This window comes from Mustela lutreola, chromosome 11 (genome assembly GCF_030435805.1).
Source record: "Mustela lutreola isolate mMusLut2 chromosome 11, mMusLut2.pri, whole genome shotgun sequence".
Classification (NCBI taxonomy): domain Eukaryota; kingdom Metazoa; phylum Chordata; class Mammalia; order Carnivora; family Mustelidae; genus Mustela; species Mustela lutreola.
Genome location: NC_081300.1, coordinates 12,129,190 through 12,201,278, shown reverse-complemented (window position 1 = coordinate 12,201,278; position 72,089 = coordinate 12,129,190). Strand labels below are relative to the sequence as shown.

The 72,089-nt window shown below is 37.5% G+C and overlaps 1 long non-coding RNA gene across 1 annotated transcript; it reads right to left on the bottom strand.

The window, feature by feature from the left end:
• Nucleotides 1-23,105: 23,105 nt before the first annotated feature.
• Nucleotides 23,106-65,227, bottom strand: LOC131811691 (uncharacterized). Its single transcript, XR_009346073.1, has 4 exons — nucleotides 64,538-65,227; nucleotides 52,503-52,601; nucleotides 33,928-34,047; nucleotides 23,106-23,269 (listed from the first exon to the last, which is right to left on the bottom strand). It is a non-coding gene; the product is annotated as an uncharacterized LOC131811691 (long non-coding RNA).
• Nucleotides 65,228-72,089: the final 6,862 nt, after the last annotated feature.

The window sequence follows — 72,089 nt, the reverse complement described above, 5'->3', positions numbered from 1 at the left end:
CCGTAGTATTTAAGTTTTTTAAAAAACATGATTTATCCATTCATTAAAAATCTTGCATGTTACTATAAAAAATTTTATGCTAATAGCTATGTTTTCCAAAACAAAAGGATTCAGTGAAAAGAGTGGTATTATATTGCATTTTGAAAATTTTGTTTGTTTGTTTGTTTTTGGTTTTGTTTCAAGTTTGTATTTAAATTCCAGTTAGTTAACTTACAGTGTAATATTAGTTTGTTCAGTAGTATTAAAATACATACATGTAATACTTCAATAAAAACAAAATAGCCTTCAAATAACTATTATTTGCACTGGTATAAGGTAATAAAAACTTTCATCCATATATTTCAATTTTGAAAATTTTGATATAGACTCAAGGATCATTTTCATTTCTTTACATTCAGTTTTCAAGTGTTGGGAATGGAATAACTTAATTCTAAGGTGAATAATTCTTGAGAAGAGTTATAAAATAATCTCTGATAGCCAAATCAATAGTTTCGGTGTCTCCATAATTTCTCAAGTTAAATCATGGATGTATGAGAGGAAATTAAGAAGCCTTTGGGGATCTGTGATGACCAGATAATGTCTTGGGGTCAGAAGAGTACTACAGAGGCTTTCCTTATTTTTCTAAATAAAGTTAATTACTGTAGCAATCATACAGAATTGTATTTCTTCTTCCCCGCCTATAAATGTGCTGTTTTCATGCAGTCAATAAGCAACTGGAGCACTCTTCTCGGATGCAGTAATACAGTGGGTGGGACAGGGATCACTCAGCAATCTCCTCAGCCTCCCATCATTGAAAAGGGAGTTGATAAATTTAAGTGCCAAGACAACAAGTCACTTCCATCAGAAAATTCGTCTTTGGTTGTGGAAATTCAGTCAAATAGTCAATCTGGTGTCATAGGGTCTTACTGCTTTGGAGATCCTGTGGTTCCATCAGTCAGAGAGAATTCTGGGCAAAACTGTGAAATTAGTACGATTCATTTCTTTAGCTCATTATTATTCTTTCCCTTCCCTTTTAAACTATCTTCCCCAAGCAAAGCTTCTTTCTGTCAACCCCCTCCCCCCTCTTAGTTTATTCAAGTCACCTACCTCTGCTCAATCCTATTATTCTTCTTATGTGTTTGTTCAACATGGCAATCATTGATTTGCTTGCAGTTCTGCAATTTGGGCTGGCATCAGTTGGGTGGTATGTTTGTTGGGTCTTCTCTGGAGTCATTCATGTGACTGTTGGCATCTGGAGCCTTGCAAGCCAGATTCTGGAAGGTCGTCTCACATGTTTGTTGGTTAGCTGGAGCTCTTGGCTGAGAAGCTTTCATGTGGTCCCATGAGCAGCACAGGCTCCATTGCTAACATGGTGGTAGGAATACTCCAGAGGGCAAGCTACCATAACAGAGGACTTAGTCCTCTGCTTGTTTCTTATTTACATGAAATTCCCAGTGGTCAAAGAAATCACGTACTGAAACCACAGTTAATAGGCAAGGACTAAACGACGTTGAGAGCATGGTCATTGATGGCCATAATTTCACAGCCACCCATGCTGCCCCAGTACAGAACCACAGCCTGCAACTGCACATTTTTGATGCTGGTTCCATATACTTCCAACAGCTCACATGAGTTCCTGACTATTAAAAAAAAAAAAAAGCCCAATTCCTGCAAAGTTGAATGTTGAGAAGATGTACATGGCCATGTATGCCCCTCATGCAGTAGTAATGCTTCATTGGTTTTATAGCTTTATCTTAGAAAATAGCTTTATCTTAGAAAAACCTCTCCCTTCCTGTTTATTCCCACCTCTGCTGCCCAATGCTTTTATTTACAGAATAAGTGCTCTATGTGAGAGATCCTAGAGATAAGTCTCTAAACAGTGAAGTCAGAGATCTGCCTCCAAGTGAGAAGTTGCATCCAAGCATTAATCCAAATGTGACGCTTCAGATGAAAGGATGAGTATGACAAAGAAAGTCAGGGCAGGGGTATCCATGCTCACCTGCTGGATAAGAGCATGGAAGTCTGGAGTAGGAGCGGAAATGTGCCAAGCCAAGAAGAGTTAGAGTGGTTGGGGGATCTCATTCTAGGCACAACAAAAGCTCTGTAGTGAAGGAAATAAAAGGGCGCCAGTGTGCTTGTGATATCCAAGGTAAGTATATGTGGAGAGGCTTAAGAGAGGAGAGCAGGAGCAAAGCTGTGGAAGGCCGTGCATACCACACGAGGTTCTGACAGAAGTGTCCTGTGCCCCTGGGCTCTCATACCCTCTGTCCATCCAGAGTACTTTATCTCAGCTCTCTCTTCTCCTACCTGCCTCCAAACGCTTAAAGAATGTTCTTACCTCTCATATGCTTCCTTCTGTGTAGTTCTGCAGGGTTTTCCTTTAAATAATATATTCCTCACTAGTATTTTTCCCCGGGGGAGAAACAAACACAGAAAAGCAAGAAAATAGGAAGCAGTTGCATTTGTTACTCACGGATGCTAAGGGAGAGACAGATGGGATGCTAGAGGACAGGAAGCCCAGGGAAAGTTTTGATTCGAAGTTATGTACTTGTTCAAAGCACAGACCTGCAGCCTGGAGGGGTCCTGGTCTAGGGCTAACTGTGTGCACTCAGAGTGAGGAAGATGTGTGAGGAGCATGAGCCCTACTCTAGACAGTGCCAAGGGAAACGCCCCGTGATGAACTCTGATTAGAGAAAAAAATAATAAGAAAACATTACCAAATGTGTACACACTTCCTTACACTGAGTAAAAATGATCATTATCAAGCATACATGGAAATGTTTTTCTATTCTTAATTTTTTGCATAATAAAAATACAAAACATGGAAATAGGTTATCTTTTTGGAAGTGAACTAGTAAAATCCACTCCTAAGTGAAGAGTTTAGTTGATGATAGAAATAAATAATGATATTGTGAGTATATGACTGGACTATGATATCGACCAAGTACGGTAGGCAATTTGACTAAGGTTTTTTATAACAACAACAGAAAAATATCTCAGACATTGTATGTCTGACTGAAAGACTACTGAAAGAGGAAAGTACACAAGACAGCAACAGAGGCTGAGAGAGAAAATGTGTCAATATACACATATAGTAGCTAGCTGGAAAACAGCTATGACCCTAAACTTGGTAAATGTGAATATTTTGTTCCCCAAGGAGGATTTGGTTATTTTTTAAAATGGGCGAAATATTGCTTGTTTTCTCTCTCTCATTTATTGAAAGACTATTTGTACTGTAAGTTTTATTTGGTTAAGTTATTGTGAGTGTTTATACACTGCTTCTTAATGTTTACTTTCTATTTTGATTTTCAAAAATTAAGAGGACTCATTAGTTCTGAAGTAATCCAGGTCTTTAAAGTACTTTTACTAGCAATAATAAGGCAAAATCCATTTTGACATATAAACACTGAATAAATACTTTAGTTTAGGAATGGTTGCTTGGATGTTGCCATTTTCTCACTTGGAATTAATTTTTAACATAAAAGCATCTTAGAAGTTGGCTTCTACAGTGTTCCCTTCCCTGCTATTTTAGGTGGGATCATAAAACAACCTTTTTCCACTCACTCTACTACTGAGTGAGTCTATTTGGCTGAAATACAGGACAAAAATGGTTTCTATTTAGACATGGCCTTTGACTTAGCAACCTTTTGCTATCTACCGTACATAGATTTTTACAGGTTTTCTTGTTAAAATCACTAATGTGTTGGAAAAAGAAGATTTAATAGTAGAAAAAAGAAAGCGTAACAGTATTTTAAAATGTTTGTATTGGAGTTTAACACACTAATAGAAAAGTACATAAATCAGAACTTTATTGATCAAATAATTTTCAAAAACATATTCATGTAACCAGTAACTACATCAAGAAATGGAAACCCCCACCTGCCCAGTTATTATATACTCCCCAATGCATCCTACCCTGAACTCTAACACCATAAAATATCCTACCCTGAGCACTAATACCATAAAATAGTTTCATCTGTGTTTGAACTCTATGGAAATGTAGTGATATGATATTTATTTATCAGGTTTATATTTATATTTTAGCACATATATTTATGCCTCTTTCGAGAGTAACTATTATTTCAACTATTAACACCGTAGATTAATTTTGTGTGTTTTTGGACTTTATTGAAATAGAACCATATAGTACATATTCATGTGTGCCTGGTTTCTTTCATATTATGAGTCTAGATTTACTTTTATGAAAAAAATATAATGTTTATAAAACCAGGTTATTTTGTACATTCATCCTCTACAAAGTACCCCTTGTATGAATATACTATAATATGTATGTCCGATTTTATGGCTAATGGATAGATTAGATATAGATTAGATATAGATATAGATATAGATACAGCTATATATTTTTAGTTTTGGTTCATTATTTAGGAATGGTTTAGGAAAATGCAAATTAAAAGTACCATGAGATACCACCTCTTACTCATTAGGATGGCTACTATCAAACACACACACACACACACACACACACACACACACACACACACTCCAAAACAGAAAATAACATGGAAAGAATGTGGATAATTGAAATCTTTGTGCATTAGTGATTACTGGTGGGATTGTAAAATGGTGTAGCCACTATGAAAAAGAGCATATCAGTTTCTTAAAAAATTAAAAATAGAATTACCACATGATCCAGCAATTCCACTTCTGGGTAAATACCCAAAATAACTGAAAGTAGGATGTTGAAGAAATATTTGTACATCCATGTTTACGGTAGTATTATTCACAATAACTAAAATGTGGAAACAACCAAGTGCCCATTGATGAATGAATGGATAAACAAACTGTGATATATATATAGATAGATACACATACACACACATACACATGCACACACAAATATATATAATGGATATTATTCAATATGGAAAAAGGAAGAAAATTCTGGCATATGGTACAGCATGAGTGAACCTTGAGGATATTATGCTAACTGAAATAAACCAATCATGAAAATACAACTACTTATGATTCCACCTATCTGAAGAACTTAGAGTTGTCAAAATCATAAAAAGAAAATAGAAGGGGGGATAAAGGAATAGGGGATTATTGCTTAATAGGCATAGACCTTCAGTTTTAAAAATTACATCTGACCCAAAGTCAATAGAAACTACTTCAGTTATCATCTCCTTTTATGTGGGAAGAAACAATTTCAATGCCAAAATTCAACTTTTTTTAGCCATGGAGATAAATATTAGGTGATATGCAATAATAACCAATGCTGTCTGGCTGGAAACTTCAGAGAAACATCCATTAATATTTTCAAGAAAAACAAAAGAAAGGAAGAAAGGATGGAAAGAAAGAATGGGAGGAAGGAAGGGGTTAAAATTTGAAGTTATTAAAGTACCATAAATCACTAATTAGAAAACCCACAGTTTTTCATCTTTTAACATTTCTTCATTAAAATAAATCTTATAACTAATGGCATCTTACCAATCACTCTTGTTCAGGTGGCATGGTTTACATTGACTAGGTGGGTGAAAAAATTACCCATTTTTTCTCTGTGATGTGAATAGATAATGGCAACGCCTTGATATTTTGATTAAGAAACCATTATAGAACAAAGGAGAAACTCATATATGACCCTAGAAGTTCTCTTGAGCTCTTCCTAACAGATCTTTTTATAAGAGCAAGAAGGTACAAACATCAGAATTTGCCAAATGTGTGTCACTCGTTTGGAAGAGAATACCAGAAACAATGACAGAACATTCTTTTAAGGAATTCCACATCACCAGAGTTTTTAATAGTGAAGCATGGTATTTTAGGGTTAAGAACAAACTTCAATGACTGTGTCAAAAAGCGATTCTGAAGGGTTTGACTTGGAGTGAGGAGTATGTTAGAAAAACTATAATAAATTTATTTTACTTATATTCTCCTAGTATATAAATTTTGGCATGATAAATAATAAAATACCTAAATATGTCTTGGAGTATGCTTCAAAAGTATAAAATAAAATAGTGATAAGATGGTATCTTGTAATAGTTTTTGTATAGTAACTAATAGTAACAGTAATATTGTTACTAATAGTAACAATTTTGTTTCATAATGGCATACAGGATAAGGATGAGCCTTAAGATCGAGGACAACATAGATTCAATGAAATATGACATAATAAAATATACTTCTTCTTAGAATTACTCATGAGGAGATATGCACAAAAAGGGGAAATATGACAAAATATTAATATATGTGTATATGCATATGCTTATAAGGAAAATGGTAACTTCTTATTTTCAGAAAAATTATAGAGTCACATTCATTTACCACTAAGTAAATAGTTTATTATTTTAGAAAATGAGGGCCATAAAAAAGCTTGGATTGGTCTTGTTTTATAAGTTGGTGTTCGAATATGCTATATTTTAAAAAAATATTTTATCGTCTTCAAATTGGTTTTGGTACATATTAGAAGAGAATTCTATCTGGAGAAAAACATAAATCTTGTAACTATGTCATTTTATGTAAACATGTTAAATATTTTATTCTGTTTTGTATCTTCTGGCGATAGATACAAGTTATATTAGCAAAAGAAGATTTAAATAAATCTTTCTGTCATTAGGTTAAGCCCCACAAAACTGCAAGAAAATATCTCCATGTTTTTCATGTTTTTTATGACCCTTGTGTGCAATAAGATGCCTGTTTCTAAGCAGCACTGTTAAACAGAATAAGAGTAATTATTATTGACACATAATGTAATTACCAATAATGTATTGGGTTCAAATGAAGAGGAGCATTTTAATCTTCACATGAAGCGATTGATGTGTTTAGCTCCCATTTGTGTTAATGGCAAGTATTCCCATGAATCTCAGTGTCAGCAGAAGACAAATATACTCTAAAGAATCCTCATCAGAAATTCAAGCTGTTTTATTCAGCAGAAAGAAGAACTGAGCTCCCCGAGAAAGATCTATTTTTTTTACATGAAAAGAGATTTCTACTCCATAGAGCATAACCAAAGACTCCCTGCCCTTCCAAACATGTCCAGTGCACTGTTTTTTCCTAGAGAGAGTCCTTTCAGGCTTCCTGTTATATAAAGTGAAACCTCCCTCTGAAAAAATAAATCATTTGAGCAGAATTATTGCCAAATACGTGCTTTTTGGAGATTCCAGAAAAATGGAAACTTCTGTGTATAAAACTGGAGATAGGAAAAGATAATTATCTCTAGACCATGAAAATCCTCTATTTTTTTCCTCTACGTTCTCTGCTGGTAATGAAAGAATAATTATTTTCCTAATATTCATACAAAAATGTGAGAACTTAAGCGTTAGAATAAAAATGTAGCTTTCTAGATATCCTCCTTAGTGTAATTTTTATAAACCCAAATTTCACTCAAGTTATTTTCTATCTTTAGAGCAATGAAACGCGGTGCCTGGGTGGCTCAGTGGGTTAAAGCCTCTGCCTTCAGCTCCTGTCATGGTCTCAGGGTCCTGGGATCGAGCCCCACATCAGGCTTTCTGCTCAGCGGGGAGCCTGCCTCCCCTTCTCTCTCTGCCTGCCTCTCTGCCTACTTGTTACCTCTCTCTGTCAAAATAAATAAATAAATAAATCTTTAAAAAAAAAAAAAAGAGCAAAAAAAATCAATAATTTTAAGCCATATCCAAACTGACTTAATGACTAACTCAAGCAAATATTTAAAATAAAAGAGCTTGATTCAATTTAATTAATTACTATAGCTTGAATGATCTTCAAAATAAAAATACAACCACAACCACCACCACCAACAACAACATCCCTTCTTACTTTAAGATGCTTCAGGGAAACATTTTATGAATAGATTAAAATTATGTGTAATGAGTATGTTGTTTCCCTGTGAGTAAAACAATGCTTCTAAAGTATCCCCAAAGATTGGTAAAATAAGTTGTGGCATATTTAAATAACAAAATACTGAAGAACATCTTATAAGAGAATATTTAAATATCTTGGGAAAACATCTATCCTTTTATTAAAGACTGGAAAAACACAAATTAATATGAAAAAATGAGATTTGTTTCAATGTGTAACATCAAGTATAACAGTGTATATAATTATCTCTAAATTTGGAAAAAATTTGGGAGAAATTTGAAGTACACTAAACTATTAAAAGAGCCTGTGGTGTTGGGAGCTTCCTTCCATCTGCTGGGTGGGATGCTGCCCAAGCCATTAATGGCTGGATAAAAAATAAAGCTGATCAGATTAAAAAAAAAAAAAAAAAAAGCCTATGTTGAACTGGTGGGATTACAGGGGAGTTCCTTTTTTGTCGGTGTGCCTTTCCATATTGCACGAACCTCATACATTTAAGAAGCTCCTACTGTAATCATCAAAAGAATGCCTTAAAATAATCTAGTGTAGGTGAAATATGTGTTTGTGGTACATATTTACACATGTAATACAGTTTATTAACATAGTTTTGTTGGATACAGTACAAAAATGGATTTTCTATGCAGTAATCCCCAACTAAACGATCATATTTCAATGAACAATCCTCAATGTTGCAGTATCACTGCTTCCCTTTTGAATTAAAAAATTCCCAGCTAATATCAGGTAACATAATTATCTTATGTAACACTAGATATAAGAATGTCCAAATATTTTGAAAGAAGTATAAACATAACCTTTCAAAGTATAGGAAGTAGGCTATGCTGCTCACTTGTTTATTAAGCAGTGCAAATGAAAGGACAGAGAATTAACTGATTTCCTCTAAGATTAGATAAAGTGAATTTTACTTGCAAACATATCTAGCTTGCCTTCCATTTGAGAGATGTTTCAAGTTGATTAGTGAAACTACAATATCAATATAACAGCCTCTATTGCAAAGCTTTCTGAATCCTATTTTTAAAGACTTAAGCTATGTATCTTTATTAACTTGGTCAGTCTGTTCTGAGACTATGATACTAGAGACCACATAAAAAAATGTAATAATTAGAAAATACTTTCTAAGTTTGAGCTGGCCAGAAAATTTCCTTATTTAAAATAGGGAATATTAGGGGCACCGGGGTGTCTCAGTGGGTTAAAGCCTCTGCCTTCAGCTCCCGTCATGATCCCAGGGTCCTGGGATCAAGCCCCACATCAGGCTCTCTGATCAGCAGGGAGCCTGCTTCCTCCTCTCTCTCTCTGCCTGCCTCTCAGCCTACTTGTGATCTTTATCTGTCAAATAAATAAATAACATCTTTTAAAAAAATAGGGAATATTATACTTTTGCAATAATTTGTTAAATGTTTCTCTGGAAGACAAAGGGAGGCAAAATATAAACTTACACTTACAATGTCTATCCACTAGTGGCAAATCTTCTCACCTAAGGAAAAAAAAAGATTGAGGGTTGAGAGGGTAAAGTTATATCTCAATGCAATTACATGGTGTCAAAGAAATGTGGGAGCATAAAATTTTTAAATGGCTCTACTAATGCTATCTGAACAATAACATGCAAGTGAAATCAGTAATTCTTCCAAAGAAACAACTATGGTTCTCGCTCATGTGAAGGTGTGGTAAGAACAAAAATTTTACACAAAGACAAGTTCATTAATTATGAGGTTGGGAGAAGGACAGAGTTGCGCAGGAAATTTCATAAAATTATGGAACAACTTATCTAAAAGACCTTCAGATGAATTGTAGATATAATGTGATATTGTGGAAAAAACACTGGACTAAAATTGGAAGATGGACTCTTTCAGCTATTAATTAGCTAGATAGATCTGCCCTCTCTTTGGACCTCTTACCTGTGAGATATGATTTAGAAATTCTATTTTCCATTGGAAAATAATGCCACCATGTGAAATAATTATTGTCCTTTGGTGTCCTACATACAGCTGGGAAGTATTTTTGCCCATACTAAAAACTCTATTTGGGATATATTTTAGATTTTTCTTCCCTTAAAGATCCATTGTGACATGCAATATCATGTCTTCTGTTCTTCAGATCAATATAAAAATGTAAGCTAAGACTATTTTCCATTCGTAGTGCTGTGGGATAGGGGGAGACCATGCAGTGAACCAACAAATTTCCTGGAAGATAGATGTAGTGTCATATCACTTACTAAAAACAATTATTCTTTGATGCCACAATTTCAAAAGGCCAGGAAATTACTGAGCAATTAAAATAAGAAGAGGGCACAGTTATAATATTCATGGCAATAGGGAGCAATATTTTTTCATTAAAAAAATCCATTAATTTTATCAAAACTACCATGAGTTCTGTTCATTTCAGGTCATGTAATGGCTGCCTTTTACATGCCACACAACGTGCTAGGCTTTGGAAACACAATAGTGATTTCATAGTCAAATAAAGAGGAACACATCCAGTTACCCAAGGTGCATTGACTGTGCGTACTTATATTTTCTCTCCATCAAAGCATTCTAAAATGGACAAAGAAAATGATTACCTGATTGAAGGTAATAATGGATGACAAATTTGAATACATTTTACAGGAAGAAGTCAAATGGAGGAGCACCTGTGTGACTCAGTTGAGCATCTAACACTTGGTTTCAGCTCAGGTCATTGTCTCAGGGTCATGAGATCCATCCCCAGGTCAGGCTTGTACTCAGTGGGGAGTCTGCTTGAGATCCTCCCTCCCTCCCCCCTTACCCCTCTTCCCTCTAAAATAAATAAATTAAATATATATATATATATATATATATATATATATATATATATATATTTTAAAGAAGGTGGATAGGGGAGGTGTAACTAACTGCACACAGAAGACATGCTATAGGGTGCAAAGGGCACACTGGTGAGAAGCGGCAAAGTTCCACATTGAGGACGCCCAACTTAGTGGAAGTCAGGGATGAATGCCAAAGATAAAAACAGGAAGATGCAGGTCAAGTCCACACAGTAGTGAGCCAAACTTCTCTAAGCCAGGAACGTGCTGAAATCCAGCGATCATACCATGCATATGTACAACTGTACCACAGGGAGTGAAAGTATTACCCTTTGATTTCTCTAAGAAAGCCTTCCTATGTGGGCAGCACACATCTTAAGATCACCTTAAGGTGAAGTGACCAGTCTACAAGGTTGATCCCTATACGGAGTTTCAACCAGCTTTCCGGAAGTCTTTTTCTTATGTAGGCATAGATAGCCTCAGATCATCAGGATTTGGAAGAAGCTTCTATAATAAAAGAGAGGAGGGAGACCAGACAAATGAAAAAACCAAACAAATTTTGTGAAGGAAAAAAAAGAAAAAAAGAAAAAAATAGTTAAGGAAACAGACCAAAATCTTTAAAAATAATTCATTAGTACTTCAGATAAGCAAAGATATTATATTCCTGAAATCAGAGTAAAAGGGAATAATTAGAGAACAAAAAGAGAAATATTAAACTTTATTAAAACTTTAAAGGATACAAAATTTAAAAGAAGAATTCAAGAGGTTTAAAACGTTGGAAAGATAGAACTCAGGGAAGTGTATGGAAGTAATATTTAACAGAGATAAATCCTCAACTATAAGGAAAGAAATTCAGGAGAAACTATCTGAATTTTGTAAATGAAGAAATGTCAGGCTACGCATATTACTTAGAACAAGCAAAAGATATGAATATGCTGCCTCTGTGTGTCAGACCTCAAGACTAGGAAGAATGGGGAAGGGAACCATTATTAATATTTTTATATGAAACATTTAGTGTTTTAAAAATACACTTGCGGCGCAGCTGGGTGGCTTAGTGGATTAAAGCCTCTGCCTTCGGCTTAGGTCATGATCTCAGGGTCCTGGGATCGAGCCCCACATCAGGCTCTCTGCTCAGTGGGGAGTCTGCTTCCCCTTACCCCGGTCTCTCTGCCTACTTGTGATCTCTGTCTGTTAAATAAATAAATAAAATCTTTATAAAAATATAAATAAATAAAAATACACTTGCATTATTTCACAAACGTGAACTTTCAATAAAATGAGAAACTTCTTTTTGGAATGTATTAATATAATTAGACAAATTGGTGATTCAAAAATTGTAGAACATACATTGAAAAAAAAAGAAAAGAACATTCTAAGGATCGGGAAATTTCTGTAGTGGTCGAAGAGCAATTACTGAGAAAAGACAGTAACAGAACAATTTATGTTCTAGTTCCTGTACTCCTCTGTTAGGAGGGCAGTGGGCATTCCTTCCACTTGCGCCAACATTTCACTCTGATGTGAAATGTTCTCCACCCAGCTTCATCGTTAATGTCTCTAATAAAAAATGACATAACCTATTCAAATTTCTTCCAGCTTCTGCACTTTTACAGCTGACTGTCTACTGGACATCTTTTCTTGGATGTCACCAAGGCACCTCAGAATCATCATGTCCAAAACGGAACTCATGATATTCATTGTCTCCCCCCCCATCCCCCCGCCACGACTTCCTCATACATTTTTCTTCCTGGTGGATGGATTCTCCAACCACACTGCAGAGCCAGCCAGAAACTGGGGGACTCTCTTGGTCAACTCTTCTCCGTTTCTCCCCACAACCTGTCACCAAGACCAGTTGATTTTTCAACAGATCTATCATCTCCTCAACAGATCTATCATTCCCATGTATGCTAGCCCTGCCTTATTTCAAGCATGGCCAAATGCAAAAACTAAGTCTTTTATTTAATGGGAAAACATTGACTAGAACAAGGATAATAGAGAAGGAGGGTGATTACTTCATCTGGAAGTTAGAGGAAACTTGGACTCACCATCGACGAGAGGATACCACATTTTATACTAAGTCAGAAGGAACTATGAGTTTTGGAAGCATTTCTTACATATATTCTTCAAATTGTTTCCAGGACCTTCTGGCATGTGTTTCATCAGCTATTGTTTCATTTTATTGAAATGCTAATAATATACTGGAAGTTATATATTGTAAGAAAACAAGGGAGTCACATAGTCAGATATATATTTTGGTTGGTGATGGTGATGATGGAAAATAGAATAAATACCAATTTCTGAAATGTTGTAATACATTTATTTAGTGCCTAACTCTGTAGGTAGAAGAAAATTAGCTTTCAAAAGTAAATCTTGTCATTCCCCATTTTTTTTTAAGGTGGGAGACTCTTTCTCTGCAGTAGAGAAATTCAATGCTCCTAGGCTGAATCGGCAGAATATCTCATTTTCGTGGAAATTTCTAAGTCTCCAAAGAAAGGTTTCTAACATCGTCCAATCAGTACACTCTCAAGTGGTTCTACTTGCCCGAGATTAAAATATGGAGAACATTAGGACAGAAGTTCTTGGGAAGCTTGTCACTTTCACTGACTATCTTTTCTTGCATGCTATCTACTCCCCAAGAACTGAAAAGCAGAATTCATAGTAGTGGCAGGATGAAAAGACAGCTCAAAGAAGGGGGAAAAAAAAAATCAATGGGAAAAAAATCAATGTGAAAGTTGTAAAAGCTATACCAATTAGCTCTCTAATATATGGCCTTTTGAAGTGCCAAAGAGCATTTCTAAGTGCTACTTTTTATTTTTATTTGAATAGACTCACTGCTAATGGTACGGAAGCAATCATGTGAAACCAAAAAGACTAAACCCTAAAAAGAGCCTTCAGAAGCTAAAGGAGTATTTATAGTCTATACGATGGGTCCTTTATAGTCACACCCAGTTTTTCTTGCTTCCTGTGTATTACCTTTCAATATATGTTGACATATGACTCTCAGAGCACGTTTTAATCTCTTAAATAGGGCAAAAGAACAAAATAGATACCATAATTTGTAACTTTTCCTGATATGTTAGAATACATTCATATTCTCTTACTCAAACATTATCACTAAGGTGTTTAAATTCCCAGAAAGAGTACTTTGGGTACATAGAAATAATAAGAATGCATACTTTATGATTACCATTATTTAATCCCTTTGGGTTCTCTAATTTCTGATGAAGACTACAGTGAAAATATTGGAGGAATTTCTGATGAAGACCATAATGAAAATATTGAAGGAGATCATGCTCCTTACCCACTGTGAAGAATTTATTTCCCACTGACACCCTTACAGAGATGAGAATAAGTTGAAAAAAAAAATCCTTGGGATAATAAGTCATGGTCAGTTTTTAAGTAACAGCAGCATTTATTTAGACAATTTTTATCAGACCCCATTGCTGTTCTAAATGTTTGTTAGCTCTTCAGTTCCCCTAATCCTCACAACTACCCTGTAAAGCAGGAGTATCATTATGATCCTCATTTACCGATGAGAAAACAGGGGCACAGGGAGAGTAAATAATTTGCCCAGAGTCATAGGAGTAAGTGACACAGTGGTGATTCCTCCCGGGTTGCTTGGTAATATGCTCTTCAACACTCTGCCCCTTTTCAGTAAAACATCCTTTGGTGGCTAAGTGTTGTAGGACATCATTTAGGGGGGAAGCATTAAAGCAGCATGCTGACAGCAACTTTGTTCAAAAGTCTTTGGAATCTAGATCACTAAATTGGAAATAATAGAGATGATCAAAATCCAAAATCCTCTTTTTGCTATTTATCCCTGTATCACAGAAGTGACAGGCAGAGAGCAGGCATTAACTATCTGTTGCAGAATTAATTAAATAGGGAAGCCCAGCTAGTCTATCATAAATATAATAGAGGATATCTTATCCCTCTCCAACTCTCTTCTGCTGTGTCTTGAGACTGAGTAGGGTTACAGCTTAAGTGGGAGGAAATATGTATATATGTTATATAAACATATTTAAATAAATAAATATTATATAAATATATATAAAATTATATATTTCATACAGTGATTAGACTTAGAGGAGATGGTTAACTGACAGCCATGATTACAGATGGTAGCCTTGTCTTTTTTTTTTTTTTTTCTTAAAAGGGGATGTTCACTGTTTTGGAGGTATACTTTATAGTGTTAAGAAAGAAGATACATTTCTCTTGTTTATGAAAGAATTTCATTATGAAAGGATGATTCATGTTATCATGACCTTTCAGTATCTATTGAAATAAATCACTTGACTCTAAATTTATCCTTGTTATGATAATAACAAAAAATTAATAGTAATGTATTTCTGGATGTTAAGTAAGCCTTGCATTCTTAATAAACTCTCCTGTGTAAGGCTATATTAGTCTGATGGATTCCGTGTGCTAGTATTTTATTTAGGACATCTGCATCTATGGTAATGTTTTCTTTTGCTGGGTAATAATATGGATAGCACCAGAATAATGTTTCTTTGATGATAGAATTTTTATCTATGACAACTCTTGATTAGTGTGCTTTGGAAGTCATTGTTTGACCGTCCGACATAGTTATGGCTCTATTTCATTTCTTAATGTCCTTGAAAAATAGTAAATTGTATTTTCATAGAAAATTTTAAATTTTTTTCTGCATTTTGAAATATATGTGTTTTACAACACTGTTCCCTCCATTTAAAAAATCTTCCTCCTATTCCTTGAATATTATGCATTTTCTTTGACTTTACTTAAGAATTTCTTATCATGCACTTCCCTTTTTTAGATATATTAGGGTTTTGGATTTTTTTTTAAGACTTTATTTATTTATCATTTTAGAGAGATGGGGAGGGGTAGAGAGAAAGAGAGAATCAATCCCAAGCAGGCTCTACAATGAATGTGGAGCCTGACACGGGTCTGGAGCTCACAATCCTGAGATCAGGATCTGAGCTGAAATCAGTTCAGACACTGAACTAAATGAGCCACCCTTGTGCTCTTAGGGTTTTAGGTATTTTAATGTCCATTTGAAGGCACCAGGGCTTGCTTCATTTATAAATGCTATTTCTTTATTTTCCTTCTAATTTTTGCTCATCATTATCCATATCTTCTGTTTTCCTTTTTTTTCTTTAAATGTTCTTAATTCTTAAATTCATTATTTAGTTTCATAAATCATCTCAATGATAGAAGCTTTTAAAGATTTAAATTTCCCTTTGAGGACAGCTAGATTATATCACAACTTCTGACATTTTATTATATTACATTTCACATGTTCTTAGTTTATGGCTTATTTTGACATAATAATCTTTAAAAGAGCATATTAATTTTCTCAAGTGTTTGGATTTTAGAAATGATCCTTTGCTTTTAATTTCTATGGTTGCTGAATGGTAGTTAGAGAACATGTCTTTTTAAATTTCTCTGTTAGAGAATGAGTTGAAATCATACTCTGCCTGTGTATTTCTATGTACTTAGTACATAGTACATCATCATAGATTTTTTTTTTATCATAGATTTTTATAGGTTACCCACACACAGTTCATGTACTTCATTTTCTTTTTAGGGTAAAGTGGTTATATATATTATATTATATAATCATATATCATCTTGATGACATTATCTAGATCATTTATACCAGTTAACAGTTTCTGAATCTCAGAGTCGGTGGTGGGTACTCTTTTGTAAAAGATACATAAAATGTACTCATAAAATATTACATACAAATTCAAATAGCTCCTGGCTCTTCTGAAAGAAAATCATAGATTCCTTTATGTCCACTGGCCATTATGAAGAACCTCTGCTCTGTAATTTAATTATTTATATGATATCTGTTTTAAGCAGTAAAAGCCAGAAAAAAATACATTAAAATTTCCAATTATGGTACAGAGTTATCAGACCCATTTTGTACTTCTACTAATTTGGGCTTATATACATGGATACTACATGGGCGTTGCATAAAGACTGGTATATTGTGACTTCTCTGGCACTAGCACCTGATATCAATAAACAGTACCCCTTTCCTTCTGTTTAGGATTCTCTTACATTCATTTATTTGTATTAATTTTATGTTGCTCATTTTCTCTAACTTAATGAATTTGAATAGTGTTTTACTTGAGTTTGTTGTAAATTTTATGTATAATCATAGTGTGCAAATTTATCTGCTCATTTCCAATATGTAAGTCTGATCTCTATATTTTTAATCTCATTGCACTGAATTGTTTATGTAATATTAAATAATGATGACAAAACTAGGTATCTCTTTAATTGTTCCGATTTTAATGGATTCGTCTTATTATTTACTATAAATTTAACAGTAACTTTCACTTTGAAATAAGCATTCTTTATTCTGCCAAAATTATTAGTATACATTCAGAGTAGTTAATTAGCCTCCTACCAATTTTTCTTGACTTCTCTCCCTTTTGTTTCTGAACTCTGACTGAATGCATTACTGTAGTTTCACTTTTTGATTTATAGAAAAAGGAGCACTTGTCTTTCTGCTCCTCTGCCCCCTTTCCTCAAATATCCAATCACCACTGCTACGAACTAGAAACAAAAGCACTTCAATGTACTTCCATTATCAGCAATTTCTGCTTCCCTCAATTCTACGTGAATCATGGTATATCGATACATTACTCAAAGACAACACTGTAGTTGACATTATTGATATTACATATGAATGAGGGAGTGATTCGATTGAGAGCATGGGGTTATGTTTGATAACCCACAAAACTCTTCCTGATGCAGCACATGAGAAAACAATAGAGTGTCTGGATAGTTCCCAAAGATGCTGAATAATTTTCCCTGCCTAGCAAAATAGTCTTTTGTTTACCCTGCTCTTAATAAACTCCTCTGTACGAAAGGCACATCGAATTGGGAGAACGCACAAAGCAGATAATGAAATCTCCAGGTGTTTGAGTTTGAAGGCTGTTCTTTATGTTATTGCTTGTTTTGCAGGTAGTCGTCTAAGTTTTAAATGTTCAAGATAAAATTATCACTTAGAAGACCTAATTTTAAGAAAAACTAATTTCTTCAGGCATATAGTGAGGTTGTCCTCATGTTAATAATGTGAAATGTGACCAGTGTCACTTTTAAAAGTATGGCTTATGTCCTTTTCAGATAAAGGAATAACACCCAATATGGCATTTTTTTGTAAAAGGGTAATTATTAGATTATAAGCTTTTTGCTGGTAAAGACTTAAGGAGTATAATTTTTTTTTTACCATAATGCTTTTCATTTTGTAGAAAATCAATGTGTAGTTATTAAATTATTTCTCCTTCTTTTGCTTAATACTAATGTATTCTAGAGTCAATAAATGATTTTTAACCACTCTTTGGCTTATCTTTGATGTCCTAGAATTTTTTGGTGCCCTTATATAGATCAACAAAAAAAATATGAAGGAATATTGCCTTGTAGTTTGAAAGGCTTACAGAGTTAATGTTGAGTTCATTGTTATTTAGTTATTTGAAAACATGTGGTATATAATAATACTTTTTTATTTTTTGAATGACTGGTGTATTTGTCTCAGAGAACAAAATATCCTGAGAAGATTCCTGCCCCCCCGACCCCTCATTGATTCCTTCTGAGATGGAAAGCCAAGGTTGCTTCCAGAGTAGGCAAGAGAGCAGCCAACCCACTGAGCACTGAGGGTTTTAAAAGCAGGATGCAAACAGGTATTTGAGCTGCATTACGCTAAAATTTATAAGCTACGGGAAAGAATCAATGAGAATTTAGGGTTTCATTTTAAATTTTTTCCAGCTTAGGTTGTAATGGACTCTGAACAGATCCTGTAATAGCTTGTCCTGCTGTTCCACAAGGTGTCTGAGCATTAATATTATGGGTAAAAGGAATTTTTATAGTAATATCACGACATGTGAAGGCAGTCTATCAAGTGCATACAATAGGTCCAAGTTTTAACAGTTAACATTTGAGGACAACACTTCCCAGGATTGTCTAATTGTCCATCATCCTCATAAACTCTGTCCCCTTCTGTGTTTTTCAGTTCAGTGCCTTGCCATATGTAAATGAAGGGAAGCAGGAATTGCAGAGATGAAGGTTTTTTTTTTTTTTTTTTTAACAATTTTTTAAAAGTAAGCTCTACATTAAACATGGGGCTCAAACTCATGACCCCGAGATCAAGAGTCACACACTCTACCAACTAAGCCAGCCAGGTGTCCCCAGAGATGAAATTTAAATCCAGGCCTGTTTGATGCTAAGTCTGTGACTTCTCTAGTGCCTCATGCTGTGCAGAGAAACTATAACTGTATGCCGTTTATTAATCTGAACAACTTTTTTTTTCTCCAGGAATTTTTATTTTTACTAGTTTTTATTCTAGTTTTTTTTAAAACTAGAATTGATAAAAATACTTTCCCTCTCTTTTCTTTCTGCCACTGTCTAGACTCTGATGAACACAGGAATTAACATAAAGTTATCCACCAAGTGTCAGAAAAGAGTGTAAATAACACACAGCTTTGAGTGCCTGCCAGTCAGCTCTCAGGAGGCAGCTCTCCATTTGGCCATATTCCAGGTTATCTCTGGTGATTGTTTCTTCCATCCTCTGGCAGTAACAGGTGATGAATGAACGAGTTTACCCCATTACTCTCTGGACAAGTATTGAAATGATTAAATTTAAAGTCTTCATCAAAACTATTTTTCATAAAAATTAATCCTTGCGATTATTATTACAACTATTATGCACTGAGTGCCTGCTGGATTGCCAACAGTTTATAACACCCATAAAAATACAACCAGAAGATATTGTTAAAGATTGTTAAAAAAAACGCAACTTTTTTTTTTTTTTTTTAATACCCGGTTTACAGACGGGGGACCTGAAGCTCAGAGAGGTCAAACCTCTGTGCCATTGCACGTCACTAGTTCATGTTTCAACACGAATTCAAGTCCAGATCTGCCTATTGTGAAACATATGCACTTTTCACTTTACTCTGTTGCCTGTCAACCAAATAAATAAAATGTAGGCATGAGCCATCAGGGGAGGGAGTTAAGTCAGGCAGCTCTCTATTCATATAGATACTTTCCAACTGCACTTCACGATGTCTCATATGTATAATCTCATTTAATTCACAGATTCTACCAAAGCTGAGGCCAAGACAGTAAGGAGGGAGAATGCAGAAAGACAGAGTGAAAGGAAAGTGCCTGTTTTGTGTGGAAGCACCAAGGGAAAGAAAGGTCACATTGCCAGCTGGTGCTATGCTGTCTGTCATCAGGTTTTATAATATGGTGTAAACACTGGGGTCTGTGACACTGAACAAGGAGGGAATAGCTTATTACCTCCCAAAATAGCACAAATGCCAAGCAAGTTTAAGTGGCTTAGCCTCGGGAAATTTCTCCATTCTCCAACAATGTAAGGTCACATTAAATTATTTAGAGACGTAAGGCTTGACTGTACCAAAAAGCTAAACCTCGGTGCATTATTTTGATGATTGTTGATTGAGGACTTGCTGTGCTCTTGAGTTCAGATTTCCTAAAGAGGCCTAATATTAAATCAGTTGTTGAATTATGAAAAAATAAACACATCTTATTAAAGGAAAACTGAACTATACATGTATTAGTGAAAAACCTACTTGGCATAATCCTCTGAATTTAAAATAAAGAAGCTGTCTCCCAGGCAAAGGTTGTCATTCCGTAGGGAAGACTTGAAATGAAATTATAAATACCCAAACAGAGATTTTATTAGAGTGGAAAACCTGACAGAATCATAACCACGGAAGCAGAATAGCAAAGGCTATGATGAGCACTGGCTCTCTTAGATTTTTAAACAATTAGGACAATAGAGAGAAGAAAACATTAATTAATAATTTTATGTGTACTCATGGATTTCTCACTAAAGTGGTTATATTTTCCCTTTGTAAAATTAATTTTGATAATTCTGCTTGAGAAGCTATTTGTTAAAAAAAAAAAAAGAAAGAAAACTCTGAATAAAGTTTCTAACTTGAGAAAACTTTTCTATCTAACCAAAATGCCTATTTTTCAGAATATTTATAAAAAAACCAAAACTTCCAAACTCAGTCTTCAAAAAATCTGTGATATTTCCTTCAAAAAAGGGAAGAGGTTGCTTATGCAATATCCATGTCTTCACTTCTATTATCCATCCGCCACCTACCTATCCCTCTTACCTAAGGGCAGTGCTGCTCAAACCTCAAGCAGTGGGATCCCATGTTTGAATACAATTGTGTCAGAGACCAGATACATAAATCAAGGGCAAGGTCAGCCAGAGAGTTGAAGACTGGAAGCTGTGAATAGGGAACAAAGCCCACTTCAAATGGTTTCTTCTCCCCACTCAGGAATCCCTAACTCTCCATGGAAACCATGAGAAAAATGCCCCCAACCATATTCTTAACCAGATTTGACTTGTTCAGGTTCCATTCCACTCCATTCTCTGTGGTTAAATGCCTGGTCATGTTTCTAAACTCCTGCCACATGTTGATCTTCAGGAAAAATAACATGATCACAATGATAAGCCATAAGTCATTTTTTTTTTCTATTATAGAGTTAACGAGCAATTTTGAAGTTTTTTGGATAAAAAAATGGAATCATAATAGCAGGTATTAATATTATATACAAATACTGTAGTAAGAGGTTATTTTTCAATACTGTATCAGTGAGGGTTCTCCCGAGGAGGGGGGGAATCAATGGTGTGTGGGTGTGTGTGTGTGTGTGTGTGTGTGTGTTGAGACATTTATTTCAAGGAATCGACTTGTGATTGATAGGGCTGGCAAATCTGAAATCTGTCCAGGAAGACTGCAGGCAGGAAGGCCTAAGGTCCTAATCTTGAGGCACAACTTCTTCTTTTTGGGGAAATTTCAGTTTTTGCCCTTAAAGCATTCTGATTGGATGGGATCTACCCACATAATCAAGGGCAATCTTTCTTGAAGTCAAATTATTGTAGATTTCAATGACATCTTCAAAATACCTTTGCAGTAACACCTAGATTAGCTTTGATGAAATAATTGGGTATTGTAGCCAATACATAAAACTAACCATCAAAAATGAAATGTATAATACTTTTCCTTGATATATACACACAAAATAAATGCTAAATAATGTATTTATTTAAAGGAAGTACAATACATTTAATATTTAAAATTTACTGCACTTAACTTTTAAAGTATTTTAAAACAGAAGTTTTAAAACAGAAAAATACTATGCCCTGATAGTTGATCTTTGTTTCATGAAAAATATTACAGGTGAGGAAAAATGTTTTTCATTTTAGGATTTTATTAATGGAATTGTTAAGGTGAGTTCAAAAGCATCTTTTAATTGGTGTCATACAAGCTCATTTCCGTTTTTAAGAATGAAAAGATTTGTGCGCTTGTTCTAATTTGGTTTTACTAGTAAAATCAATATTACTTTTGCTAAATTAGATTTTATATCCTTTTATGTGTTCAGAGTATTACACAACAGTCATATCTCCTATTTGAGACTCCTCTGTTAAAGTATTTACAAAGAACTCTAGATTTTAGTGATGAGTTCAACACTTAAAAACTCCAGGAAACATCACTGGATAATATTCAAATAATTTAATATTTGGTCCTTTTCGAAGGGCTTAGGACATATATCAAATTTCCATGTTTAAAGACTTCTTTTATTTCTGACATGGATTATTTCTTAGAACACATCTTATAGGAGTTATATACCTATGCAATTATTCATATTTATTTTATCTGCAAAAATGCCACACTATTCGCAACAAGGTCACAGCACACACATGGGAGGAGCCACTGACAACACTAATTGACGAGACTGAGACCACTTCTCCGTGTTCCTAGTTCAGTTTCCAGATATGTCAGCATCAACCTTCAGCTTTCCATGTCCCTATGTCCTTCTCCTGCTTTTGACATAAGCGGAACTGGGAACGTATTGATTGCTAAGATTTCATTCTCGAGAAAATTAAAATATATTTTTCTCTTTTACCTGATTTGTCAACTTAAAAAAAAAACTATGTATTTTTTGGTTCACTTAGTTTTTGTTTTGGCACCTCTTTTTCTAAAAGAAGTATTTTATTTATTTATTTGAGAGACAAAGCAAGAGAGAAAGCACACACACACACACACACACACACACACACACGGTGGGGAGGGGCAGAGGGAGAGGAAGAAGCAGACTCACTCACTGCTGAGCAAGGAAGCCTGAGGACAAGGGCTAGATCAAGGACCCCTGCGATCATGGACCTGACCTGAAGGCAGAACCGCTTAACTCACTGAGCCACCCAGGTGGCCCCTGACACCTCTTTAAAAAAAAAAAAATCTTGAGGCAGTTTTAGGATTCCCCACTCCCTTCTCTGGGGTGAGGAGATCAGTATTTGTTCAAATAAATAAGTCAACACATTCCCTATAATAACAAAACAATCCTAATTCCTCCCTCCTGTCCCTATATTATTGTCATTTGTTTTACTTGTATGTAAGTCAATCTACAAAAAGGCACAAACTTTCAGTTATAAAGAGATATAATTTCTGGGAATTTAATGTATAGCACGGTGACTATAAAAAATAAGAAAAATAAAAGTTTTTATCTTACCTTCACTTATTTCTTCTTTGATGTTCTTCCTCTCTTTATGTAGCTCCAAATTTCTAATCTATATTACTTTTCTTCTCTCTAAAGAACTTCTTTTCACATTTCAGGCAAAGCAGGTCTGCTAGCTACAAATGTTGGTTCACGGGAGTTGCTTGGGTAAAACCTAAGACTGGCTTCCTACACGGAGGGCAGGAGAGACCTAAGAAAGAGGCTGCCTCTCCAGACCCTTAGGTAGCAGGTTTCACGAGCAAGGGAACTTACTTAATGAGGCTTGTTCCTCTTAAGGTGGCAAGACCCATGTATCTCGACACCCACTCCCCAGAATCTGACACGTTTATAGAGAGGTTCCATAATGGGGTTCCACCACGTATACTGCTCAGATGGCCTCAACGTTTGCTCACTCAAGGCTGCATCCTTGAAGACAGCTGTGTGGATGGGACGCTATTTGCTCACTTCAAAGACTGAGAGGGCACCGGAGCCTCCAATAGCCCCGGGCAAACTGGAGGGTTAAGCTACGGCCATGTTCTGTCCTTGAACTCCCCGGACTCCCCAACCCTCAAAACCGCCTCTTATACCTCTCACACCCCTCCCTTTTCTGTGCACAGCAGGGGCAGTGAGGGCCTCTGCTAGCATGGACAGGGCTCTTTGGCTGCACTGGAGGGAGATACAACAGCAACAATGCAGGTTTGAGCAAGAGAAAACACAGATTAACATAATGATCACCAGAATAAGGAATTTTTGTTGTTGTTCCCACCAAGAGCCCACTGATTTACTGAGTCCTCTAAGCTAGGGGTTGGATTACACAGAGATTTCATTTGTGTCCTCTTGTGATTTAAAGAGAATACGTTATCAGACTCATCAGGTATGAACACATAACCCTCCGTCTCAATGATGCAAGTACCTTTTTGGAAGGCAATAATGATGGCCAAGGCCACTCTGTTCTGGAAGACAGCTTTTCCAATTAGAGACCTTTAGTGTCTGGTAAGGACAGGCATTGCCAGCGACCATTTAAGGCTCATCAGTGAATTTTGTAACAGCTTCTATATGTCCTGTCACAATCCTCAAGCCAATGGAGGGGGCAAAAATGGCAGCCAAATGCTCATACCAGTAGAAAACAGAATGCGCCCTCTTTCTTAAGGATAGAGAGCTTGGCAATATTTATTATTGAGGGGCGGATTCTCCTCTGTGCCCAGGGAGAACTGAGGGTGCAGTGACCCAACCACTCAAGTGTAAGCCAAGGACAAAGATTGTGCCACATAGCCTCTGGGTCCCATTCAGGGTCACCAAAGAACACCTGAGGAGTGATGGGTCACTGCCAAACCACCTGCTATCGTTTAATCTGACAGGATGACCACATGGTTCGAGTGATCTCAATCCTATATTCCTAATACAGTTGAGTTGTTTCTGTTTAAAGCGATTTTTCTGTTCCCAGCACAGGAAAGCCCTGGTACTCAAATGACCATAATCTTTTGGTGAGCCACATGAACTTATCCCAAGGCTGAGTGCACCACCCATGGTTCTGATGGTGGTAGTTTTAGGATCTTCCTAATCAGCAATGGGATGGGCTGCCTGTGTGGTTTGCCAGAAAAGGATTACCCATGCCCACCATTCCCGATCGTGTGTGCCACAGGCCAGTTTTCTGGATCAGAACCGGTAATATCAGATGACTTAGGAGTACAGATTCTAGGTTGTTTCCCTTAATGTACTGTTCTAAACTTTCCAGTCTCCTCCCTGACGTGGTGATACCCACCATGGCAATCTGACAAACTTAGAGAGGGGCAGCTGCCAACAAACCATAACCTTTGGGCTCACTGTAGAAAAGTATTTTCATCAAGTGCCCACCCTGGGATCAGACACTACAGAAGGAGCAAAAGTCCAAAGGTGAAAAGAGAGATATTTAGTAGGAACTTGTGTGGGAAGGTCCTCTTCTTCTGTAGTAATTGTACCTGTGGCATGATCCTTAGATATTAACATGTCCATAGCATTAGAAACTTCACCTAGTTGTGCATCCATACATGTTAGCTGGGGAAGGCAGAACTCAGGCATGAGGAGAGATGGTGGGGTGGGGTATATCTGATTGGCCCTCCTGCATTCTCCCCTCTTGCAATGGTGTGTGTTCTATTCTAGGTATAGGGTGTTTCCAGAGGTCCAGCTTGCAGCAGGACAGTGGGATCCTAGTGGAGACTGAATAGTTGCCCCCTTACCCAGGAGTTTAGAAATAACTCATCCATCCCAGTGGGGCATCCCGTTGCAAATTTCAGTAGAATCTCCTTTCCCAGGAGTGATGGACCTGGTATTCTCAGCAGCATAGCATGTTGATCTGATCAGTAGTGAGAGTCTGGCCAATTTCTGTCTTCTGTGACTGCCATACCTTTAAGGTGTTGGGTGAGTTGGCAGTGTTCCCAGTCTGGCATAAGGGGAAACAGACTGTACTGGGTAATCATTCAAATGTAGTGGAGCCTGGACAGTAGTTGAGTCCACTTAGCCAAGTTGGTTTTACCTGTTAGAAATTTAACCTGCTGCTTTAATACTTCGTTTTTCCTTTCTACCAACTCTGATGCTTGTAGGTTATAGGAGACACAGAATCTCCATTCAATGGCATGTTATTTTCCCAGTTGTGGACATCATGACCTGTGAAATGGGACCTCCAATGACTATTTGATGAGGGTATCCATTCACAGTACTCGGTTTCTCTAATCCCTTTGTGGTGAGAGCCTGATTTTCACTGTGACAGGGGGAAAGCTTGGGTGAGACCAGAAACAATGTCTACATAAACCAAGTTATACTTAGAACTGTCATTTGAAGGCAGGGGACACTATAATCAATTCTCCAATCTGTCACCAATTGAAAACTCCCATGGATGGCCTAAGACTCCTTTGGCATTTGCCTTGGATGTTGTTTAGAATGCAGAGGACATTCTGTTACTGCACTACTCAAACCCTGTATTTCAAGGGTAATCTAGGGTCCTGGGCAACACACTGACCTAAGTGGGCACAACAGTGGTCACTTTTCCTACACAGCTAATCTGATTTTTCTCCTGAAGGGTCAGTTGCTAGGGTTCCTACATGAGCTAGGGCATTAACTTCTTGAATGCCAGGAACATTTGTTCTGTTCCACGGTCGATTCCCGCAACATCTTTTTCTCCATTATCCTCACTTTCGTGACGATTCCAAACCTTGGTGTCCCAATCAGGCTTTGTCACAGCACCTGGACCTTAATCCCCTCAGCCTGCACCCTCTTAGCTTTACTGAAGTGCATGCTAGGGTCTCCAACTGCTTCTCCTGCTCTGCCACCTTGCCTGTCATCCCTGAAGCCAGTAGAACTGTGGATACCACCCTTCTTCCTTTCACTTCTCTAACTCAAGCTTCAGCCTACCCAGTCCTGGGGCAGCCGTTCGCCCCTGTGTTCACCTCTCTCTCACGCACAAAGAAGAATTGTTGATTTTTCAATCTGTTCCTGTTTCACTTGTTGTTAGGATGGAGAGACAACTTCCACAATCTTCACCTATGACTTCTTCACTCTTTCTTTATTAGCATTCTAGTTACCTGTTGCCATGTAACAAAGTGACCAAAAAACGTGTCAGGTAACACAGTGCCAGGTTGCCCAAAAACAATGCAGGAATTTGGGGGCAGTCAAATTGGTTGGTTCTGTCTCTAGGTCTTTCACAGGGTTGTGGTTGCAATGCGAGTCAAGGCTGGAGCCGTCTGAGGCTTCATTGGAGAAAAGTCCACCTTTAAGCACAGTCATGTGATTTTTTTTGTCAGTCACATTGTAAGCAGAGAGTTATGGGAAGAGGACGCCATGACAGGTAATGATTCTGGAGAAAGGGGAATGCAAGGCAGACCAGGTTGGATAAGTATGACAGATCTCACGAAGGAGTTTGGTCACTTTCTTCCAGTGGAGAACACTTGCAGGCTTTGAAGCAGGGAGGGCATGGGAAGCACTTAGTAAAAACTGTTTGGAGAAATGGAATGTTCATTGCTTTATAGTGTGAGATCAAAAGGTGTTGATTAGGCTGGCTGGGTGGCTCAGCCAGTTAAGAATCCAACTCTTGATTTCAGCTCAGGTCTTGATCCCAGAATTCAGGAGATTGAGCCCCATGCTGGGCTCCATGCTCAGTGTGGAGTCTGCTTTGGAGTCTCTCCTTCTTCTTTCTCGGCCTTTACCACGTTTCTCTCTCTTGCTCTCACTCTTCCAAAAAATTAAATAAAAAAATTTTTTTTTTAAAGATGTTAAATAGCAGGTATAGCAGAAAGACCCATTGGTAGAGGTTTATGTCAAGAGAGACAGAAGGCTCAACAGAACTCAGCTGCCCCTCTGCCTGCAGATCTCAGTAAGCTCTGAGCCTCCGCAAGTTTTGGGGCACTCTCTGGTCAGAATTAGTCTCTGAGCTAGCTTCAGAAACTAGAGAATGTGTCCCTGGGCTGGGCTATGCTATATATCAAATATCCAAGCATACCAGCCATTGTATCCTTCTGCTTTGGATGTTTTGTGTAGCTCAGGCAATAGGAAAGTTAATATGTATCAAACACTTATCAGCGGCAATGCCTGCTTTAAGTGCTTTATGTGAATTAATACCTTTAATCCTCATAAGAGTTGCTTGATACGTTACTATTATTACTCACATTTTACAGATACGATAACAGAGACTCAGAGTGGTTAAGTGGTTCACGGTTACAGAGATAATAAAGGGTGATGTTGAAATCCAAGCCTAAGAGTTAAACCAAAGACTTGATCTCAGCCTTCTCATTGATGCTACTTTCAGGGAAATTGCATAAATACTCAAGTTTGGAATTGTGCTTAGATGAATTAAATCTCTGCTGCAGACAGCTCAGGGGAAGTAAGCATAAACAGTCTAATCTAGCAGCCAAGATAAACCATGGTCTATTTTTTTACTGTTTCTAAAGGACATTTTTCCTTGAGTTCCACTGATGCCAATAGGATAAGAGAAACGGATTGTCAAAGTCCCATGTAAAGGCAGAGCATTATTGGTAAACACTAGTGTAATTCTTCATGTTAAGCAGCCTGTTTTGTTCTTTCCACCTCCAGAATCCCTGAACCCCTGAATGTGTCCCTTTTCCAATTCTCTGTCAGATGATTTGCCTCTTCCTCCTCAAACTCAAACCACACCATAACACATGTAATTAGTCCACTACTTATCGAGACAGAATCTGTATGTCAAAGCAAATCAGTTACACTGCTACAGGGGTGCGGCTTAAACGGGGAATAAACCAATGTAACTGACACTGACAATCACCTTTCTTTTTTGTAACACATGTATTCTAGACCAATGGATTACGAAATATGTATCCAAATGTAAGTCTGTGTTTATTCTTCTCAAAATGGGAGTCACATAATTCATATTATATACATATCATCAATTTGTTAGTCTCTAAATCTGTAGCTGTTACATAGCTACTTCTGACCTACACCTATCTCTACTTAACGAGGGCCTTAGGTGTTAATTTTGGTAATTCTCAGCTTGTCGTATGAAGAATGAGCTTTGTCTCTAATTGGACTTGTACAGAGTATGCATCATAAAAAAGAAAAACTAAATATTTTTTCACTTTTACTAAATTAGGTGTATGAACCCTTTCAAGCATATTATCTTATATTTATACCAGTTTTAATAAGTTTGGAAGATTAAGGGCATTACTTCTTGAACAAAGTTGGAGAGAATCGAATGCTTTTTTTTTTTTAGAACGAGTTACAAACAGTATCTTCATAGCTGCCAGGTATGTCATAAATTACATTTTTCCACACTGTTTGTTTTTAAATAAAAGGATTACATACATTGCCAATCTGCTGTAATCTCACTAAATTGCATTTTAACCAAACTCTACAGAATATAATTAAGAAGGGCCTCTAAAGATGATGTAGGCGCACACACAATGACCAGCCATGGTTTCCAGTTCCTGCTTGTACCCACCAGGGAAGAAGCAGATGGTGCCTTCTTTGACACTAATGGACCTTACTCTTTTATTTATTTTATTTTTTTTTAAGATTTTTTAAAATTTATTTGACAGACCAAGATCACAAGTAGGCAGAGAGGCAGGCAGAGAGAGAGGAGGAAGCAGGCTCCCCACTGAGCAGAGATCCCAATGTGGGACTTGATCCCAGGACCCTGAGATCATGACCTGAGCTGAAGGCAGAGGCTTAACCCACTGAGCCACACAGGAGCCCTGGACCTTACTCTTAATGGTGACTCCTGTAGCCGGAACACAGAGGCCCTGGGAGTACCCAGTGCAGCATAGGAATTCTTCCTGCAACAGCCTGACGGGTGCTCATCCAGTCTTCCTGACTCAGAGCCTCTGCTCTTGTGTTTCTCTCTGCTTAGAATAAAAGCAGAAGATCTACTTAGACCTTCGCAGGGGTAGGGCCTCAACTTTAAGCTGACTCAGATAATACTTCCTCAGACACTTACCCTGGTAAATGAAAGAAAGAAAAGAAAAATTCCAGCAGCTCCAGTGACAATGGCTTCTTACGCCATGGGTTAGGCATTCCATCGTTCGGAGCTCTAACTGTTGAAACATCTGTATTAATTTGCGAGGGCTGCTGTAGCAAAATGCCACAGACTGGGTAGCTTAAACAAAAGACATTGATTTTCTCACAGTTTTAGAGTCTGAAACTCTGAGACCAAGGTGTTGGCAGGTCTGGGTTCTCCTGAGGCATCTCTGCCTGACTTACAGATGGCCGCCTTCTGGCTGTGTCCTCACAGTTCTTCCTCTGTGTGGAAACATCCCCGGTGTCTCTCTCTGTGTCCACAACTCCTCTCCTTACAAGGACACCAGTCAGATTGTATCACAGCCTGCCCTGGAGGCCTCATTTTAACTTACTCACCTCTTTAAAGGCCCTATCTCCAAATACAATCACCTCGTATAGTAATGTGGGTTAAGCCTTCACCCAATGAAAGTGGACGGGGCACAAATTCACCTCAACACCATCCTTTGCTCAATGGATTCTTTCCGATTTCAGGATGCCCTCTTTTATGTCAATACTTGTCTTCGCAGCATTATCTCATGCCCCTCATGCACAATTCTTCACTGAACTTATTTGGAAAATGTCTACTCACTTACTGTAGCAGAGGAGAGAGTGTGCCTCTTCTGTTTCCTACTGCAGTCGCCACGAGTGACTGAAGTCCTCATTGGGGTCCTCTGAATCCTTTGCTGCAGGATTCAGCAGGACCTGCTGAATCCTTTGCACCACACCAAGGTGGACATTCCTGTTGATTGCTTCCAACCAATGACACAATGCAGCAATGACACTAAGGCCGATTCTTTCCTATGAGACACATAGCTCCTCTGGCTAGAGACTTTGGTTTGAGGATTCTCATAAGTCTCGGGAGAATGTCTTAAAACTGTTCTGCAGGCTCCGACTTTCCTTCTATCCCTCTCCATCACGGCGGGGGAGAGCTGCACTAGGCTGATAGCTTCCCATCCTCCTCTGGCCGCCTTCTCATTTTCCCTCACAGGCATTTCTCCCAATAATCTCTTGCACATCTAATCATCTTGACATCTTATTGGAGGACCTGGACAATTTGCCTCCACTGAGTAAATGATAGAGGTCTTCTCTTTTCTGAGAACGTGACTTAAATTGAGAGAATGGATTCAAGAGTGGAAATTCTAGCAGGCAAGGGGAAATATATATGTTTTAGGCAGCCGAAATACCCTTGAAATAATTCAGCACTTATAACAAGTACATGAATTTAATTAAAGTGTTTCTGAGACTTCTAAATAAATCATTAGACATTTTAAAGTATAAATTTATTTTATATGAAATTTTTATCCTGAACACAAGAATATTTTATTCCTCTTTATACTTAAACAAAATATACACTTTTTTCCTCCCCAAATTATCAACAACAAGTCCATAGGGATCTGCAGGGATTAAGACCACACATTCAGGATAAAACCTTCCCATTTGAGCCTTCAGAACATTATCCTCAAACCTAGCCCGAGTCCCACAGCCCCACTAACCCTGCCTAGTCTGAGACCAGCTAGAACTAATGTCATTAAGCCCATTACCTGTTTGTGTCAATCACCACGGGGAGTCCCAGGCTTCCAGGTTTCCCTCACTGCACACATTTTAATCACTGTATGTCTTTGCATACCCTTTATTATGTCTCTTTCTTCCATCTTCCATAACTCCTAAAACCTCTCTAGTGAGCCCTCTGGAATTTATGGTCCATCATAAATAAAACTCCCTACTCTCTTCTTAAAAATTACCTTCCATCCACTCTCAATGGAACTTAAATCTCCTGTAAGGATGTGGCTTCCTTCACTGGTACTCACGCGGAAGCTGTTTTGTCTCCATCAGCCCTCATCCCAGTGGGCTTAAATCTGGCTAAGTGTTCTCTTTGTCCTCACTGCCAATTAGAGGCTGCAAGCCCTCTATTGTCCTAAAACTCTGAAACATTGATTATAAGGCCATTTGCCTTGGTCACGTATCTCCAGTCCCTCACTAAATCTGCTCTAACCACAATGGTCTCCGGGATTTTCCTCAATTTCACTGGAAAATGCCATTGTTGGGATCATAGTACTTCTTACTCCCTTTCCTATAACATGTTCTCAAATATTTGTTTAAGTTGGCTTGTCTCTTCATCATCTTATTTAGAATTTTTTTGGTCAAATGTCAAAGAAAGGTATTCTCTCTGGAATGTTTAACATGGCAACTGCTTTCTACAACTTTTCTTATAATCCATTGCTTATATTTTCTCCATGACACCTGTTTTTATTTGTATCCTCTATCAAGACCTTAAACTTCAAAAACATAGATTATGCCCTTCCCCGATGAATAACTAGAGTCTACTATAGGATAGGTACTCAACCGACATTTACTAGATGAATACAGTAAATTGAATATATGGAGATTATATCTTTCTCCCCTCCGAAGGATAAATTAAATACTCTTTTAAGAAAAATCACATTGCTATCTGTACTTCAACATATTCCTGTTGCTTTTTCTTTCTGTTATGTGTCTAATATTCAGCTAATAATGCAAACATGAATAAAGCCCGATTTCTTACCTTGACATGTATGTTTTCTAGCTATAAGACAGAAATATATACAGATTATCATAATAATAGGGATAAATATCTATGCATATAGGTTTTACTTTTCTCTGGCAACTGTATATAGGATAGATTTGAGGGGGACAAAAGCAGAGACCAGGAAACTAATTTGAAATGCACACTATAGCCAGAGGACTATGATGGTCTTAGGTGTGGATGTAGATTGGCTTGTAGGAAGGGCACAGTCTACCCGATGTAAATTGGCACTAGTAGTCTCTTTTTATTTTTTTAATTTAATAAGAGAATACCCAACTTTTGTAGCAACATGGACAGGACTGGAAGAGATTATGCCGAGTGAAATAAGTCAAGCAGAGAGAATCAATTATCATATGGTTTCACTTATTTGTGGAGCATAACAAATAGCATGGAGGACATGGGGAGATAGAGAGGAGAAGGGAGTTGGGGGAAATTGGAAGGCAAGGTGAACCATGAGAGACTATGGACTCTGAAAAACAATCTGAGGGTTTTGAAGGGGCGGGGGGTGGGAGGTGGGGTACAAGGTGGTGGGTATTATAGAGGGCATGGATTGCATGAAGCACTGGGTGTGGAGCAAAAATAATGAATACTGTTATGCTGAAAATAAATTAAAAATAAATTAAAAAAAAAAAAAGAAACCCTAAAAAAAAAAAGAAGTAAGTTTCTTGCTGATAATCATAGGCAAGGGGTTCCAGCATTAAGTAAGACATCTGTGAGAGCTTGGAATATTCATAGAAGGGAATGGAAGAGAGAAAGATAGTGTTTACAAGTCATTGGAATGAAGACACAAACGTCTTGGGGAAACAACCTGCATGGTTGGGTAACATCCTCCAATAATCCTTAGCCATCCCCAACCACGAATGTTAAGGCAGGCGTTGACTGATCCTGATTTAGAGTTTTACTAGGAAAGTGCTGTAAAACAAGGTAACTGAGAGACCAGAGGGGAAAGAAGTAGAATTGATGATTGATCCTGCTTTCTAGATGGGAAGGGAGGGAAGAAAGGCCAGCAGGAGTTGATAGAAAAGGAAGAAAGGGATCAAGAATCTTTAAATTTCTTGCAACCAGAGTAGAAATGATAGGTATAAAATCATGGGAGATTTGGGAGGATGGGAATTCAAGATTAGAGACGGTTCTTGGAGAAGAATCTTTCAGGAACATTTGTTCCAGATGATTTCATATTCAAGAAATTGTCTGATAAGAAAAGGGGTAAATTTTATTAGATTTAAGGATGCCCATAAATTTGAGAGTAGGTAGGGTTTGGGAATCCAAAGAAAATATAGAACTATTATAGTTTAATGTCTAGACAAGGGGTCTGAGAGAGAAATAATGTGTTTGAGGGCACACAGATACTTTGTGGAAGAATCTGGATTGGAGCAAGAGCCTCCTGATGGAGAGAGTAGATTTTTTTAGATTTTTTATTTGTTTATTTTAATGTTGCTTCTTGTTATCTAATAATGGGGAGTATGGCAATGCCTTCTGATTCTTTCCTGGAGTTTAGGAATCAAGTGCTTGAGGTACTTGGTGGGCTCTTTGTGAATAATAAACAGTAGGCAAAGTAAGCAATGATAAGAAATGAAGATTTGCTTTTCTTTTGCTCATGAATTCATTCTACATTTTTTATTAATAAAAATCCTCTCTCTCCCTTTTTGCATATACATCTTATAGAAGAGGAAAGTTGTAAGGCTGGTTAGAGATTTCAAAGGAATTTATTATTGTCTTTTATTACTTTCAAATATTAGTCCAAGAGGAAATCTAATAAGCGTATTATTAAAAAAGGAAAACAACTTACATTTGCATATTGAGTTGTATGTGTGTTTGTGGCATTGCTGCAAACATTTTCTCCAAATTTCCCATGTTGACTCAAAGTTATTCTAGAATTCCAGAGTTGGGCCGCTGATATGCTGATTACCTGTCTCCCGTGAAAAGAAAAGTCTACTTTGAAGGTGGTTTAAGGAGCAGCACCATGCACAAATTTGCACACATTATTAGCTCTTTGGCAACAGGTGTCTTGGGAACATAGGACAGGTAACACAACTCACTGAGCTGACACCCACAGTGGATTTTTAGTTAGCTTTCAAAAGATAAATAAAATTGCCTTCTCATCACGTGAGGAAGATAATGCACAAGCACATGCCAAAAGACTGTGACTAATTCTACAAAGTCACCTGCCACAAGGAGCAGTTAAGCATACTTGGACTCTTTGTAAGGAGGGAGGTACTCTTTTATAGTAATAGTATGAGTAAGGTAATTTACTGAGTCAGTAATAAATTTTGGCAGATACAGTTAACTCTAATCCCCTTAGATAATTGGTATATATTATTAGTTAAGTAGCTTTAAGGCCTAGTGTAAACTTAGGTTTTACATACACCTAGATACACCTAGATAAACCTGTATCATGAAACTAATGATAATACCTTATACTAGCAAGTTGAAACCACAAATACATTGAAAAAATCATTCACCATGCTCATTGGGATTTATTCCTGGGATGCAAGAGTGGTTTAATATTTGCAAATGAATCAAAAGGACATATATCAAAAGAGAAAGAATAACAACCATATCAATAGAGGCAGAAGAACCATTTGACAGAATTTGTATTAAAAGTGTTAAGGAAATACATTTATTTATCTGGTATGTGAGGCATATGAGTTTAGAAAAGCATTCAAGGTAGGTGATGCTCAACTTGATATAAGACTTAGAATTTGGGACATGTATGTCAGGTAGAGGAGCATGGGGATATGAAAGAGAGAAGTAGGTTTGGGGAATAATAGCTACTTTTTAATTAATGGAACATAGGATGTGTGTGAAGTAGGGATAGAGGCAAAGCTAAGGCTATGCTGGAGGTAGGCAGGGTCACAGTCCTAAAGCAATAATTGATTAGGTATAGGTTGAGATCAAAATCAATCAAGGAGTATAGGAATTGGAAATATTATTATGCACAACTGAAGTAAAACTTAGAATTCACCAATACTATTCTCTGTAAATATCATGGAAACTGCAGTGGAAGTATTATCTTATATAATATGGTTAAGTTATCATCATTTTCCAATGAATAAAAATGCACAATTTATCTCAAGAGACATGCTTCTTTAAATGACATTGTGTGGCTTATTCTCAGTCCTTAACCTATTTGGTTATTTTTCAGTATTTTATACTATGAAATATTATCATCATTGAAAATCTTTCTGATTGGCCTACATAAAACTACACTATCTAATCATTTCTCCAGTGCCTTCTTCAAGCCTGTGCTTCTAGCTTTAGCTAACATTTCTCTTGCCCTTCCAGTAAGTAAATGTGTTAACTTTCCAATAACCTCACTGTGGGCCACCATGATTGCCCCTACACAGCACACTTACCTTCACAGGGACAATCACCTCCCCTCTCGCACTTGTCAAAACCTATTCGAGTCAAGCTCCAGGAAAAATGCTACTCTTTTTTAAGTTCTAATTAACCATTAAGAGGTCTTCCCTCTTGATCCCACAGGTGTATAACTCTTTAATCCAAGACTAGTCTTGTTACCTTCTCTCTTGAATTATCTATCTGCCACAGAAACCTCCAACACAAGATGTTAAATTATTGAGGGTTCAGGCCCTGACCATCGTCATGTTCCCTAAGACATCTTCTTTGTTCAGTTGCCGATTTCTGCATCCCTCCCTCCCACATATCTCAGGTGGTGGACCTCTGCTAGATATGCAATCTAACCCCAGTGCCCAGCACTAGTTTTGAACAAACCAACTTTCAGGTATCATGTATTTAAGGCATATACCTATGGATACATTCAGTTTTGTTCTAAGATGCGGAACTGTCTACCAGTTACTCAGACTCAGCTACTCAGCCGATCCTTCCCCTATTCCTTTACCCTTGACTGTTCTGTTAATATTTATGGTAAGGAATAACATCTTCAAGTCCTTTGGTCTCAAATTAGTGAGATCCAGGTCACTGATTGTTCAAGTTCATAGACAGTAGCTGTTCAATAAATGCCTGTTGGATGAGTAAATGAGTGTGTGCATGAATCAGTGAATGAATGATAAAGACTCGGTAGATACACACATTGATTGCCACTGTCCTGTGAAGGACACTCAGCATATATGCCACCCCTCAGGTATAAACTTTTTTTCCACTATGGGGTTTTCCTTCTGATCAGAAGGGTGTGTTATTTGAGGAATGATCTGCCAGAGTAAATCCTGCCCTCTCTGTGTGATAAACTGGAGGGGAGACTCCTACTATAAATGAACTATCTGGTATTCAATAATGTCACTACATGCATAAGCGTGGCAATATAAACCTTTTAAAGCAGTAAGGGAACCTCATGATTATTTACAATTTATTCTTTACACAAATGAGTCTCCTGAGAATAAAAAAAGGTCAAGCTACTTGCCTAAGTTTCAAGGAAAACTGCAGTAGAACTGAGACAAAAGTCATGGTTTTCTAACTTATTATCCAATGTTCCTTTCATTATAAGTACATTTACTTTATGACATTAGGAATGAAGTAATTGAATATAGCTTCATTTTTATGTTTCCCAAATAGTGATTAAATTTTTAGTATGTTATTACTATGCCACGAAATTACCAAGAATCTTGATAAGGATGTATTGTTTAAAGGGTGATTATTTTTTTAATACATCACTCTTTTCTTGACATGAATGAGGGCTTCATGTGATGTTTTTGTCACAAACTGTCGGAGCTGCCCAATAGCTTCTTTAAAAAAGCAGTAAATGTAGAGTTAAAAATTCAGAGTAAATACTTTCTCAATTCCCAAGGCAACAACTTACAAAGGGAAAACAACAGAGGCCAGTGGAGGAGCCCCTAAGATGCCTGTTTTGTGGCCCTAGTGGAACTTTGCACTTCCTGAAATCTCTGGAGGAAGGGAAGCCATTTGTGTTAGTACCGCTGGGGTGAGATGGTCCCTGAGAGTAAGTCAGGGGACTGCTTTGGATGTTGCTCTTTGCTCTTTCCAGCCCCTGTGAGACTTCTCAGTGCACTTGAAGCAATAAAGGAAGGAATCAATCCAACTTTTGTGCTTGTAGAGCAGATTCAGAGATATTCTTGTGTGAAAACATTTTGCTTTCACATTGCTAGAATTTATGGTTGTACTCAGTGCTGTTGTACTAGTTGTTGGGACTGCTGTAAAAAAGTACCACGGATGGGGTGGTTTTAACCACAGTTTGTTTCTTTAGACAGGGGTACACGGACTGGCCAGGCTAGCAGCAAGGATCAGGGGAATGTCGGACTTCAGAGAGCTCAGCCTCATGTCTACCCACAGCCATCCACCCCAAGGCTCATAAACCCACCCTTTCGACTAGTACCCTTACCTTCCCAGAGGAAGGGAGTCAAGGCAAGGATGGTTAAGGAGGCTGCAGGGTTGCTAAAACACAGCAGGGTTGCATTTGGTGGGTTTGTGGTGTTGGCCAAAGACTGGATCGAAAAATGGCTCCTCTTCCTCATCTTTGCACCCCAGCAATCTCAGGACCAGAGGAACTACCTTCTCCTGTCCTCAGAAGTCACCCATTTTCCTACCTCAGGATAAACGGAAGTTCCTTTTTTTCAGGAAAGAATTTGTTATACTCTGTTATTGTCCTGCACCCAGGAAAATCCATTTCTCTTAAAAATGTTGACACAATCCTTCGAGAATCCTTTACTGGGAATCAAAGTCAAGCACAGCTGGCAGAGCGTGTGACCAGAGCACTCTTGGACAAAATCAAGAGGGAAGGGGACAACTGTAGAACCATGCCTGTCTGTGGGGAGTTTGCCTCAGGCACCACAGAATTGGGGTGAAAAACTGTGTATTCAGAAAAATCCATTTTGTTAATTTTTGAGAATAAAATAAAATGATACAAACAGTGTTCATGCAATGGGACAAAATCATTCTGATTTGCCATCAGAGTACCTAAACCTGAACCTACTTAAAAATAGATGAGTCAATCTGCCAGTGAGTCTGGGAGCGCCTGGCAATGGCAGGATTTGTGCTTGGATTATTCTTTTAGTAGATCTGACCAAATGGCATTAAAGTGATTTGAACTCTGAAGTTCCAGCCAGAACCTAAAAAGTCTTTTGCTTGGTTCCCAGTTCCCCCGCTACCTGGAAATCACCGAGTTGAAAACGCCTCCAGTTCTAATCCATTAAAGTTAACAACTTTCAGAGCCATTAGAGATAACAACTTCCTCTGTCACAGTTTCTCATAAGAGCCCCCTGTGAAGGATTTATGCAAAAAGTGGATCAAAGGAAAACAAACAAATTCAAATGTTGTGACACACTGACAGGAGAGATGAGAGGAAAGTGCAGGGTCCAGACTTCTGCGTATATTCTGCTCTGACAGGAGTCTGACTGTTTTGTCTTTTACTTCAGGATGGAAATCCAAGCCTGAGAGTGGTGATCCAGGCTTTACGATGCATGTCTGTCTTCCCTTGGTGTCCACAAACAATGGCAAGATGGGAAGAGAGCCCGTCATGGCGGAGGCTGCAGTCCTTTGCTGGAAGCTCCTTCCTTCAGAGTGGTGATGTCCCCTGGACTCCCCCAACCAGGCCTGCCTCTTGGGGGCGTGGAGCTCCCACAGCTCCTCCTTCAGAGGTTCTTCAGGGTGAAGCTGTCTCTTGCCGGAATTTGAAATTTGCTTGTTCTAAGGCTTAATTGTATTATTTGTATTCTTTTCCATTTTCCAGTGGTCAGAGAGCACAGCTTCTGCCTCAGAGAATGTGCCCTCCTCTCTTCCTACCACATCCACTCCTTTCTTAGGCTTGACCCAAATCTCTATCTTTCAACAAGAAACAAAATCCACAATATTGTGAAAAAGAGGGCCTTCCTCAGGTGCTCCATTAAACCTACAGACATTCAACATGTTTTTCTTTATACTGTTGTAGACTTTTTAAACAATTCAATAGGAAAATGTCATGTTTAGAGTACAGGAGCTTATGCTTCCATTCTACTTCAGAAACAGTATACAAAATTGGACAATAGAAACTGAGTAGCTCATGGACACGAAGTCAGACTCAGGACTGAGCTCAAATCCTAAGAATCTAGGACTGGATAGCTCTGTGACTTGGGACAAATCGCCGACATGTCTGCGCCCCAGCATCCCTGTCTCTAGGATGAGGGCGGGGATATTACCTACCTCACAGGTAGCAAGTGTGAAGCTCTTAGACTGACAAAAGTTAAAACATTTGCTATTTCTGTTCTGACCCTTTAAGTATTAATCAACCTGCAGATTCCGAGCTAAACTGTATTCATGTTGCTGAGACTAAAGAAAGAATGCTTGTGTCTCTCAGTTGGCTCACAGAGCCATTATAGACGTACTAGTGACAGCGGCAGTCTGCCCAGTGATGATATTCACAGCCTGTCTGAGATAGTCTGAGAGTCACTTTGGAATGGCAGAAACCAGAGTAAAGGGGATAATAATGGTGAAAGGAAGAGACTTGAACATGTGAGATTTAGGAGGGTCAGTCAGAAAAAAAAAAAAAAAAAAAAAAAAGTCATGTTTTCTGAGTAAAGAGGAACAGGAGAAGAGAACAAGGGAACCAGATCTGGCCAGTCTTACCAATATAGAAAGCAGAGCATAAAGAACAGATGAGAAAAGGTTGTTTCTATGACAAAACAAACAAACAAACAAAATCAATCAATAATAAAAAAAATATATAAATTAGCTTGCCTGCCAAAGCCATGCCTCCCCGCATTCTAACCTGGTGGCTTTGGGTGCTGGCTCAGGGAACAGCACCTGTTACGTCACTGGAGATGTCCCTCTCACCTGTTTCCCTCTAGACAGGCACACAGGCTATGCTGTTGTCATGCTTCTAACATATGAGTAACTGCATGAGTAATTTTGTGTGTGTAACACTCATTTTAACAGTTTATTTTTAAATATTTTGGGCTTACTAGAGAGTTGCCATTTTTATAGATCATTCATCCAGCTTCTCCTAATCTGAGCATCTTATGTTACCACGGTACAATTACTGATACCAGGAAACCAATCCTAACGCAATGCTATTTGCCAGTTTTCCCACAATCAGTACAGCAAACTCCAGGAAAATCTAGCTCCTACCATCACATTGTGGGTTAAGATTCAACATACGCATTTCAGGGGAATGCAAACATTCCATCTGTAACACTAAGCAACCTCTACATCAAGGAATACTCAGATGAAAATTTGTTTGACTAGTAAGTAATGAAAAATCCAAGAGAAAATTTCACTTGTTAAAATGATTACAACTTTGCAGTTCTGACAATGAATAAGATTCTTTTTTTTTCTTTCCCTATAATTTAACAAAAACAAAGTTAATCCTTATGTTTCATTAACAATTAACTTTCAACCATGACATGCTGCTTACTATGTTTGCCCACATTTTTAAATATCATCCTGAAATTACTGGGCCTACATGATGAAAAAAATGTAATAAGTTTCCATGTGGCATGAGATTTTTGAGAATGTGGCAGGATCCTTTGTAAGCCTTATCGCTAACAGAATCTTCTTTCCTTAAATTCACATCATGTAACACCTGTAGGAGGCAAACATTCCCTGATGATAGGAGACTAGACCATGGGACCCTTCAGAATACTGCCCTGTGTCTTTATCCATAAAAAAACAAAACAACATACAGTAGGAGGGAGTAGGGCCATTTGGGGGACATCAGGTCCTAAGGGTAGAGCCCTCATGAATGAGATTAGTGCCCTTATAAAAGAGACCCCAGAGAGCTCTCCTTTCCTCCATGAAAGGCTATAAGAAGTCAGCAGTCTGCAGACTGGAGGAAGCCCTCACCAAAACCTTGTCCTCAGGTTTCTACCCTCCAGAAGTATGAGAAATCAATTTCTGTTGCTTTTGAGCCACCCAGTAATTTGTTATAGCAGCCTGCACTAAGACACTTAGCTTGTTACACATTGTAAAATAGAGTTAAAAGTTGAAGTTTCAAGGTCTTTGTTCCTATATACCACACATCTACAATTTTTTGTCAGATTATTTTTAACGTTAGCCAGAGTGGCCAACAAGATTTACGATCTCACTTTTTTTGGTAATAGTTCAAGTAGCATGTTAGGGGAACTCATTCGTAAGTGGACTGTATACAACCCCTAACTGTGGTTGATTTTGATCATCAGCTCAGTTGGTGGTATGGCTGATCTGTACTTTGGCACCATTAATTTTCAAATCATGTCTATTGCACCATAAGGATGATAAAAGCCTAAGGAACTTGAAGTCAGACCGCATATGACTTCAGGGTCATAAACATGTCATGTTGACGACACTACAGTCTGTCAAGCATTCTCATGCTAGCAGAGATCTTAAATCCTTCATTGCCCACTACTTCACATGATACAGGATGGAAAAGATCCCAAGGTCTTACATTAAGCCCACTCTTAAACATCTTGATCTTAACCACTTTGCAGATGTCTTTTTTTGTTCCTAGCATTACCAACTTTGTCTTTTCAAATAAAATCTTCTCCATTTATGTGCTCCATATGACTTTAACTCTCCCCTTTTAAACCACTGGAAAGAGGTTCTCAGTAAATCACCACTTCTCTTTCAAGTTATATCAATATTTAAAGAAGCAAATTTCTTTTAGCTCTTTCGACTGGAAATGGAATTATATCAATTGTTGACCTGTGAACCATTCCCTTATATATTTAGGGAGTTTTGATGTGAGAAGGAAATGAAGGTCCAGAATTTTAAAAGTTCTCTTTATGATTTACCGTCTATCCTCCAGATCCTTGATTCAGTGTTTTATACGATAATGTTTTTGGTGGTTTGCTTTAGTCTACTCATCACTGTGGCTCCCTTCTTAATCTTGGATTCACATTTTCAGTTTTATGTTTCCAATCTTAAGCCCTACTGATTCTTCAGCTTGTTTCTTGTTATTGCTTTGCCAGACTCCACATCCTTGTTTTGAGTTGACGTTTTAACCAAAAGTTCTGTATGGTCTAGAAAATAGTACTGACTCTTTTTAAATTTTTTTCATTTATTATGACAACTTTATTACTCAAACATAATGTACATCCACTTTGATAGAAAAGGAGATTGCAGTCTTGCCTGCCCTGAAGATATTCAATCTGGTGGAGTAGATAAAAGAACTAGGATACACTACGGAGAGTGTTAGGACTGAGGTTTGGACAAAGTGATATGACACCGCAGAGAAGGCACAGCAAAAGGAGAAGACCCTCCATTAGCTGGGGGTGGAGTTGGGAGCCATCAGAAAAATTGACAAAGGGGCTGGCTTTTTATCTGAGTCAGGAAAAATTAATAGGAGTTTAATAAACTCTTTCTTCCCTGTCTACTAACTCTTAACTTTTGACAAAAGCTTTGATTTTAAAACATCATTTTTTATCCTTTATGTCTTTCTTCTGTTGCCATCCTATTTCACTTTTTTTTCTCATCAGGGCTCACCTTCTTGAAAAAATAGTCTGCTCTATTTTCCTAACAACCAAGCACTCATCCATCACAGCTATCCAGACTCTGCTCCAGCCATGAACAAAAGCTATCTGTCAATTCTCATAGATGACGTCCTAATTGCCAAATTCAATACCAACATTTCTTTCCTATCTTATTTGACCTTTCTGTATCACCTGGCACAAGTTACCACCTCCTTCTTGAAACTGTCATCTACTTACTTTCTTGCCACCACTTTCTCTAACTTTCTTCATCTCTGGGTGGTTTTCCTTAGATAATTTCTCTTCCAATTTGTACTACTTAAAGAATCTTACAGAGCTCTAGGGTTCCCTTGATTAATTAGATACTTTATTTAATAACAGCTAAGTGTATAATCCAGAACTATCTAGAGCTGAGGGCTGGACCTGCATTTGTCTGGAGCAGATGCCCTATCTGCAGGGATATCACTATTCTCATATCAGTGGATACACATTCAGTGTTTGTACAGGGTCTATTCTGTGTAGAGTCTAAGGACAAAGGAGATGTGTACACAACTAGTTAACACATTATATGTGAATATCAGTGGGGTTATATTTGTTTTCCTTCTTCTTCTGTTAATTTTCTTGGATGTCTTTTTTATTTGTTTGGTAGAGATAATTTTGGCTTATATACTTACACTTGCTTTTATTAAATCCATTGGGCTTATGGTTCTTTTCTGTTTGCAATATTTCCAGCAGCAACTGACTCAACTCTTATGCAACTCTTATCCATCATGTATTAGTTACTCCTTCTATGTCATTAAGAATAATGCTGAATTGGAAAAGGATGATGATCTATCCTAATAGTACCTCATTAGACACTCCTCTCCAACTGTATGGTGAGCTATTTATTCAGTCCCCATGACCAGCATCCACTTACCTACAATTCATCAATAACAACTTTAACCAGGCTGTCATTATTTACCAATTTCCCAAATTTCTTTTCTTCATTTTTCTCTTTAAAAAATAGAGCCATATAAAACCCATTATCAATGGCTCATTGATTTTTATGTCCCTCCTTATTTGTTAGCAGGCTTTTATTTTCTCTGCCCTCTTTTTTTTTTTTTTTTTTTCACTTTCAATTTTTAAAAACTCTACTCACTAGTTCAGTCTGCGTGCTTTCCTCTGTCAGTCTTCCCCACTGGAAATTTCCTTTTTCAGATTCTGTTCTTTGGTTCTTAACAGATTTTTGTTTGTTCATATAAGTGCCATACTAGACATTAAACTATTGGAGAGAAAGGAAAAGATGATGTGCATGATTTTAAAGTGAGTGTTTCACGAATGATGTCTTTTCAAGGTGATAATGAGTGAGAATCAAAAACATGTTTTATGAAATTATTTCTTCATGTTCAGCTTTTGGCAGTGCTTATTTTCAGAGATAGTAGTGAACTCCTAAGACACGGAAGGGGTTGGAGGAGCTAAGAATCTTGAGCTGTAGGAGCCACATTTCAAGGACTTTGCTTTGGCTTTGCATCTTGCTGTTGCAACAAAGACCGTTGTCATGGATCAACACCTCCCTAAGTGCTGGAGAAAATGTTCTCCACAAAAGGAGCGCCATCTGCTGAGTTTCATATCTTTTATAATTTTCATATTGTGTTTCATATTGTGTATTTAAATATTTTAATTGCTCGTACCTTTTAGTTTTCTTGTGCTTAAGAATTTTTAAAGCAAAGGGCACTACTACAACACATTAAATAAAACAACAGTTACAGGGAGTTATGTGGAAGGATGTAGCAGAAGTTACCTGGATTCTCCAACAAGTTATTGCATGCCCCTTCCCCTACACAGAAAACAATCTAATTAAACTGAATCTTATAGCTCTATAAAGATTACACTCAGAAATTTTGATTTTCAATTACATTTGATTTGTGTCTCCTAAATCAAAGATACTTTCAAATTTCTTTTCTTCTTATACTTCCAACCATTATATAGACCTTATTCACTATAATTTTACCTGCTTTTTCTATATTAAGAAGCCAAAAATAATTGTGGCATTATGTTATTACATTTCCTTTTCCTTTGAGCATTTCCTTTATGGTTCTCAATATTTGCTGATTCCATTTACTTTGTTATTCTTCAGTGGCACATGAGAACTTACCATCTTACAGCCTCATTAAGAAAGGTTTTCTTAAGACGGAAATGTGACTATATACAGGAAATTTAAAAAAGTGAAATTCAGCCTCAATAATATTATTCCTATATACCTCATCCTTATCACCTCCAATATTGACTTTTCTTTTCTTTCTTTCTTTTTTTTTCATTTTGGAAATGGATTTCTTCTGAAATTATCTTCCAACTTTTTTGAGTCTCATCACTTTCAAAACCTAATGAGGAGTAATGGATGCTGGAATTTCTATCCCACAGTAACAACTAGAAAACAGAATGAAATATATAAATAATTGCTTTCAGATACTGAATAACAGAACCAGGCTCTGACTCTGAGTGGAGGGAAACAAAGTGAGTCTTCTGATTGGCCTTGGCTTTCACTGTGAATTTGCTTTCTGGGCTTTAGTATAGGAAGGGAGAACTCAAGGAGATCACAGAAATTTGTTGCCTTGAAAAGCTAGAGATCAGACACTGGGGAGACCAAAGTGGCAAGTAACTGTGAGGCACATTGGCACAGAGAATGGAGCTCTACATGTAGAGAAGGAGATCAATGAATATTTACTGGGATCACCTGGAGTCCTGCTGAATACTAAGCTGTGCAAACACTGGTCCTAGAAGATTCTATTCAACCTGGCTCTATTCTAGAAGCAAGCTAGTTCTAGGAAAACTAGCATAGAGCAATAATCAGGAAGCTGTAAGATAAACTGTTCCCAGCTCTCAAAAGTGCTTAGAGACATTCAAGTGCCAACAAAGCAATAATGGAGACACTTTGTTAAACACTGGCAATAATTAGAGAGACCAGAGCGGACATACTTTACTGTAAAGGGTAAAATAGCCCTGGAATAAAGACTATGTAGATAAATTCTGACAAAGTCTAAAATTAATAAGCCTACCAACAAATAAACTCCACTGCCTAATAAAAGACAGCTCTATTTTACCTTTTTAAAGTAAGAATGCAAAACTTAGACTCTTGATAATGTAATTATCACAATGTTCAACATCCTATAAAAAAATCAAGATATGTGAGGAAACAGTGAAATCTCAGTGTAATTTAGAGAAAAATTATAAAGAAATGCAGATCAGGGGAGCAAAGGCTCCTAGGGAGATGGCAGAGTAGGAGGACCCCGGGCTCAGCTCTTGCCACGTGGTCGCCTAGAAAGCGACCACTGGGGTTGCTTCAAACAAATCTGGGGTTTATTTATGGCCCACTGGCATAAATAACTTGGAGAGCAACCAGATAGCTGGGAGAATGGACTTCTGGCAGCCTGACATAGACAAGAGGCCACTGCGAAGCAGATCCACCCTCTCCAATTGCTCTCAGCAAGATCCTTCAAAGCACTGCCCCAAGCCTGACAGTTTGTGAGCAGCCCAGACGAGGGCCAGCACCCCTCCAGAGAGTCCTACCCTGGGAGAGTGGAAGACAGCCACACACCAGCCTGCCTGCAGGCCCTGCCCACCACCAAAAGCTTCTTAGGGGACAACACAGGAAAAGTTCCTGCAGTTTGGGACTACTTCGTCTCTGGTAGATGCCTGGTCTGACTCAACTCAAGCCCAGGGCAGCCCCCGACTGGCCCACTAACACCACGGTGACCAGACTCTGCCCACAGCAGGTAGAGAGTCATTGCAGGCAGGAGTGAAGGCAAATACAGCTCTACCACAATGGTAGGGACACCCCTGGGGTAACAACATGTAGGAGACACCCCTGAAATGGCAGGTTTTAGGGAACGGGACATTGCAGTGTGGGAAGTCTCACACTTCCAAGTGTGGGAGACGTCGCTGATTTTCCTAACACAGAAAAACAGACACAGCAATAGACAGAATGAGGATACAGAGGAATATGTCCCAGATGAAAGAACAGAAACAAATCACAGCAACATACCTAAGTGAAATGGAGATGAGAAATATGTCTGATACTGAATTTAAAATGACATTCATAAAGATCCTCACTGGAATTGAGAAAGGAATGCAAAACTTCCATGAGACCCTCCACCAAGAGAGAGCAGCCTTAAAGAATGAATTAGAGCTAATGGACCTACCAAATGGAAATAAAAATAGACCACCTGGAATAAATAGCAAACAAGAGGGAATAAATAGCAAACAAGAGGAAGTGGAAGAACAGATCAGCCACCTGGAGGACAGGGTCTTGGAAAGTAATCAAGCTGAGCAGATGAGAGAGGGAAAAAAATACACAAAATGAGAATAGATCTAGGGAACTCAGGAACACTGTCAAGCATAACAGTTGCATGACAGGGATCCCAGAAGGAAAGAGCAAGAAAATGGGGCAGATTTGTTTGAAGGAAAAATAGCTAAGAACTTCTTGAATCTGGGGAAAGAATGAGAAATCCAGATCCAGGAGGCACAGAGAGCCCCCAACAAAACCAATCCAAAGAGGTCTGCACCAAGACACAAAGTCAGTAAGATGGCCAAAAGTAGTGATAAATGGAGAATTGTAAAAGCCTCAAGAGAAAGGAAAGCAGTGACATACATGAGAAACCCCATACGGTTGTCAGTGGCTTTTTCAGCAGAAACTCTGCAGACCAAGAGAAAGCGGCATGATAAATTCCAACAACTAAAAGGAAAAACATCTAGAGCCAAGAATACTCTATCCAGCAAGGCTTTCATTTAGAATAGAAAAGAGAGGTAGAGTTTCTCAGAAAAACAAAAGTTAAAAGCAAAACCAGCCACATCCCTATCACCCATCGGCCTTTGGGTCCCAAATTCACAAACCAGCTGCCCTCCTGCCCGAGTGAGCCTGCCACAGCCTGCCACCTACTCGGTGCCAAGTCAACATGCCTTCACCACAGATTGATGAGGACTCAAACTGACACTCTTCCCCTCAAATTTTAGCCCCTGTGCTCAAGTTTGTGCAGAAAAGTGGGCATAATTATAACAGCAGAAAGAAGCCTCCCAGATAGTGACACGAATTCTGTGGAATATATAATAGATTAAGGAGTGTGTTAGGCTGCTCACATCTCCAACACGCACATCAAAGAACAATACACACAGCATGAGGCTAATTACTAAAAGAAACAAACCCAGGAAATATAAAACAGGATGAAATCAGAGAGGGAGACAAACCATCAGAGACTCTTAATCATAGAAAACAAACGGGGGGGGGGGTTGCTGGAGGGGAGGTGGGTAGGAGGATGGTTCACCTGGGGGGTGTACATTGAGGGGTGGCACTTGATGGAATGAGCACTGGGTATTATATGCAACTGATGAATCACTGAACGCTACCTCTGAAACTAACAATACACTATATGTTAATAAATTGAATATAAATGAAAAGGAAACCCACCAAAAAGGAAAGAAAAAAGAGAAAGAAAAAGAGAGAGATTCAGAATTGACAGTGTAGTGGAATTGGTGAAGACAAAACTTTATTTTTATTTTATTTTTTTAAAAGATTTTATTTATTTATTTGATACAGAGAGAGACATCATATGTAGGCAGAGAGGCAGGCAGAGAGAGAGGGGGAAGCAGGCTCCCTGCTGAGCAGAGAGCCCCATGCGGGGCTCGATCCCAGGATCCTGAGATCATGACCTGAGTCGAAGGCAGAGGCTTAACCCACTGAGCCACCCAGGCGCCCCAAAGACAAAACTTTAAAACAGTGTAAAAGATCACTGAAAATGAATATATTGACAAAGAAACTATCCAAATTGAGAGAAAAAAAAAGGCTAAAATGTATAAACAGAAATTTTGAGACAGATCTGATGATATATCAAGGGAGATGGAATGTGAGTCCCAGAAAGTAGGGTGCCCAGAAATAAAATGAAATAAATAAGGGTCATATTTTTCAAAATCTGGTGAAAATTTTTAACTATTAGATCTAAGATATTTAATAAATCCCATGCATAACGTCAATGTTACATTATAAGAAGAGCACGCAGGATGGGACCTCTATTTGTATGACCATTCTTGGAAAATACCATTTATAAGCACAAGGTCAATGTACAAAAATCAACTGTACTTCTCTTTATACCAGCAATGAGGATTTGGAAAATAGATGATCAAAAAGTAGCACTTATAATAGCTTAAAAATAACATGAAATGATTAGAGGTAAGTCAAAACTACATGTGGAAAACCTGTACAATGAAAACTACACAATATTGTTGAGATAAATAAAAGAGGACCTACGTAAATGAAGATATATACTCTATTCTTGGATTGAAAGTGTCAGTGTTTTTAAGATGACTGTTTTCTCCAAACAGATCAGCTGACCCAAGGGGATTCCATTCAAAATGCTAGCAGGCTTTCAAAGTTAAATTTATTTACTTAGGGGGTGCCTGGGTGGCTCAGTGGGTTAAGCCTCTGCTTTCAGCTCAGGTCATGACCTCAGGGTCTTGGAATTGAGCCCCACATCCGGCTCTCTGCTCAGCAGGGAGCCCGCTTCTCCCTCTCTCTCTCTGCCTGTCTCTCTGTCTACTTGTGATCTCTCTGTCAAATAAACAAATAAAATCTTTAAAAATTTTTATTTATTTAGGAAGGAGTAGAAAATGACAAGCTGATTCTAAAATTTATCAGTATTGCAAAATATCTGTAATAGTCAAAAGTAGGTTACAGAAATACAAGTTATCCACTAGAAGAATTAGTGGAGGAAAGGTCAGCATTGGTATATTAAAATATTTAATTTACATTTTTAGAAACCTGAAGAAAGAATGGTAATAAAACTTTCTACATGCTTACAGCTTATTTTTGCATTTTTTACTATTGGAGAATGTTTTCTGCATTAATAATTCCCTTTGTATAATTTTTGAGTATAAACATCTGTAACAAACATTTTGTATGCAGATATACAATATGTAAGTGGGAATATAAACTCTTAATATTCCTAGTTTGCCCATTTTAAGTATTACAGATGGCGCTACACATAAAGCTATTTACTTTATGCCTAACAAATATGAAATTAATATTTTTGTTTTAATAAAAAATAAATTGCATCTAGGCATATTATTCCTTCACTTCTTATAGAAACTAAAGTCTCAGGACCAAATATTATTTACAAGGAATCATAAACTAAGCTACCACCACTTTACAATTGGATATTGGTCTAGAAATGTCTTTTGCTGCCTTACTTTTGATTCATAAGAAAGACCTGCATTTGCAGTATTAAATGCTTGAAGGAGATAGAAACTTAAATATTTGCCAAAAATGTTAGAGGATAATGACCAGAAATTTTTCAAAAATGTTTCTAGGAAATTATGGATACATAGTGAACAATGATACATAGACATCACTTCATAGCCTTCAAACCAGCAGAGTAGGAATATAAATCCCATGACACTACCTGCCTCCCTACCCTTGACCAAGTAACATTGTTTTTTTTTTGTACTTGAATTTATAAAACCATTTTGGGTTTCTGTGTCTTCTGTATTTGACCTATATGCTTTAATGTTTTCCCCAGTAGCAGGTTTTCCCTTTGTTTGGAAACAAAATGAGTTAATCATTTGACATGTCCTGCTATAAAAATCTGTATTTATTTCTGGTAATGAGGAGTAGAGAAAATATTTCAAGTCTGGATTTCTTTGAACTGATATTTAATAATTAAGAAAAGTCTTTGAATTAGCTCAGACATATTCTTTACTGTGGGGATCTACTGTATTATTTCATAGGCTTAAACATATTTTAGGGTATATCAACCTTTAAAACTTATATGTACTATTTTATTGCATGTTCAGAATTGGCCTTGTTTCTTAGATTTTAGCTTTTGAATTTTCTAAATTTATGAGTTTAATTTTAACTCCTATCATTCATAATTATACATATTTCCATTGAATTTATTAAATATTTATAATTGAAGAGATGAAATACAATTGAGATGAAACATTTGAAAATTTGTCTTCTTTTAAGGTAGTGCTTTCAACAACCATTCCATTAACATTATAGATGACATTAACAAATAAAGCCTGCTTATAGGAACAATAATTTGCTTTCCTCTGTGATGGAATAGAATCAAAGTTCTACCAAATTTCATTATATGGATCAAACAGTATCTATTAAACACTATTCTACATTTTGTGAAATTATTTTTCTCATATTATGAAGTTTACTAGCATCATGCTTTAAAAACAAAGAAAAAAGCAGAATAGCTGTTTAGAGGTATTAAATTGTTTCTTAAACTTTCCCTTACCCTAATAGTGTTCAATAAAATTCTACCAGATTCAATTTGACCTGATAACTCTAAGAAGCAAGCAAGGCAACCATCAAGTAATGGTAACATAAAAATATGGTGGGTGTGTGAGTGGTATGTGTGTGTGTGTGTATGTGTATATATATTTATATAAAATAAAACTTTTTTAAGATCATCTACTACATATTTGCTGAATACCTATGTACCAGGAATTTATAAAATATAATACATATTTTAAAAATGATTTACTATTAATATGTAAATCATATTTTAACTACATATTATTTTCAAAAAATTAAAAGGATATAAAATATTTTAGTATCCTTTCTCTTCCTGTGTCTTTTGAAGTCGCGCTCCAAAGGAACCAGTCATAAATATTTGGTATATATTCTGTGATTTTACTATCGCATAAACAGCATTTGTATTCATTCACATTTATACCAGATTTTATATACATCTGCATATATAAACAAAATCATTAAATAAATTATGTTTTATTTGGTTTAGTTTTCCCAGGAGTTGTTTTTTTTTTCCTACTAAAAATATACCCTTAAAACGTAAATATTTAAAAGTATTTCCATGTTAGTACATAGAGTCTCAGTATTTTTAACTTCTTTTTTTTTAACATCTCCTTTGTAACCCTTAGTGTGAGAATATCAGAATTTTTCACTATCAGGTACAATACTGAAATGCATGTACTCATGATTTGGTTACTACAATTTTCCCTCCACTGATTCCTGGGGTTTGAGCAATGTGACTGGCAGGAAACACAAACTCCTCTGGAGGAAAATTCTCAAGAGAACACAACACATTTCCCGCAAATAGAGTCTGAGTACTGCAAACCCACATGAGATCAAGCAAGCTAGTTCTAAAGCCATCATTCACCAGAATGCAGGTAACAGTGAGTACTGCTTACTTTGGTTCTAATTTACCCAGGGAATTTGACCCAGATCATCATCTAAAGTTAATTTCTGCAACCTTGTTCCTCTATATTTTCTATGTGGTTTTCATGTTGTACTTACAACAGTATTTCCTCCTTTTTTTCTAAGACAATTCTTTTCTTCTTTCACCTAAACTATTATTGCATTGTTGCGGAGGTGGGGGGCTATGTCTCCTCTATCATAGTTTCCCAAACACTGAGAACAGTGCCTGTGAGCAGGGATCTTCCAGAAGGGTTCCTAATAATTATATATTACATATACTCATTGTTTAATTTATTTCTGTGGAAGGGAAGGTAGTACAACTTCAATGTCATGCAAAGCCATGATACTTTGGTTCATCAACACAAGAGCTATCCTATCATTCATTTAGAAAGTTGGTTTCAGTTCATTGCTTTACTTTTTCACAGGAAAATAAAAGGCGATTTATTTTTTTTGTGAAACAAATTGTCTTAGGAAGAGAAAGGAGGAGGCATTTTGTAATTTTGTTGATGTTAGTGGATTTAGATATTTAGATACTTTTGATCTAGTAAGACTCTGAGATCCTGTATCCAGCTACACTTTCTGAGCCAGCTCAATTCCTTGGAGGCTCAGTTTTCTCCTCTTTAAAATGAATATAAATGTGGTTTTCCCATAGCGAGTATTGTGTGGATTAAATGAGATGCAGCCTGAGTCATATGTCAAGTGCCACAGTCTCTGACAATAAAGAGGGCACTATTAATACTGGGATTCCATTAATTACAACATCATATGGAGTGATGAATAATGACAATGAGTAAGAATAAGAATAGGCATAATAACACTTACTGAGTATTTATTGCATGCCAGGAACTGTTTTCGGTTCTTCACATACATTAACTCATTCTGTGTTCATTACAGCATTTCAAGATGGGCACTGCTGTGTCCCTATTGGATAGATGAGAGAACTAGGGCTAAGATTATGTGGTTAAATAGAGGCTTCAAATTCAGGACTTCAAATTCAGGACTTCAAATCCAGGCTTCAAATTCAGGACTCACCTGCTGGTGATCCTGATTACAGAGAAAGAAAGACTGACTGCTATCTCTGTGTGAGTACTTCCAACTGTTGTCCTTGTGTTAAAGGCGAGTGAGTTAGAATGATTCTAGCTTTAAGAATTATGCTAAATGTAGGGGCTCCTGGGTGGCTCAGTGGGTTAAGTCTCTCTCTGCCTTTGGCTCAGGTGATGATCTCAGGGTCCTGGGATCAAGCCCCGCAGTGGGTTTTCTGCTCAGAAGGGAGCCTGCTTTCCCCACTTTCTCTCTCTTGTGATGTCTCTCTCTGTCTAATAAATAAATACAATCTTTAAAAAAAGAATTATGCTAATTGTAATAAGTTCATAATTCTCAGAAGAAATAAAGTTACTGATCTTTTATTTGCTTCTGCTAGTTGCTAAATTTTCATCTTGCTGTTAGATTAAGCTATGTCATAATGAAACACATAAATCTACTTGAGTAAATTAAATGTATTAATTGACTCTGTAAGACCATGTCAGTAACCTACATCCCTTTAGTAATGCAGTAAAACTTCCTTCCATCAAATTTCCAGTTTTTCCCTTTTCTTGTCCTTTATGTTTGTTATCTGGATATTGATACAAACAAAAACACTGAATTTCTACTGACAGTATCATGCATTTGGTTAATTATTCCTCACACTGTTTAACATAGTGTCAGATTAGCTCTAAATTTTTTTATTTTATTTTTAAAGATTTTATTTATTTATTTGACAGAGATCACAAGTAGACAGAGAGGCAGGCAGAGAGAGAGGGGGAAGCAGGCTCCCTGCTGAGCAGAGAGCCCAATGTGGGGCTCGGTCCCAGAATACTGGGATCATGACCTCAGCAGAAAGCAGAGGCTTTAACCCACTAAGCCACCCAGGCGCCCCAGCTCTAAATTTTAAAAAATTAAGGAGAAAATAAAAACAGGATTTTACAATTAGTATTTTTCCTTTATATGTCTTGATCTGATAAAAAGCTCTATTTCATAGATGGTCAAGGAAATAAGGAAGAACATAATAAGAAATGCATTTTTGTATTTAAATATCATTTTTAACCTTAAAAGAAAGAAAAGAATATAACTAATTAATTGTCTCCTTAAAAATATTAGAAGTTAGGTTAAGCTGTTGATTATCTTAAAGAAATTAGATAACTCTACTCCACCCAGATCCACACTACTGAGAGTGTTTGTAGCTATATCCATGAACATAGAGCTCATACTAACATGGTTACTTTCATTATTTACTGGGAAATTCAACATTATCTGTGTGGAATGTGGGATATTCAGTAGATGGTTTTATGGGGGGATTATAATATTCAGTTTTCAATTTGTAAGTAAGCAAAGGGAAAGATTATTGTTATCCTTATGGAATTAAACTTATCTGGGAGGAAAAAATTTATACTTGTGGATGGCTTGAAAAACATTTAAAGGAACATATAATGTATGGACATATGATTGTAGAAAAAGTAGGCATTCTGAGTATGGGGAAGATATAAATTAAAGACGTGGTTTGAACTGCACAGAGGGAGTAAAGAGGAGAGGTTTGTGGAAAAGTTTCTTCCAAGCCATGCTTTGAAACAGTTGATGTTATCATCAGAAGTTTAAAGAAAGATCATTTAAATTCCATTCTCCACAAATCTACCACTTCTTTTGATGTCCATATAAGAAAGCTGCCTTTACCCACTCCTTTGCAGGAAAAATAAGATCAAAGCTGATAAATAAAAAGATCCCTGAATTTTCTCTCCACATCCCTATAAACTTAAATGTATGCACAATGATTCCCATATTCCCCTTTGAGGAAGGAACTGATGCTTAAGCTGCTGGGTGTGCTGTTCCCAGACATTCTGCAGCTGAAATCTCATCAGGGTCGGTCGCAGCTGTAGAGACCCTCTCTGCCAAGTTCCCACCTTTACCAAGACACCAAGCCCAGGGACTGATCATAGTAGGACTATACAGACCCTGGACAATCTGATGGGGCATTCTAGCTCCAGGGCTCCCTATGGGATGACTCAAGGCTGTCATTAAACCTGCTACTTAGTTTTCCTTCTTTTTCTTTCTAATAATGGTCCCTTCCCCTCTTTTCCAAAGTTAGATTCCATTAGTTTCCCTTAATGAGCACCCTGCATAAAACATTTAACATTGTCAGCCATAACTTTTGAAACAGTCTGTCCCCTTGTCTTTGAAGCCAATACATCCCCTGATTGTCCTCACAGTCTCTTCTCTTTCACCTAGCTTTTTCTTTTCTTTTTTTTCTTTTTGCTTTTTTCTTCTCTTCTCTTCTTTTCTTGTCTCTTCTTTCTTTCTTTCTTTGAAAAAGAGGGAGGGGAAAAAGCGATTCGGGAGGGCAAACGGAGAGAGAGAGACTCTTAACAGGCTTCACATCCAGCACAGAGCCCAATGTGGGGCTGGATCTCACCACCCTGAGATTATGATATTAGCCAAAATCAAGAATTGGAAGCTTAACCAACTGCATCACCCAGGTGTCCCTTCCTTCACCTAACTTTTAATTGTTTTCTATATTAGGATTCATCCTAGATCCTCATGTACACACGATCTCCCCAGACATGAATGAACAAATCACATTCATTTCCATGGTTTCAATTATCATCTATATACATCACAAAACGATATCTTCAAGCCAATATTTTTCTCCTGTAATCAACATCTACAAATGGAACTCCTTATTGGCTTTATAACTGGAATGCCCACCATGGTCTACAGCTCTTATTTATGCCGCCTTGATTCACTGAATCACTAAGTCTTGTTGCATCTACTTCAAAAACGCTTTTGTATTCTAACATCTTTCCTTTTCTTTTTCCTTTTCTTTTTTTGGTTGGGGGGTGGTTGTTGAAGATCTTCATCCTTATTAGCTCTAGTTCAGGCTATCAGCATTTACCTTTCCATATTCTCTTCATTTTCATTTATCTCTACACCTTCTCATTGATTTAGAGCTGGGTCCAGAAAACTTTCTTTGTAAAGGACCAGACAGTAACTATTTTAGGTTTTGTTTGACTCACACGGTCACTGTTGCAAATTCTCAGTTCTGCCATGGTAGCATGAAAGCACTCACGGGCAAAATGAAAATGAATGGTCATGCATGTATCTCAATACAAGCTTGTTTAAAGAAGTAAAACAGAGTAAAGGGCCAGATTTCCTTTATAGCCTGAATCATTATTCTTCCCAGAAGATTTCCCTAACTTCTTTTTCTTTAGATATCAACTTAGATATTACTTGCCTTTGTTTCTTTGCATGTGTTTCCAAAACTTTATTTTTCCTATTACATTTTATTTCAGTTATGTATTTAATTGACTGTTAACCCATTAACTTACAAACTGCAATAGAGTAGCAACCACACCTATCTTGATAATCTTTGTATCCCCAGGACTTGTACAGTGTTTGGCCCAAGGCAGGCACTAATAAGTATATCTGGATGAATGAAAGCATACTCAAAAGTATGGATTTGGGAATAAGCTAGGTGTATTTAGGGGAACCAAAATTGCCTAAAGGCAAAACAGGCTATGAGTATGGGTAACAATTTGATGTGAGATATGATTATACTTTCCTAGAAGATGCATAGAGTCAGTAAATTATCTTGAAAACATTCTAGGGTTTGAAATAGCCTTAGGAATTATTGCAGCAGTGAAGTGGACTCAAATTTTATTTTTCTTCCACATGATTCAAATGCACTTCCATCAATACAGCACACCTAATGAATTTTCAGTGTAGTTTGGAGGGGTTTTGGTGAGCGTAAAGGAAATTGGTCCCAGGACCTGAATGCCTGCCCAATTTGGACTCAATCTAATTGTTCTTTCTCATGAATATTTTCTCAAAGCCAAATGCCTCATTTCAATTACTTTCACAGGCATTTTCCCCACCCGCCTCTGAATCTTTTCTTCTGCTATTACTTCTGCCTTAAGCAACCATCTCTCTGTTCTTCATTTCGCTCTTCCTTCTCAGTCTTCAGAGTTCACAGGGGATTCTTTGGGTTAACTAACTACATATATACCAAACATCCTAACCCTGTAGTTCCTTTTCAGTGTATCAGATTCCTTTTTAGAATCAATCATCAGCTATTGGAAATTGGCAGTGTTACTGGAATTGCATTGTGCCCCACATTCTCTGTGAGGAGAAGGTAGTGATGGTATTTTCCACACTGGTTTATGTGAGAATTGAATAAAGCCTTGAAACTTCTCTGGAAAATACTACAGACTGAATATGTAAAGTAAAGATGATTAATTTAAATATTAATTATAGGATTATTAATAGTGATTGTATTATTACTTGCTAATTAACACATATTAGCTATTGTTTATTAATGATTGCCCTCACTAGACTGTATAATCAATTAGAAAAGGGCCATACGTGATTTTGTTCTAAATATATACCCAGTGCCTATGATTCTGACTGGCACGACAATTACTGATGAATGAGACAGTCCTGATAGCCTTCTCTCCACTGCCCTGGGTAAACCTTGAGCTAACCAGTATCTGGGGCTAGACCAGGAAGCAGAGGCTTACAGAGGGCTCTATCTTGCTCAGGTCACCTAATGAGCAGGTGTGAAGTGGGGTAGTAAGCTGGAGAAATTTATCTTCTCTTGGTCTGCCTATGTCAGGTTTTATCTCACCAACTATTAAATATTTACAAGGTTTTCAATGCCACCCAAAGCTTCCTGTTTCTATGTCAGTTTCCATTTGTAAAGCGTTGTATATAGAAAGTTTTCATTTCAAATATTGTCTAATATATGTCTTATAAGTTTGTTCCTACATCCAAGTTCATGAGCACAAGGGGGCACTAGATAAGCCAGTTATTTGCTTTTGCCAGAGGTTGGTTGTTACTAGTTCCCTCTGGTGTACATGTTTGTATATCTATGAAATTTCGCAAATAGAAAATTTCGTACTTAAAATAAAATTAAAAGTGGGAAAGAAACAAATGGCAGCCAGTCAGGAAGGGTGGGAACTGCATGGTTCACATAAAACGAATAAAAGCATTTCTAGTACTAGAGGGTAAATATTCCAAACTACATAGCTTACACTTGAATGATAAATATAAATTTAAAATATTTGACTGATGCTAAAACAGGTACTTAATTACTAGGAAACTATTTTGAAACTATTGTATAGATACCAGAGGAAAAGCAGCTTATCTATTTTGGAAAATAAGACTGTTAAATTTACTTTCAAGTATACTGGTAAACAAACATTCAAGGTTACAACTTACAATGTACTTTTAAGGTAACAATATTTCCCATTAAGCACAACACAATAAATCTTTTTAAGGCTTTTTTGGATGTATTTTTCTCTGAGCCTTATTTAGCCTTGAACAAGGCATCCTGATGAAAAAATTTCCTAGAAACCGATGTTGAAAAACAAGAACTTATGAAATCCCATTTTATCTACAAAGAGACAGCAATGAAAAGAAAAAAAAAAAGAAAAACTTATTACAACAAATGGAAAATTGTAACTCCTTTGCTACTAAAAATTCCTTTTATTGTATTAACACACTGTCAGAACACATAAACCTATTTTGTATAGCAATCAATTCTAAAACAATTACATAGCTTGCACCACAGCTCTGGGAAAGATCTTTTGAGTTGTCCTGGCTGAAAAAATTCTCTGAAAATAATAGACTATAATTTTGAAGGAAAGGACCAAGGAATTGTTTTACTGAGGGAAAAATATTTAAAAAAATAAATATTTTTAGTCAAACTAGAAAACACTGATACACATAAAAGTAGATATCGTCTTTAATATTTGGTATCTATGAGTCATTTTTGTGGGCATTTGGGTATATAACCATTTGTTCTTTTTATTCGTGTATATATATATGTATATATATATATATATATATATATTTTCTCATCTGAAAGGGTTGTCACTAACTCTAAAGGGATACTATTTTGAGGAGGTTTGAGTGTTTTTCTTTCCTTCCCTACCACAGAGCTAGGTGAATGTTATCCTCATAGAGAAACTCTTTTGCCAGTATGGTACTTAAAAAAGTAGAGTAGCAATAACTGAAAGACAGGTAAAACCCCTTGTTTCTCAGTTCTACACATACTCTGTAATGGGTAAAAAGTTTACCATGAATATCTCTAGAAGTGCTTGAGGTTAAATTTGCATATCTAGATAAACCTGGGATTAGGAACAGAAGTGTGTTCTGTAGGATTAGAAACCCTGTTGGGAGCCATCAGTAGAACTAAGTGAAAAACAAAAAAGCAGAAGCAATGAGCTACCTACCAGAATGGAGGACAGCAATCAGACCAGATGACCCTCCCTAAAGGGCCCCAGACACTTAAGCTCTTGTGGAAATTCAGATTAATCCTAGGGAGAAAAGGAGGTGAAGAAACTTAAAATGACAATAATCACAAAGAGACTGAGATTGCATCATCGGGCAGGGCTCTGTTTCCAAGAATTAGAAAGCTTAACTTTTTTGGTAACAGTTAACAGAGGGGTCCTGACCTGACTTGAGTGTACTGGCTAAAGAGACCTCACTGCATATCCAATATGCATATTTTAACCTGTTGTGTATATCTTCATAAAAGTAACACTGTTTCTGAAATGCTAATATATTTTATTTCAAAATTTATTTGTTATTATTATTATCATTATCATTATTATTTAATAATCTCTACCCCAATGTGGGGCTAGAACTCAGGACCCCAAGATCAAGAGTAGCATATTCAACCCACTAGCCAACCACACACCCCTCAAATGTCAACATATCTTAAACATTTTTCCATAGCAGTATCTCAACCAAATAATTCAAATGCAATGCCCATATAATTTTTCACTGTATGAGTTTATTGTCATGTATTTAACAAATTCCTTGTTTTTGGATATGCCTTGTTTCTCACATCTTTATATAGGTGTACATAAACTATTTTAATCATTTCCTTTAAATTAAAAGTCTAACTCTTTAGTTGCTAGATCACATGATAGCTACCTTTTAAGTTTTTATGTGGAATATCAAATATTCCTCTAGAAATATTGTACCAATACATATGGCTGAACAGTATCTACAACAGATCTCTTCACCTTTATCTGGGGAGCAATGAATAGGAAAATATTTGGAAATTTGATAAACATTTAACATTATCTCAGGTTTTTAAAGTCACTTTTATTACAAGTGGATTTAAATGTTTGTCTTTAGGTAATTGATTATTTTTCATTTACCTATTTTTCAAATTACATTTATCTGTTTTTATATATAATATTAATATTGATTTTGCCTATACCATATTAAAATATTTCCAATTATCTCTTGCTTTATTTTTAAGTAACTTTTTAGAATAACTTTAATTTCTTGTAACATTACATACATAGTAAACAGCGCTCTTGTATACCCTCTAATTTTCCCTAATGTTAACATCCTTTTTTTTTTTTTAAAGATGTTATTTATTTATTTGACAGATAGAGATCACAAGTAGGCAGAGCAGCAGGCAGAGAGAGAGAGAGGAGGAAGCAGGCTCCCTGCTGATCAGAGAGCCTGATGTGGGGCTTGATCCCAGGACCCTGGGATCATGACCTGAGCAGAAGGCAGAGGCTTTAACCCACTGAGCCACCCAGGCAGCCCCCCGCCAATGTTAACATCTTAAATAACTATGGTACATCTGAAAAAAACAAGAATTTCCCTCCAGTACAATATATTACCTAAATTATAGACTTCATTTAGACTTCACTGGTTTTCCCAATAATGTCCTTTTTCTGTTCCAGAATCTAATCCAGGATACACCATTCCATTTGTTATTCTGACTTTTTAGTCCACTTCAGCCTATGATAATTTCTCTGTTGTGCTTTTCATGACGGAAACTTTCAGAGACTACCAGTCAGATGTGTTGTAGAAAGGTCTTCAGTTTGTGTTTGCTGGATGTTTTCTCATGATTACACTAAGATTATCATGGGTGTGGGGGAAAAAGACCACAAAAGTGAGGTATACTTCTACTATGGTTAGTCTTACAAGTCAACTTGGCTGGGCTATAATTCCCAGTTTGTTTGTTTTTAATTTTTTTTTAATTTATTTAACAGACAGAGATCACAAGTAGGCGGAGAGGCAGCAGAGAGAGAGAGAGGGAAGCAGGCCCCCTGCTCAGCAGAGAGCCCGATGTGGGGCTCGATCCTTGGACCCTGGGACCATGACCTGAGCCAAAGGCAGAGGCTTAACCCACTGAGCCACCCAGGTGCCCCTGTTTGTTTGTTTCTATAAGATTTTATTTATTTATTTGAGAGAGTGACAGTGAGAGAGAGCATAAGCGAGGAGAAGGTCAGCGGGTGAAGCAGACTCCCTGCAGAGCCAGCAGCCTGAGGTGGGACTCGATTTCGGGACTCCAGGATCATGACCTGAGCCTAAGGCAGTTGCTTAATCAACTGAGCCACCCAGGTGTCCCTCCCAGTTTTTTTTTTTTTTTAATGATTTTTATTTATTTATTTGACAGAGAGAGATCACAAGTAGGCAGAGGCAGGCAGAGAGAGAGAGAGAGAGAGAGAGGAGAAAGCAGGCTCCCCGCTGAGCAGAAAGCCCGATGCGGGGCTCCATCCCAGGACCCTGAGATCATAACCTGAACCGAAGGCAGAGGCTTTAACCCACTGAGCCACCCAGGTGCCCCTCTCAGTTTTTTTTTTTTTAATCAAATACTAATTTAGGTATTGTTGTGAAGCCATTTTGTACATGTGATTAATATTTATAATCAACTGACATTAAGGAGATTATTCTAAAAATATGGGTGGATGTCATCCAACATTTTAAAACTTTAAGAGCAACAACAGATTTCTTGGAAAAGAAGGAATTCTGCCTTAAAGGTACAGAATCAAACCCTGCCTGAGTTTCCATTGCCCTACAAGTTTTAGACTGCCAGTTCCATCATCTGAGCCAATTCCTTTAAAAAATATCTGTATCTTTGTAGCACCATATCTATCTACTGTCTACTGTCCATGTATCTACTTTCCAACCCATCTATCTATCTATTAATGTTACTATTTTCTGGAGAATACTGACTGACACATTCTTCCCCATTTATTCATTTAACCTTTTCTTTATATCAATATTGATGAATATAGAATTATTTTGTATTCTGGGTTGTAATACCGTATTATCATTTATTTTGCTGCTCAAATTTTTCTAGGTGTGGCCATTGGGAATTCTTTTAATGGGCTCCTGTGCCCTTTTTACACACTCCCAGCTTTGCTTTGCTTTCATTAAACTTCCTTTCTGGCACTTTAGGGTTTCCCAAATACTCTTGTCATATTTTCTAAGCCCCAAGAATCAGTCATTTTTCCAAAGACCTTGGTTAAACTTACTGGGGTATTGTCTTTGGGAAGCAAGAGCTGAGTTCTTGGTGAGCTCACTTCTACAGATATGTTATTGTTTGTAGGTCCTGTCAGTGGACAGTGCTAAGAAATATGTGTGTGTACACAAAGCTATGCATATGCGCACATGTGAAGTGTTTCCAGTGCTAATCCAGTACGATAGGACATTCTAGACTTCCTTTCTAGACTCCCTCTCGTTTATTTTTAACTTTTTTATTTGACAGTGAAGAAACTGGTTATCATTAACTATAATTTATTTACTTGCTGCTTTCACTGTGGCATACATGTAAAGTAATTTCAGACTTGGTAACCCATACTCATGGGAAATCAATTTAATAAATAGACTACAATCTTTATATATGGTTCTTTTTGTCTGCAGCCTTAGAAATATTCAGTAGAAACATTGTTTCCCAGCTACTCAGGTCAGTTCCTTTTTACCTTCACTTTCTTCATTGAAGTCAGATTGTATATTTGTAATACATTTAGATTTGTATGTCACCTTCTGTACTCCAGGTTAGGATCCCTTGACATTATGGTTGTTATTTTAAATTTTGTATTCCATGAAGTTAACTCTCTATGGGTTTTGACAAATACCAACACTATATGCCACACTAAGTTTTGTACAGAACAATTCCATAACCTTAGAAATTCCCCTGTGTAGCTTCTTTTTCATTAATCAATTTCTTCTGTACCAATCCCTCTGATGGTTTAGAAAAAATTGTTAATCTGCAGTTTCTTCTACTCAATGCAGGGACAATGCTTCTTGTAATTCAGCACATCATTAGTCTGGAATTGTTGATAGAGGCTTTAAGGAATTCAATGGGAAATACTTTTTTTTTTTTTTTTAAGATTTTATTTATTTATTTGACAGACAGAGATCACAAGTAGGCAAAGATGCAAGCAGAGAGAGAGGAGGAAGCAGGCTCCCTGTGAGCAGAGAGCCCAATGTGGGGCTCAATCCCAGCACCCTGGGATCATGACCTGAGCCGAAGGCAGAGGCTTTAACCCACCAAGCCACCCAGAAGCCCCAATGGGAAATACTTTTAAAAAAATTCTATGAGGTCAACGGGTTGTCATATACTTTTTAAAGTTGACTATTAATTCATACCATACTCAAATATTAAAATATTTAAACGGCCAAATTAAAATCTTAATGGACTCAAATATTAAAATGGATTACAGATCTAAAGGTTTAATCAGAAATCCTAAATTTCTTAGAATAAATTCATTAAAAATTTGGGGTAGGTAATGTTTTCTCAGAACACAAATAATGGAAATGCTAATATATATCTTTAGAACTAGGTCAGAATCACATATCTACATCTGTATCTATAAACTTGACTTCATGAAAATGAAATGTTTTCTTTCTGAAAGACACTTATGAAAATAAAAAGGCCATAATTAGGCTGGGAGAAAAGTACTGATATAACATTTATCAGACAGGCTACATGCAGAATATATAGAGATCTCTTACAATTCAATATTAATTCATTGATAAAACCTACGCACCTGCGTGGCGCAGTTGGTAGTTGGTTGGGTGGCTTAGTTGGTTAAGAGTCTGACTGGCACTTTGGGCTCAGGTCATGATCTCATGGGTCCAGAGACCCAGCCACACCCTCATACACCACCCCCCTGCTCTCAGAGAGTGAGTTCGCTTGGGAATCTTTCCCTCTGTCCTTCCCCCACTAGTGTGCACCTGCACTCTCTTTTTCTCTAAAATAAATAGATAAATCTTTAAGAAAAACACTGATAAAACCTCAGGCACTTTATAAAATATGCAAGTGTTCAATAAACACATGAAAAAAAAAAAAAGCACGATATTATTACATATGAAGGAAACGGCCAAATTAAAATCTTAATGACACAGAACCACCAACCAATTATAGTTACTAAAAATTAACTTGAAAAACTCTTACCATGATCTTTGTCCTCAAGGATGTGGAGCCACTTGAACTCTCACAGACTGTGGGTGGAAATGTTCAAGTGGGACAACCACGTTGGAAAATGCCTCCTATCTTTTGACAAAGGGAAGCATACACATACTAGTGACTCTTTGGTACTTACTCAAGAGAAATTAAAAAAAAAAAGTGTATAAAGATGTTTACAGCGAAGTCATACCACCTTCATTTCCAGAAGCCCCAAACTGGAAAGCGTTGGCCCTCAGACGAATCCGTGCACTGCGGTGCACTTAACCGTAAACGCCAAAAGGCAAGGGGGGAGGGTGCGAGTGGCAAACTCGGGGTAACTACAGACGCATCTCAAAATGGTTATTCTGATTGAAAGACGGGGTGGGGGAGCCTACAGTAACGGATCCCATCTGCAGATAATTCCTGGAAATGAAGACTAATCTGTGGTGACAGAAAGCCTATCCGGGCATCTATCAGTGGAAGGGATATGAAGGGAGACACATTTTGAAGGTGACAGAAATGTTTCGTGTCTTGGATGTGGGGACAGTTTTATACAGGATGCATATACGTTCTGAAAACTTTAATACTGCACACATACTTGACTATAACCGTGTTGTGCACGTACCAGGTCGCGTAGGAGGCAGGCTCTGAGCGGTCTGGGGGGCGACGACGGTCCCGGCGTTCCTTCTGTGCTGCCACCAAGATGGCGGCGCCCCCGTCACTGCTCTTCTGGGCAGGCCGGAGCTCTGGCACCCCAGGGCCCGCAGAGGTCTTGCCCTTGGGGCTGCGTGGTGCCACTCGGGCGCTCACGGTTGCTGGGGGCGCAGAAGACTCAAGAGTTCAAGGAGTCCTAGGCCGAGACGGGAATGAAGATGGCACTCCCGGAGCTCCCCGACGGTGGCGGGGCGGGCCGGGCGTCTCCTCAGACGGTCCGCAGAGGCTTCAGAACGTCGGCCGGGCTTCAGCTGCGGCCTCTGGCGGCGCCGCTCGGCCTGGTTCACTACCCCCGAGCCTGCCACGAAGCGAGCGCCCTGGTGGGGAGGCGCCCCCTTGCTCCTGGGACCTGAGCTGCAAACCAAGGAGCCGAGATGGGAGCCGCGCGCCTGCTGTCGTCGGGGGCTGAAAACCCGGGGGCGGCTAATGACCAGCGGCTCTTCCCGGAGGGGCCGACTTGAGGCTGCCTCGTAGTGCTGGACGACACGGCCCGGGCCCAGGACCACCGGCGGGTGGCCTCCCGGCGACAGTGGGCAACCACTGTGGCGCGGGCATAGTGCGGCGCGGGCCTTGCCTGCAGACCGGCTGGTGCCTCTGATGAGCTGGGCGACGTCGTGCAAGCGCGTCCACACGTGACAGGAACCTGTGTCCCACGAATACCACTGGAGCAAGTCTGGTGGAGTATGCGGCCAGTTTGGCTGCGTAGACCCGAACACATTCCATTTGAGCTCTGTCGATTCTTTCCTGGGCGGCAAGATGAGTCGGTGGAAGGGTCCCCGAAGCTCCTCACCTTTCTGTCCCTTCCAGAGACGGAGCACATGATGTCAGGAGAGACAGAAGCGGGCTTCTCAAGCACGACTTGCTGCTGCTGAAGGTAACAGAACTGGTTCATGGACAAGAAGGACTGGGTTTTGCTAAAAGGCATAGAAGCCCTTTGCCTTTGTAGCCTAGATGCACTGGAGGTCATGTGTGACCAGGAGTTGGAATGACTCAAGATTTATTTTCTTTATTAGTTTTTGACCCTGGAACAAGCATCCCGGACCCAGGCCTCAGAGCAAATGCCATTGTAGGGTATTGAATGACAACTGGGGCGGAGTCAGAGTGAATCACAGACAAGTAACAAATCCTGAGAGGTTTTATCTGTGGGACAACACATTCTTAAGAATGACTTTCATCAGTTAAAATGGGAAAAAGGAGCTACACTATATAAAATGGCTTCTGCTGTCATGGAAATCCTTCTGGCTGTTCGAAGTTCTCCATTATTCATTCTTAAGATGTGCAGAAGTTTGGCTCTTAACACCGTCGAACTTCACTCTGTTGCCTGCCTGCATCAGAGCAACAGGGAATGGAGCTCGCTCGAGGCTTACAGTGTGAGTAATTTCATGATTGATGTAGATTGGTTAATAAGGAAGGTGTTTGTGTCATGAGGGCTATTTTATTTTCTAATCTGCAACCACAGAAAACCATGAATTCCTGGCTTAATCTCTTTTAAAAATAGTACTTCATGGAAAAACTAAATGCCGCCTTTCATATCCTACCTTTCTTGCTCTCATTTTGGAGATGAGGAAGAGCAATGAAAAAGACGTGTGTAAGGGATAATGGACACTTATACTGGGGACTACACATAGTTCACTGGTCTTACTAGTATACCGTTCTAAAAGCAGCAGCGCCTCTAGTGTCCGGGTCACATCAGAAATTCGAAATGTGGGGGCGCCTAGGTAGCTCAGTTGCTTGTGTCTGCCTTCAACTCAGGTCATGATCCTGGGCGCCTGATACGGAGCCCCACGTTGTGCTCCCTGCTCAGCGAGAAGTCTGTTTGTCCCACTGCCACTTTACCCGGTTGTGCTTTCTCTCTGAAATAAATTAAAAAAAAAAAAAATCTTAAAAAAATAGAAATGTGAAACCTGGTGTTGGATACTTGTAAATCTCCAATTTTTGTGTTCATAGTTCTCCTTCAAAAGAGGAAAAGTATTAGATAAAGCCAAGTTGACATTAGAAATTATACCAGACAATGTATCCTTTCAAAGAAAATAACAAAAACATCAATACTTGACTTCTCAGAAAGTTTCTAACTCTGTTTTCTAGTCCTTTGCCTATGTTCTGCTATATTTAGATATTTTACGGTCTTAAAAGAATGTACCAAATGGACATTACTGAACTGTAGAATCCATCTGATGAAATTAAACAGCAACTTGAATATAACAGGTTAAAGAATCCAAGAAATGAAAGCCAATATAGATAGGTTATTCAAATTAAAGCATGTAAAGAAAACCTAAAAAGACAATAGTTTCAGCTGTGCGACAGTATCAAGCTAGGTAATGTGTATGTCTTTGGACTGGTATTAGAACTAATAATGTTGCCTGCTTAGAGTAGTTTACTACCACATCTAATTTCTCGCTCAATATACAGCTTAAGGGCTTAAATACCTCCAGTGGATTTTTTTACCCCCACTCCTCCCATACCTATCAATGCCTACTCATTCTTTTGCATTTCTTAAGTTTACAGTATTATACTTTTATTTTTGTATCTTTAACAATTCACAGAATGTTTTATTTACATTTGCTCTGCCACTATAAAACTGAGACAGGGACAGTATCTTATTTATATTTATTTACCTAGTACCTAGTACTGTGATGACACATTGTTATTTTAAATTATTATTCATCATGTGAGGGAAAGGATACCAAAAAAAAAAAAAAAAGAAATTTGAAAAGATAAAACACAAGGAAGAAAAATACCTGAAACTCATTACTATGAAACCTAAATGGATATGAGAAACTACTCCATGAAAGAAAAATAGGGCAAATTATTATGCTTGAAAAATAATTGATAAATAAATAAATATAAATAATTCCAATTCCCTTAAAATTGATGTAGGGTAGCACGGAAAACAGACCACATTTTGAACTGATAGAGAGCATGGCTTGTGAACCAAGACAAATGAGTTGCTTCGTGTTTGTGCAACACATGTTTTTCATTGACGTCCATCTCCTTTTTCCTGTCTGATAACACATTAAATTGGTTAGCATAGGTCTTTCATTTACTCTGTTAACTTTAATCTACTTTGGGGTTAAAGTGTTTCTTCTCATTTTAAAATAATTTAAAAAAAATTGTCTCTAGCATGCAGTGAGATAGCTTTCTCACACTGGTTCTTTGCTGACCTGCTGAGGACCCCTCTCCCAAGGGCTCTTCACTGGGACATGGAGGTCTCATGTAAGTGAAATGATCTTCTTGGGAGTTTCCTTTTTTGGTGAGAGACATGGCTTAAATGACTTTTCTTGACTTGGGGAATTTCCATATCACATTCTTATAAAAAGTCATTACAAATATGAGAATTTTTTGTAAGCTCCCATTTCTTTATTTTGACCATTGCTTCCTGAGTCAGGTAAATCCTTACCTTATACTTTGGTCATACATGAGTATCATGCATGCCCTATACAATTAAGAACAGAGGAGACAATAAAGTCCCGTTGGTAGGGATGCTAGGTATCAGGTGGAGTGGACTACATGCCATTATATGTCTTTCCATTTCTAGGACTGTAGGATGCTCAGGAATCATCAGGATCTCGATGAAACAACAGGCAATGTCATCAAATAATAATGCTGATGGAACAATCAAATATTTAGAGAGTACTACTATTTAGCATAGAGTGGCTGGGATCTTTAATTTTTTTTAATTTTAGCAAAAAGTATGCCTGTAACACTTTTTTTCTCAGCATGATTGTGGCATACATGCTCACTCTCCGGAGTTTCCATGGAGACTTGGCACTACGGTTTGTTTTCGCTTTGTTTCCCTACTTACATTTTTCCTTTTAGTAATTTTAGTTTTCCCAGTGAACAAATTTTGTTAATGATCTTCAAAAGTGTAACTCTTGGATTTGGAGAGGTTGTCTCCTTTCTTGTCATTATCTATTTGTCCAAGCACTTTGAATATATCAGTCCCCTTGTTTATTACATGGACATTGCATGAAAGAATATATTTTATTAAATATTAAAGATTTTTGGGTGTTTATTTATACTATGTTGCTTAGAATTGTAAAGTCTAAAAGCTGGGATGATTTATTTAATCCTCTAATGTTATGTATTGGGGAACTGAGCTGTGGAGAACTGAAACGACGTGTGTTAACCAGTTTGCAGGAGTCCCAGGAGTAGCTAATTTCCTTGTCGGGTCTATTCTGCCATGTCATATATATTTGGTTTGTCCCTGTCGCCTTTTGGATTGGAAAAGACACTTCTCTGTTTCCCCACTCATAGAATTGTTCAAATGAAATAGATTGCTTCTTGGCGGTGGGTGAACTCAGGCGTCTCTGCTGCTGAGAAATTTACTTTTGCAAACTGTGACTCACTATGCAGCAGCTGCTTGGAGGGAGAACACCTGGTTCCGTGTCTGGTGTCTGTGCTCTGGCATCTTCTCACCACGTCCGGCTGTAGTTAGAGCAACAGTTTTTGATTTTAGAGGACACCAAGATTCTATACAATAACTTATTTTTCTCTTGGAGAGAAGTCCCCTTTTGGAATCCTTGTGCTTTCACAACATGTAAGGACCCATCTTTAGATACTCTTTTGTCAAGTTGTGACTGGACTGTAAAACATTCCTTACTCTTTCCTGTGGTAAGCCCATTACTGTGGGGAAGACATATGTGATTCATTTTTATCTCACGTTGGAAGTATATCCTTGCCAACAGGCAACTCTTACAATCTTACAACTGCGAGTTTCCAAACAACCTCACTGGGACATGTGCTATTTTACTGTTGGACACCGTGTGTTATCATCATAATCATTGGTGCTGGAAAGACAAACACATTAAGTGTAATATAGACCAAATAGAATACAAAGTTTCTGCCTTCTGGGAACATGAATTTTAATGAATGCTATTATTTAACTGAAAACATATTATGCCAGAAGGTATTCCAACTTACTGTGAAATAGGTTGATGAAAATGTTATTTTTCATAACAAATCAAGGAAAATTGAACAAGCAGAGGGACTGAGCGAATTCTATTAGAAGGTGTAGTGTATCTCATTCAGAGTTTAGTTTATGGGTTCCTTTCCTGTATCCTTAAAGTGGAGATTCATAAAATGTTACCATTTCTCTAAATGAGATGACAAATGACAAATGTAAAAATCTCCTTTATTCATCATTTCTTACTCTGAATCTATCCACACTCATCATTTTCAATAGCACAGTGGTAGATACTCAATAAAATATCTGAGATATATATATATATATATATATATATATATATATATATATTTAGAGGATTTTGAAGCCAGGTTGGGGTTTGAATATGTTATATCTGATGGTATTTGTTTAACAAATGAGTGGGTTCCCCAGTCCTGTCCTGCCAATCATCTCTCTTATAATGAAATCCTCAAGGGAACTGAATAAAAAAGCTAAGAGCAAGTGAGAATGAGCATGTCATTTTATTGCTGGCTGGGTAGATACCAAATTCTCGTGAGCAGCTTGAGGCACATGCTTTATGTTGGAGGCCTGCAGGGGCCATTATCTCCCTTAAGGTTTAAATCTCAATTTTGAGAAAATATAATCCTCTGGTTGCCTGCATAATCTTGGAACCTGAAGGAATTGCCAGCATATGTAAGTGTTCAAACGGGGAAAAATATAGCCCAAAATATCTGAGGATGGTAGGCTGGGGCCCGTTTTTATCTCTCTATTTCCTGTAGGAGAGGACAAGAAAGAGAGCATGGTTTTTATGTTAAGTCCTTCTTGGGTCTTCTCATTATATAAAGGTAAACAGTAGGTGGTCATATCTTGCAAGGAAGCTAGTAAATTCAGATGGTTTCTACATATGGCTGTATATGCCCTTAAATACTCTTCTATAGTCTGAAATAATAGATTAATGCTTTAGTCATCTCGAGGGAATGGCGGAGTGGGGAGTTGCAGAGGCAGGCAAGACCTCTTTCTGGAATAGAGAGCCTCCCCATTGCTCCTGCAGAAACAAACACTGACTACCAGATTAAACTGGTATTCAAAGGGAAACTGGTATTCCTCCCACAGAACCAAAGAAATATAGTCAAGTCTTGGCATTTTGTATAGGGTACTTCTCTCATTAATGGGAGATAGCTTCTGGAGATTTTTAAATTGCACAAATATCTGAGTGTTTGTATTCTTAATGGATTTTTTGAAGGCTAACAGTTTTCTATTCTCTCTTTTGCAGTTTACTTTCATTTCTTTCAACTCTCTGTTACTTTCCTATGTCACTAACAAACTTAAATATCTGGAAGAAGCCAAAATAGACCTCAAGTCAATAATACAAACTCTCATGAAAAATAGAACTTGCTTCTATTACACTAACCTCTCAGATCTTTACATATATTGTCTTATCTGAGTTTGCAAAGAAGTCTAACAATCTAGATTATACAAGATCTCAGACTGTAGGCAATTAGAAAGAAAAAATTGAGAAGGGGTGACTTACGTGCTATTTATTGAGAATAGCAACAAATAGCTTAATAGCCTGACGATAAACCAATAAAAAAGGAAGTAGAAGAATCTTATAAAGCATAGGATCCAACTCAGTTCCTGTAGGAATAAGCCAGGTTACATGACAATTGACCCCACGTTATTAGGGAGAGTTTGATACATTCAATATTGTCTATTTATTCCACAGATTTTTTAATCTATATATAAAATATATAAATATAATGAAATAAAAATAATTGTTTCATTTTATCTCTGTCTTATTACATACAAAACATAAACCAACTCTATGTAGAACCATATATAAACTTTAACAAATAAAAATTATTGATATATTACATATTTATTTCATGCTGTAAGTTTTAGTTGTTTTTAGCAAGTATGGAGAATTCATTTTATCATTCTAGATATATGAGAAGTTGCATGTAAGAATAGGAAAGGGGGAATTCAGATGAATAGTAATTAAAACAAGGCCCTGACGTCTAATGAGCCTGTGTTCAATCCCTCGCTTTGATATTTGACTCTCCTGCATTCTAGTTTCTTCCCCTAATACTATCATTGTAAGGATTTAATGCTTATTCCCATCATTTAGGCTTATTTTAATTATTAAATGATAATTAATAGAGGCTATTTGGGCTATCTATTGAGTAATGTAGAATAGAAGAATAATAGATAATGGGTATAGCTTATTCAATTTATGTCAACATAGGCCTTGAGAATTAAGCACTTAGAACCAGTCTCCTAAAAATAATCTTATTTATTGGAGTGAATAAATGTAAATAAATAGAGGACATAGAGAAAATCTGTTCTCTAGTGTCTGTAACTCTTGAACCCACAGCAGGCATTGTAATATCATGGCGCCAGCACTGTCCTTCAGGGTGGAGGTGGCTGAGGATCGATGACAATTGCATGACTCCTCTTGGAAAAATGGCTTAAAAAATGCTTATTTCCCAAAGTGAGTTGCTTATCTCAGGAGAGTTGGGTTGAACCACAAAGCACCATCCAAGCAGAGAGTCTGTGTGCCAAG